This window comes from Equus quagga, unplaced genomic scaffold (assembly GCF_021613505.1).
Source record: "Equus quagga isolate Etosha38 unplaced genomic scaffold, UCLA_HA_Equagga_1.0 146_RagTag, whole genome shotgun sequence".
NCBI classification, from domain to species: Eukaryota; Metazoa; Chordata; class Mammalia; order Perissodactyla; family Equidae; genus Equus; species Equus quagga.
Window position 1 is genome coordinate 2658433 of NW_025796728.1, and position 72089 is coordinate 2730521.

A 72089-nucleotide genomic window follows, 5' to 3' on the forward strand; every position below is an offset into this window, starting at 1 on the left:
CCATGCTGTGGTGGCAACCCACACACAAAATAGAGGAAGACTGGCACAGATGTTAGCTCAGGGACAATATTCCTCAGCAAAAAAGAGAATCTGGAGGTAAGGACACCCACAGCGACTATCTTGGAATGGGAAAGGGAAAATATCTATTATTTGTTCAGGCTGCTGAATGAGCACAACATAGAAATTAATATCTGGAGGTGGTTTTCTAACCACAGATATGAAGGTGAGAAAGACAGTCCCTGCCTTCAGAGATCTCACATCTTAGAATAGAGATCAAATAAAGAGGTCGTTAAAATATAGCACACAGGAGGAATCCCTGCACCAGGGGCTGGGAAGGGTTTTTCTGGAGGAAGTGATTATGAACTCTTAAATACCACTCCCTACCTATGTACCAGGCACTGCTCCAAGAAATTATTTATATAGATATACATAGACAGTGGGCTTATAATTAGAACCCAGGCAATCCAGCTCCAGAGTCCAGGACCTGAATTCCTAGGCTCTATGGATATCTTCAATGAGAACTGAAAAATAACTACAAGCTTGCCGTGGCACAGTGTAGGTGTGCGAGGGTTGGGTAGGGTGGAACAGTGTGAAAGAGCCCTGGGAGGTGCCATGAAGAGGGAAGTTGGAGTTGAACTATCTGAAACAGTAAGGGCTAAGGTCCCAGCAACCCTCCAGAAGTAGACCAGCAAGGATACTGATGCTCTTCTCGCTAAGGCTAACAGAGGCCAATCTGGTGAGGAGGGCTACTCGGGTAAGGAAGGGATTTCAGAAAATCCCCCTCAAAAGGAAATCTGCACTGACAACACCAGATGCAGTGGAGGATGTAGAGCAACAGGAACTCTCACCCATTGCTGGTGGGAATGCAACGTGCTACGAGCACTTTGGAAGACAGTTTGGCGGTTTCTTACAAACTAAACATTCCCTTACCATATGCTCCGGCCATCATGCTCCTTGGTACTTACCCAAAAGAGTTGAAACTTCATATTCACATAAAAACCTGCAGACAGATGTTTATTAACAGTTTTATTCATAATTTCCAGAACTCGGAAGCAATCAAGATGTTCTGAAGTTGGCGCCGGCACAGCGGTTATGTGCACACGTTCTGCTTCAGTGGCCGGGGTTCGCTGGTTCGGATCCCAGGTGCGGACATGACACCGCTTGGCAAGCCATGCTGTGGTAGGTGTCCCACATATAAAAGTAGAGGAAGATGGGCATGGATGTTAGCTCAGGGCCAGTCTTCCTCAGCAAAAAAGAGGAGGATTGGCAGCAGTTAGCTCAGGGCTAATCTTCCTCAAAAAAAAAAAAAGATGTCCTTCAGTAGGTGAATAGGTAGATACTGTGGTACACCTAGACTATGGGATATTATTCACTGCTGAAAAGAGATGAGCTATCAAGCCAGGAAAAGACATGGAGGGACGTTAAATGCATATTACTAAGAGAAAGAAGCCAATCTGAAAAGACTTTATACTGTATGATTCCAACTATATGACATTCTGGAAGAGGTAAAACTATGGAGACAATAAAAAAGATCAGTGGTTGCCAGGAGGAGAGAGGGACGACTAGATAGAGCACAGAGGATTTTGAGGGCAGTGAAAATGCTCTGTATGATATTATAATGGTGGGTATACGTCATTATACTTTTGTCCAAACCCACAGAGTGTACAACATCAAGAGTGAACTGTATTGGACTCGGTGATGATGCTCTGCCAATGTAGGTTCATCAATGGTAACATCCTGTAATAAATGTACCATTCTGGTGAGGGATGCTGATAATAGGGGAGGCTATGCATGAATGGGGAGAAGGGGGGATATGGGAAATCTCTATACCTTCCACTCAATTTTGCTGTGAATCTAAAATTGCTCTAAAAAATAATGTCTATTTAAAAAAAAAAAAGTCCTGCCCAACCTTCTATCAATTAGATTTTGATTCACAAGCCTGTCTTCTAAAATGGAATTATGCCCTGCAAGGAGTAAATCTGTGCAAAGGTTTATACCCTGTTGTGAGTATTTTTCACCAGAAAATCAAATTGCTTTTCTCCTACCCTGACTCTAGCCAGGTTGGGAGGCTGCTCCAGAGAGAGGCTCGGGACAGACACCAGGACATGAAGACGACAACACACTCTTGGAATGAGGTCAAAAAATCTGCCACAAGATATTACTGGCCTCCAGTTGACCACATGTTCTCTCTGCTACACCAGGAGAATTCTGTTTTGTGCATTCAAAGGACTTTACATGTCATAGACTGTGGAAAGCAGTGTTGGAATGTTCTAAGTACTAAATTTACTGTGGGGATGGCTATCATCAGCATTCATGAGTGAAATAAAGGATAGGCCTGTCTCAGGGAAGACTGGAGACACAACCAAATTGATGCGTACTCATCTTCACATTTCAGATGTTCCCTAGTTAGGCCAAAATCATGATCTCTGGGGATGGCTTTGCCTCTTGCTGAGTCTGGCAGTCTGAACATCAAATCCAGATGAACCCGAAGCAGCCAGAGCCCTGGGTCGATGGCCCAAAAGCTCAAGCTGAGAGCCTGGCAACACACCTCTCCTGACAGCGGTGCCAGTTCATAACAGAAAGCAGACCCCAGGCTCCATCTTTGTGTGACGCCTCATTTCAACCGACTGCTCTGCCTTTGTGAGACTTGACGTTATTTATTCCTCAGAGAGGGAATGAGTGACTCACAAGATCTTGTGATTCACAGAGCCTCTCACAGAGCTGGGCAGATGGTAAGCGGAGTGCTGGGACAAGAAAGGGGATGGCAGGCGGGTAAGGGCTGTGCTGGCTTCTCTGAGATCATCCAAGATGCCCCCCTACACACATACACACACACCCACCTCCCCACCAGGACACCAGTGAGCCCCTTTTACTTGGCAGAGGTGAGGTGTTTGTGAATGAGCCTCAAGCTCCCTGTGGTGCTGATCTAGACTCCTACCTGCATTTGTTCTTAATCCATCCCCACCCTTCCCCCAAGAGCCTACTCTTCAGCCAGCCACATGGCATGGTCCTCTCTCCTGCCTCCCCCAAACAGCTTGTCAGGGTCCCTCTCCCTCCCCTGCTGCTCAAGCTTCTGTACCTGTCTCTTGTTTTGTATCAGTTTATGTGTCTCTTCTGCCCAATGAGGCTACTGGGGACATATATGTTGTGGAGGTTTAGAGCACGAGTCCTGAGCCAGGCCTCTGAGGTCTGAATCCTGGCTGTGTCTGGCTGTAGCAAGCTATTAAAGGACAAATGCCACTTAGGGTATTTGTTGGAAGTCAGACTTTAGTATAACGGAGGGCTATTCATTTTCATCACAAAGCCAATTAGAAAGCTGTTTGTCTCCCAAGGTCATTCCCCAGTATGACCTTGGCCATATAACTTAACTTCTCTAGGCCTCATTTTTCTTGCACGTAAAGCGGAATAACACTACCAGTTTCTCAGGTTGTTTAAAAGGCCCTGCAATTATTTTGCAAAGGAAGGAATGGAAGAAGGAGGGAGGGTGGAAAGAAAGGAGGAAAAGAGACGGTGAGCCCCTTGAAATAAAGGATCATGCATTATTTATTTTTCATTCTGTGCCTCATTAACTCATTTATTCATTCCTGAGTTTATACAATGTTTCAGTTGCTGAACAAGACCAGTCCCTGCCCTCAAAGAGCTGACAGTCAAGAGAGAGTGACAAAGAATGACAATTGTAACACAGTGTGATAGCAGCCAAGGGACAGCAGGATGGCATTGCTCTGAAGCGCATGGCTCTGGAGCTTGGGTTCAAATTCTGATTCTGTCACTTCCTGGCTATGTGACCCAGTAAGTTACTAGCAGCTCCCTCAAAGGGTTGCTGTGAGGATGGAGTTCAAAGGTGAAGAGAGACCAGAAGAGTGCCTGATACATAGTGTTTAATAGATGTTAGCTTTGAATGTTAAACTCACATACATACATATGCATAATAGATACATATATATGTACACACACATATGCATAACAGGTACCCACTGGAGAGTGTGATGGGAGCACAGAAGGTAGAAAAGTAAACTTGAGTCTGGCAGGGCTGCCAAGAGGAAGTGACCCCTGGGCCCAGTCTTTAAGAATGAATGAGAGAGGGGCCAGCCCTGTGGCCAAGTGGTTAAGTTCGTGTGCTCTGCTTCAGTGGCCTAGGGTAATGCCAGTTTGGATCCTGGGCACAGACATGGCACCACTCATCAAGCCATGCTGAGGCAGCGTCCCACACAGCAGAGCCAGAAGGACCTACAACTAGAATATACAACTATGTACTGAGGGACTTTTGGGGGAGAAAAAGATTGGCAACAGATGTTAGCTCAGGTGCCAATCTTTAAAAAAAAAAAAAAGAGGTGGGGTGGAGAAGCAGAGGAACACTGACGCTCCAGCACATGCAAAAGCATGAGGAGGGAGACCATCAGTCACTCCACAGGCCCCTGAGGGGCTAGATAGATGTGCTGGACAGGCAGGCAGGTGCTGAATCATGCAGGGCCCTGCTAATGAATTTAAATCTTGCCTGAGGACCCTGCAGGGCTACGGAAATAGTTCAAGCTGAAGCCTGCCAGGAACATTTTGGCACTTTCTAAATCAGCCACATTTTTCACAGCATTACCATGGCCGGTGGTAATCAACTTCGTGGTTGTGATCCTGAGGTCCTGTAGGATGCTAAAGCAAAACCTAAGAAAAGCTCTGTTCAGTGGTATACACTTCTAGGGCCAAATATATTTTTTTTTTTTTTTTTAAAGATTTTATTTTATTTATTTTTTCCTTTTTCTCCCCAAAGCCCCCCAGTACGTAGTTGTATGTTCTTCGTTGTGGGTCCCTCTAGTTGTGGCATGTGGGACGCTGCCTCAGCGTGGTTTGATGAGCAGTGCCATGTCCGCACCCAGGATTCGAACCAACGAAACACTGGGCCGCCTGCAGCGGAGCGCGCGAACTTAACCACTCGGCCACGGGGCCAGCCCCCAAATATATTTTATTTGATTCTGATTCTTTGGGAATTGATAAATCCTTTGTGGGAAGGACCCAGGTCTTTTCTCTTTTATCTTGAAAGTGCCTAGAACAACATGTGGGCATATCAGATTTGTCCGGCTAATACCAAGTGATGAATTCATATAATCCATGCACATTATATACGGTAACTTCTAGTTATTTAAGCAATTAACAGCCTGTACTGTTCACAGGCTTCCACAGCTGCTTCATCAGCATCACTGGTCACTTCCATGCATATCAGGAAAATGCTGTGATATGCCACCTACTGCGGTTTCCCTGGAACTCCTTTTGGTCCTCAACAACTCTTCGCAATTAGGCAATAGGCCAGGATACATTGCTGCCCTCTTAGTCAGGTACAGAGGAAAGAGGGAAATAAAAATCCAAACTCTGGAATTTCAAAATTGAGGATGAGGTAGAAGCCTACACGTAATTACTCACAGTGAGCTTTTCATGCTCCCTCAAGAGCAATTACGGCTGTCTGACTTTCTGGAAGGAAGATAAGGTCTTGATGGAAAGCCAAGAGGGGACTATCTTAGAGGGTTTCTGACAAGGTGCTAGCCCACACTCTGCTCTTGATGTGGATTAAGGCTGCCCCAGCCAGAGAAGCCCAAGGTGACCTGGCCTACATGCCAAACTATATGACCCAGTGGACTTTTTTATGGTATGAACTAGGACTGTCCCAGGGAGAGAAGCCCAGGGCATCCTCACCTGCCCATCCAATTCTAGTGGAAAGTAGAATTGAGGGTCGGGCACGGACTTTATTGTAGCGAGATGTCAAAGGACGAATACCCTTAAGGTACTTGTTGGAAGTTAGACCTTGGTGTAAGGGAGGGCTTTTCATTTCTATCACAGAGCTGACTGGAAAGCTGTTCCTTTCAGACCCCAAAATGGCAGAGGGTTATTTCTGACTTCCGGTAGCACAATGTAAAATTAGCAGTAGAATTATACCCCCTTTCATTTGGAGGAAGCAGAGGGGGAAGAAAAGAAACCAGTGAATCTCATGAAAGAATGCGGTCTGGGGGACAAGCTGGGGAACATGGACCCTCCATAACAACAGTGTCTCGACAGTCTTTGAACCCAAGCCTCATTTATTCATTCATTCCTTTGTTCCTTCCTTCAACAGACATTGCTTGAGCCCCTTATGTATCTGAGATGCTAAGTATACAACAGTGAACAAATTAGACACCATCTTGTTCTGTACCTCATGAAGATTACACTAAAACAGGGGAAACAGGCTTGAAACTAATAAACACACTAATAAGTTTACACAGTCGTCCCTTGGTATCCACAGGGGATTGGTTCCAGGACGCCTACAGATACCAAAACCCACGGATGCTCAAGTACCTTATATAAATGGCATAGTATTTGCATATAACCTATGCAAATCTTCCTGAATACTTTAAATCATCTCTAGGTTACTTACAACACCTAATAAAATGTAAATGGTATGTAAATAGTTGTTATACTGTATTGTTTAGGGAATAACGACAAGAAAAAAAGTCTGTACATGTTCAGCAACCATTGTGTGCCTTTCCATCTGCAGTGGATTGAATCCCCAGACGCACAACCCCCGGATACGGAGGGAGGACTGTAATAACAACTGTGATAAATGCAATGAAAGAAAACACAGCGGCTTGCTATGAAAGAGAAGAAAAGAGACCTACTTTAGGCTGGGTGGGGGTCAAGGCAAGCCTTTTCGAGGAAGAGTCAGAGAAGGATGCGTAGGAAGAAGCCAGGACAAGATGGATGGGGAGGGGGCTTCAAGTAGGAGGAGCCTTCATAGAGGGCTCAGGTGGAAGGAGCTGGGTGGACATGAGGCACAGGAAGGAGGCCCCTGTGGATAGTGGAGGGGGAAGGGAGGGGATGAGCATTGTGGAGGGGCTGAGGCCAGAGGCACAGAGCCCAATTAGGACAGCAGAGAAATGGGGAGGGCCTACCTCTCTTCCAACTCAACATACTCCATGAGTCTCAGTGGCATGTCCCAGGGAAGAACCTCAGCTGAGGTTGGGGTGAGCGATATAGGTGGTAAAGGCACCCAGCATCTCCCCCGCAATGTCAGAGGTTGGGAGTGGCAGGAGGCAGGCGCCCAAGGACAAAGAACAATGGAAAGAAAAGTCCTGGGAGCCAAGCTGATGGGCTTTGACTCCAAACTCCCAGTGTGGCCTTTGCACAATTCAGTTGCCTCATCTACAAAATGAGGATAATAGCACTCACTCTAAAGCTCTGTAAAAAAGATTGCACGGATGGGGGCGAAATGGGTGAAGGGGGTCAAAGGGTACAAACTTTCAGTCATAAAAGACAAACCATGAGGATGTCACGTACAGCATGAAGACTATAGTTAACAATACTGTACTGCATACTTGGAAGCTGCTAAGAGAGCAGATCCTAAAAGTCCTCATCTCAAGGAAAAAAGAATTTTCTTTGGTAACCATGTATAATGATGGATGTTAACTGGACTTATAGTGATCATCTCCCAACGTATACAAACACTGAATCATTATGTTGTACACCTGAAATTAATACAATGTTATATGTCAGTTATACCCCCCAAACAAAACAAAACAACCGGACTGCAGACAAGGGAATGTGTCGACGCCTGTTCAATAAATGGTTGTTGCTGTCATTGTTGGGAGGGAAGGAGTTATTTGAAAGACATCACGGTGGGAGAATCCACCAGGTGTCATGACAAGGCTTGGGCGCGGGGTGGGAGTTCTAGCAAAAGCGGGGTTTCATCCTGAGCGGTGGGGTGTGGGTGCCGAAGCCACCAACAGAGAAAGGGACTGCGGGGTGGGGGATGGGGGCGCACTTGTTGAGAGACTTCAGCGAGTAGACGAGGAGCAGCGAGCGAGGGCAGAGCAAGAGGAAGTAGGAAGCAGGAGGGAAGCTCGGGGAAGAGAGGTGAGCGCCGGGGAAGCGCGGAGGGAGAGGGCGCTTCGGCCCGCAGGCGCCGGGAGGCGGGGACGGGGCGGCGGGGAGGCTGTGGCGCCGGGAGGCGGGGACGGGGCGGCGGGCAGCGGTCCCGGAGGAAGCGGCCGCCGCGGAGGGAGGCGAGCTCGGCTCAGCGAGCACCGGGGACGTGGCCTGCGACGCGATCCTCACCCGCGCAGGTGAGCCGGCCCAGCTGGGGTCAGCAGGAGGGACGGCGAGGAAGGGGTGGCCTCCTCTGCCCGCTTTACTTCCTGGGACCTCGGGGACGAGGGTCCTTCGCAGGCTGCGCGGGTCGGCCGCGGGCGCCTAGAGCCGCCTCTTCCACCCCCTCCCCACCTGGCTTGGGCTCCGGCAGCGACCCGGGCAAGGGTGGGGGCCTTGAGGTCGTGCAGGCGGCCGCTGGAGGCAGGGGGCGGTGGATTTCAGCAGGCTGATTCCGGGCTTTCCCGCCGACCGGAAAGTGCGGTGACCCCCTCCAGCTGTCATCCCACCGCGCCCCCGCCTCCTGCTGCGCGCCTCCTGCTGCGCATCTCCTGCCCACCGCCTCTCAGCCTTACCGCCCCTGCCCCAAGAAGCAGAGGGGTCCCAGACCAGACTGGGGCATGGTGGTAGGAGCTGCACCTAGAAGGCAAGACCCTCAGAAGGCTTAATTAGGTGAGGGCTGATGATTAATTGGATGCAAGGGGACCTGATCACGAAAGCTGAGATGTGGTGTCTTTACTTCCTGATTTGAGGCAACGGCATAACGCTTGACTAAGTAAAGATAATCTAATGTGGCCTTAAGTCAGGAAAGCTTTCCTCCAGGTACTCAAGAAATTGGGTGCCCAGGGCCACTCTGACAGCCGCCCCTTACTGCCCACACGCTCACTGTGTGCTGAGTGCTGAGCTGGGGCTTTGTGGACCTCAACCCTCCTCCATCCCCCGCTCCTCAGCCCTCCTCCTCATCCCTCCTCCTCTTCCCTCTTCCTCCTCATCCCTCCTCTTCCTCTTCTCTCCTCCTCATCCCTCCTCCTCATCCCTCCTCTTCCTCATTCCTCTTCCTCTTCTCTCCTCCTCATCCCTCCTCCTCATCCCTCCTCCTCATCCCTCCTCCTCTTCACTCCTCCTCCTCCTTTTCCCTTCTCCTCATCCCTCCTCCTCATCCCTCCTCCTCTTCTCTCCTCCTTGCAACAGCCCCTCAAGGTTATGTCCATTACCCCCACTTAACAGGTAAGAAAGGTGAGGCACAGACACCTTAAGACACTTTCCCCAAAGCACAGGGCTAGCAAGGAGTAGAGTCAGGATCTGAACTCAGGTCTTTCTGATTCGCCGACTTTCCACTGTAGGGCATCCTGCTGCCTCTACAAGAACATTAGGCAGCTAGGGTGAAACTTGGTACAAGGAAGGGTCCCCTTGGCTCGTATACAGGCAGTTTAGTAAGAACAGAATTGTGTATGATAAGATGTTCACTTTGCAGGGAAATTAGTGGCAGTCCTGGAGTCTAGGGCTGCTGCGTGCAGTGGCCTGTGGCAAGGGCTCGTAGTCCACCTGGACTGTGCCCATCATGGCCAAATCACATTTCTGAGCCACGTAACACCGATGATTCATTCCCTCCTTGAGAAACACCCTCCCCTCTGTATCAGCTATTCTTTCTCAGCCATTTCTTTGGCGGGGTTTTGTTTTGTTTTGTTCTTCTCTTGTTGATATTCCCTTGGCCTCAATGTTCACATTGTCCAGTACTCTTTTTTTTTTAATGTGGGAAAGAGTCACCCTGAGTTAACATCTGTTGTCAATCTTACCTCTTTTTTTTTTCTCCCCAAAGCCCCAGTACATAGTTGTGTATTGTAGTTGTAAGTCCTTCTAGTTCTTCTGTGTGAGCTGCCACCACAGCATGGCTACCGACAGACGAGTGGTGTGGTTCTGCTCCCAGGAACCAAACCCAGCCCTCTGAAGTGGAGCATGCCAAACTTTAACCACTAGGCCATCAGGGCTGGCTCTCTCCAATACTCTTTTTAGACTATTTTGTTCATGTTTCTTGCTCTACTTGTCATCTCTATGATAGCAACTCCCAAATTATCTCTCCAGCCTACTCCTAATCTGTAATTCCAGACCCAAATCCAACCTTTCCAAACCCAAATTAATCATCTCTATCCTTTCTACCAGGGTCTTGGCTCAGGTCTCTTTCCTTGCCTGCCCTATTTCAGCATCTGCTCCTGGTCCTCCTGGACCTGGCGTCCATCCACCCTCTGCAAAGCTTTTTTTTTTTTTTTGGAGGAAGATTAGCCCTAAGCTAACATCTGCCAATCTTCCTCTTTTTTGCTGAGGCAGACTGGCCCTGAGCTAACATCCATGCCCATCCTCCTCTACTTTATATGTGGGACGCCTACCACAGCATGGCTTGCCAAGCAGTGCCATGTCCCCACTCGGGATCGGAACCCGCGAGCCCTGGGCTGCGGAAGCGGAACATGCGCACTTAATCGCTGCGCCACCTGGCCGGCCCCTCTTCAAAGCTCTTGAAAGCTCAGGTGTCTTAGTCTTTGGTATCTTCAGACCTGGCCAGACAGAATAGATCTTTCTCACTCTCCTTCCTTAGCACCCTGTGCATATCCCTAGTGGAGCCCTTTGCATGTTGTATAACTGCTGACTTGTCTGCCTTCTCCTTTAGACCATGAGTGCCTTTAGCACTGATGTTGTCTTATCCTTCTTTCTATCCCCTGGGCTGGCACATAATAGACACTCAGTAAATATTTGTGTAGTTAATGACCTTCTAATGCATTGAAACTTTTTTAAGGACATAATCTATAGGTAGTCAAACATTTTGCTGTGTACAGTGTGACATTTCACTCCCCTCTAAGTCTGGTCTGTCACCATTAGTGAGTGTGTGTGTGTGTTAGGGGAGAGGAGCATTAGAAAGTGAGGTTTCAGGTGGTTGCAGATTAAGACCTAGGACAAACGAAAATAAGTTTCCCAAATAGGTGAGTTGCTAACTAAGAGTGTTTTAATGTTGATGTAAACAGTCAGTTATGGCTTAGTGACCCTCTTCTACTTTCCATAGACAGCGCCTGCACTCCGCTAGAAGGGAAGCAAAGACAGAGTCATCATGGCTTCAGTGTCTACTCATGAAAACCAAGATAAAGGGCCCCATTTGCCACCGCCAAGCAAGCAGGTATATTTTTAATTTGAAGTCTGCCGTCTAAGGAGGAACATCATACAGGACTTTCCTTAAACCTCATCCTTGACCAGTCATCTTACTAACTTCTTTCAATCCAGCCCTTTGATGGATGGGTTCAGGGAACATGGAACAGGGAAGAAAAGTGTGTTTTTGACTGCCTTGAAAAGGAGACTTTTAAATTTTTATTTACAAAATCCTTTCTTTACTCTTCCTTGATTAGAATTGAGCTTAACTAACTCTTATGTAGGCTGTCAGTGACTGAAGAGGTTTCCATTAGCGGAGCAAAACTCTTAGTTGAACCTAGTGGAATGACACATGATGCTTGTTTTTACATTTTTGTTGCCAAAGCTGATCATATTAAGTATATGCTGATGGGTGTTCCTGTTCAGGATGGCGGAGTCCTTATTACTAAGTTAGCCATCAGATTGAGAAGCCAAGTGTTAACATGGGCACAACTTTTCAACTTGTTAAGAATGAATATTACGTGTTTCAGGGACACATAAATGAAGAAAAGAGAAATTATTGTGATGGGTAAATGGAGTTCATGTTCTCTGGGGTCGACTTTTCAAGCTAAAAATAGCTTATGGAGGATGGAACGTTTAAGGAGCAAAGTTTAGGAGACGCAAACAGACAAATGATATCAAGTCACAAGGAGAAGAATTTAGACACCCGAGATGCCTGTGTGAAATTGAGAGCCATAAAGCATTTACAGCTCTACAGAAAAGGGTCACCAGGCTCCTGTGGGCGACTCTGCAGGAACTGCAGTGTTGACCGCAGGACTCACAGCAGCTGTATGGTCAGGGTCCCTGACCCGGGATGTGTGTGTATGTATGTGTTTGGGGGAGGGGAGGGAGAGAGGTGTTCCTTATTTCCGCCACAGCCACAACCGAAGCAAGAGTTATTTACATGAGGATAAGGAAGAGTGCTTGCTGAGGAGCTAGGGTAAGTGGAGGATGAGAACACCTCCTCCTCTCATCGCTGTGCTCAGCCTGACCACCACCTCCCTATGCTGTGCTGGGGGCAAAATCTAAAGCAAAAGGGCTGCATCTCAATAAGAAAAACACTAAAACTCCAAGAAATAAATGGCAGAGGACCTACATAAATAATTCACAAGCAAGGAAATATAAGTGTGGCTTTTATAGTAAGCAACAAATTAAATAAAATTTGTTTTTAAAAAATGAATGAACAACCCACAAAAAGCGAAAAATTATTTGCAAATCATATATCTGATCAGGGTCTAGTATCTAGAATATGTAAAGAACTCTTACAACTCAACAACAAAAAGACAAAAAACCCAATTAAAAAATGGGCAAAGGACTTGAATAGATATTTCTCCAAAGAAGATGTAGAAATCACCAACAAGTAAATGAAAAGATGCTCAACGTCATCAGTCATTAGGGAAATGCAAATCAAAACCACAGTGAGATACCCACTAGCATGACCATAATTAAAAACAAAAACAGAACAGAAAATAGCAAGTGTTGACAAGGATATGGAGAAATTGGAACTCTCATACTTTGTTGGTGGAATTGTAAAATGGTGCAGCTACTGTAGAAAACAGTTTGGCAATTTCTCATTAAATTAAACAGAATTACCATATGGCCGGGCAGAATTGAAAACGTGTTCAAACAAAAACTTGTACAGTAATGTTCAAAGTGGCTCTGTTCACAATAGCCAAAAGGTGGAAACAACCCAAATATCCATCAATCAATGAATGGGTAAACAAAGTGTGATATAGCCATATAATGGAATATTATTGAGCCATAAAAAGGAATGAAATACTGTTATATGCCACAACACGGATGAACCTTGAAAACATTGTGCAAAAGAAAGCCAGCCACAAAGGTCACATATTGTATGATACCATTTATACAAAATATCCAGGGGCCAGCTTGGTGGCATAGTGGTTAAGTTTGCACGCTCTGCTTCAGCAGCCCAGGGTTCACTGGTTTGGATCCTGGGCGTGGACCTACACGCTGCTCATCAAGCCATGCTGTGGCAGCAGCCCACATAGAAGAACTAGAATGACTTAGAACTAGAATATACAACTATGTACTGGGGCTTTGGGGAGAAAAAAACAAAGAAAGAGGAAGATTGGCAACAGATGTTAGCTCAGGGCCAATGTTCCTCACCAACAAAATCAATACCTTAAAAAAAAAAATTCCAGAATAAGCAAATCCATAGAGACAGAAAGCATATTAGTGGTTGCCAGTGGGCAGAGGGAGGAGAGAATCAGGAGAGACTGCTTAATGGTTATGGGATTTCCTTTGGGGATGATGAAAAAGTTCTGGAACTAGATGGTGGTGATGGCTATACCTTGTGGATGTACTTAAGGCCACTGAACTGTATACTTCAAAAAGGTAAAATGGTAAATATTATGTTACCTGTATTTTACCACCATAAAAAATTAATGAGTCAATATATAACAAAAGATTATAACCCAGGTCCGGCTACAAGGATTTCCTCAACCCTAGGGGAGAAGGGCAGTCTGGCTGAAGAATATGTAGAAGTGTTCAAACCCATCAGTTATCAGACAAATAAGGCAATAAAATATTACTTTATACCTATTAGACTGTGGAAATTTAGAAAACTGGGTACTGCCAAGTTTACAAAAGCCTTCCTTTGCTCTGACCTGCTTGGAATCCAGCATTAACTCGCCTTACGCAGGGTCTGAGGGCAGAGGAATGTTCACGCACTGCTGTGGTGGGGGTGGGGTACAGCCACTGGGGAGGGCAGTGTATCAGGACTTTGTCAGGTTGGGAAGACGAATGCCCTATATTTTAATTCTAGATATATGTCTGAAAAATGTTGTCACGTGGGTTGAGGGGACATGTGGCGGTAGGGACTTGGAGGCACCCCGGAGGCTTCTGCAGCAGTCAGAAGCTGTGGCCTAGATGGATGGAGCAGCAGGGATGGCTCTCAAAAGCATACAGCTGAGTTGAAAATACGTTTTTAAATAAAATTAAGTACAGAAAACAATGCCATTTACATTTTTAAAATATGCATGCACCCCAAACAATGAACATTGTGCGAAAATGCTTAGCTACAAAAGATCCACATTAAACACCCGGAATGCTGGTGATGGGCAGAGGGCAATGAAAATGGAGAATGTGGATGAGTGAGTAAATAGCCCATACATACCTACAACAGGGGAGGGATCATAAAAGATAGGAGTTAATCCAGATTATAGCATATCAACATGGTTAAAAAATACGATAGAACTATTCAAAATAATTATGTCAACCGTGTCAGTAGCTCTACCAGAAATTATGTGCAGCCTGCTTACAAATGTGTAAAAAAACTGTTAAGATAGAAAGTAAAGTATGTAGAAAAAGAAAAAGCAGTCTGTTGATGAGTTCATAGTCTAAAAATGCATACGGAAGTATACATAGGTAAATTAGAATACAGATCTGTGAGTAGATAACTTGTAACACGCTGCTCTGAGAGCCCTCCCAGATGGGTAAATATTATGCTGTAGGGGAAATCTCTCTCTTCATCCAGGAGGCAACATTGAACTGGGTCATCAGGAGACCAGGGAGACAGAGGGAGTAGCTTTGCAGAGATAATGCCCTGCAGCGACAGAGGCTGGAGGGAAGAAAGTAAGTGTGGCCTCAGCAGTAATTCGTTCTGACTGGATACCTGCTCCATGCTCTGTGGTCAATGAATTACCCTTCTTCTCCTCCTGGGCTTCTCTCCTTGCCTGAGTCCATCCAGCATTCCCAGCTGGAAAGCACTGGCTGAAACTGGTCATTGCTGTGTGCTGGCAGCCAGCACAGCACACAGGCACTCACTGCCCTTCTCCAGAGAAACAGAGCTGGTGCTTTTCTCATGATTTCAGTCAACTCACCATAGAGCTTTCCTTACAGAGCCTGTTGTTTTGTCCAAAATCAAAGCTGCACATCCAGAGAGCGGAGATTTCTAAGATTATCCGTGAATGTCAAGAAGAAAGTTTCTGGAAGAGAGGTAATTGCACTCCTCTTTATCTTTGTTAACACTCTCTTTGCTGCAATAAACTGCCTAAATATCATATTAGAATTGTGGTAATAATTTATTTTGGGGTGGGACTTTGCATAATTCTCTGAAGAACTTTGATATCTGGGGCTACTTAGAGTTTGAATCCATGTGGAGACCCTTTTAAGGGCAGAGATAAAATCTGATGTAGGAACACTATACCTCACTTAGCAAAAAGCGAGGCACACATAACGCTTTCCTTCATGTGACTGAGAATTGTACCGAGAGTGTTATTTACAAGTTCTTCGAAGAGTAGACCTCCCAAATGCCACTAGACTCTAACCTTCACTGAGTCCAGAGATAATGTCAAGGTCGTTGATTCATCCCAGTGCCAAGCACAGTGAGTGCTTCACTCATAGAAAATACCTGTTAAATATTTGTGGAGTGAATGAAAACTGGCAGCATTCCATTAGCATGTCTCTTGCAATGTCTCTGAAATAACCTTTTCTGCCAAGTCACTTCCTCTTTCTGGGACTGCCTTATGTAAGACAAGGGTGTGAATTCAGGCTGTGTGTTAAGGTCTCTTCCAAGTTAAAAAATTCGTGATGTGTCGTTTGAAAATGTCATAATAGAGCCTATGGGTATAGTCCCAATATTTTGCAACATTGCTGATGTAGAGATAATTTATACTTTGAAATACTCATGTTGATTTCTGAAATCATTCAAATTCAATATCAATTTGGAAGTAACACTCTTTAGAAGTTGATATTCATTATGGATTACTATCATCATGATCGTGCTCCTAGAAATTCATCTTTTCTGACAAGCTCTGACTAAGTAATTTAATGGAGCCCTAGTAGGTTAACATTTCGATATGACCCATTTGCCTACCATTAGGTGGATAAGAGTGTAAAAATCGCTTGCTGTTTGATTTGTCTTGGTTGCTAGGAAGAGCTACGTGTTTATCACTGCTCTCTGCTTCTGGTAGAAGTCATTTGACACATTTTGACAGAACTAGAAAGTGCCTTTGCCAGACTAATTTGCCTGTTTTAAAAATCATAGCTAGATATCGCCCATTTTTAACATGAATGTTGTGGTACTGTTATAATCTTCAGGAAACAGACGTATCCAAATTGTGCAACAAAATGTCATAAAAGACAAAAGCAGGGAACTATCCTAGATAGAGTATGCAGGAGTTTGTTGTGCTATTTTTTAACTTTTATGTAAGATTGGAAATTTCAAAATATGTAGCTGGAGGCAACTCCCAAATTCAACAGCTAAGTGCACAGACACTGAGATGCGTGTGTTGCATGTAATGATCAGAATCTAGTACATGGTGGGCATTCAGGAAAAGTGGGTGTCAGAGCTGGAGTGGGATGGGGTTTAGTTTGTCAGATTAATGCTGTGCATCGGGTTGAGTGCCTGAGGCAGATCTCAAGAAAATTCCCCACGCGCTGCTTAATAAATATGTGTTGAATAAGTAAAATAACATGACTAAGAAATCATTGCCAAGGTAAGTAAGAGAAAAATCCTAGTCATTCTCCCTGACTTCTAGGTGAGGTGCCATGCTGTAAAATACCAATATTGAAGGGCTTTTTTGTTTTACAGCTCTGCCTTTTTCTCTTGTAAGCATGCTTGTGACCCAAGGACTAGTCCACCAAGGTAAGATTCAATATTCATTTACGAATTTAACTTAAGAGAGCCCAATTTTCTGTGACCCTCCTGGCAGCTTTTTGGCACCTGGCATTTATTTTTTGGTGGAGGGTTTATTTACACAGGTTTTTGCCTATTTTCAGCCTAAAGTCACCCCCTCCCGATGATCTCCTCATCCCCAGAAAGAATGACTATATGAGGTTACACGGCAAAGGGAAATTAAAGTTGCAGATGGAATTAACGTTGTTAATCGGCTGACCTTAAAATAGAGAGATTATTCTGGATCATCCAGATGGGCCCAGTGTAATTAAAGGGTCCTTAAAAATGAAAGAGTGGATCAGAAGACAGAACCAGAGAGTTGGCAGCATAAGAAGGACTCAGCTCAGCATTGCTGGCTTTGAAGATGGAGGAAGGGGCCACGCAGCCAGAAATGTGAGTCCTCTAGACGCTGGAAAGGCAAGAAGCTCTAGAGTCTCCAGAAGGGCACACAGCTCTGCCAGCACGCTGATTTTAGCCCAGTGCTGTGGGCCGAATGTTTGTGGTCCCCCCAGATTCACGTGTTGGAATGCCAACCCCCAACGTGTTGGTATTGGGAGGTGGGGCCTTTGGGAGGTGATTAGGTCGTGAGGGTGGAGCCCTCATGAATGGGATTAGTGCCCTTGTAAAAGAGACCCCTGGCTCTTTCCACCATGGGACATACAATGTGAAGCCTGAGACCCCAGAGAGGGCCCTCACCTGACCTTGCTGACACTTCAGCCTCCAGAACCGTGAGAAATCAATTTCTGTTGTTTAGAAGTCACCCAGTCTGTGGTATTTTTGTTATAGCAGCCTGAACGGACTAAGACACCCAGTGAGACCTATTTTGAGCTTCTGACCTCTAGAACTGTAAGGTGACAAATGCGTGTTGCTTTAAGCCACTAAGTTTGTGGTAAGTTGTTAACAGCAGCCTCAGGAAACAAACACAGTGCCCTTCTTTATACCAGAGTCCCTGTGTCTCCCAGGGGTCAGTGTGTGCTTAGGCAGGTTGTCGCCTGCACAGGTGTGCTCCAGGGAGGACGTAAGTGGGGCCGAAAGCCACCCAAGCTCTGTCCATCAAGCCATTTGTCCCGGCAAAAGGCTGCATCTGGCTGAGGAAGGACACCCTGTCTAATTTGTACGACAGATCGTGAGGACCAGCAGCCGCCCTGCATCTCCACACATAACCACTCCCTGCCTCTTAGAGTTTCCAGTCTTCCTCTCTATTCTTCCTTCCTTGCTCTCTTCTTTCTCCTTGTCTCCTTCTCGCTGGAGAACTCATAGGCCTTGCTTAGTACCCAGATATCAAGAAGGCACCTGACCCTGTTGAAGCCCATTCTATTGACAACTGCTGAGTACCAGGATTTTTTTCTTAAAGATTGGCACCTGTGCTAACCTCTGTTGCCAATCTTTTTTTTTTTCCTTCTTCTCCCCAGACCTCCCCCTACACCCCGTACATAGTTGTATATTCTAGTTGTGAGTGCCTCTGATTGTGCCATGTGGGACGCTGCCTCAACATGGCCTGACGAGCTGTGCCATGTCCATGCCCAGGATCTGAACCAGCAAAACCCTGGGCCGCTGAAGCAGAGTACACAAACTTAACCACTCGGCCACGGGGCCGGCCTCCTGATTACCAGGATTTTAAAGAGCGTTTGTACCCATTAAACATAAGGGATAATGTTCTAGCTTTGTTTTGGGTCTTAAAGGCCACATGTGTCATATATCTAGGAGAACCCCATTTCTCTTTTTTTTTAGATTGTCACCTGAGCTAACAACTATTGCCAATCTTTTTTTTTTCTGCTTTTTTCTCCCCAAATCCCCCCAGTACATAGTTGTATATTTTAGTTGTGGGTCCTTCTATTTGTGGTATGTGGGATGCCACCTCAGCATGGTCTGATGAGCAGTGCCACATCTGCGCCCAGGATCCAAACTGGCAAAACCCTGGGCTGCTAAAGCGGAGCATGTGAACTAAACCACTTGGCCATGGGGGTCCCAGAGAACCTCATTTCAATCAATGTTATTCTTGTGGTTACAGGTGATTTATTAAATATGATTTCATTTTTATAACTTGAAGATAGTCTTTTTATAGAAGTATATTCATCAATCAGTAATGAGCCTTTGTCAGACCATTTTGGACAACAAAAAAATATGGCCACAACATCTATAGGAATTATGTTCTCTCTTTTTTTCTTTGAGGAAGATTGGCCCTGAGCTAACATCTGTTGCCGATCTTCATCTTTTTTTTTTTCTCCCCTTTTCTCCAAAGCCCCAGTACATAGTTGTATATCTTAGTTGTAGGTCATTCTAGTCCTCCCATGTGGGATGCCTCCACAGCACGGCTTGATGAGTGGTGTGTAGGTCTGCACCCAGGATCTGAACCAGCAAACACCAGGCTGCTGAAGCGTAGCACATAAACTTAACCACTGGGCCGTGGGGCTGACCCCAATAGGGATTATGTTTTATAAATATTAAAAACTGCATATTCAAAATCTACTGTCTCTTGCATGTGTGCGAATATACTTTTCTAGGGTGGTGTATTAGTTTTCTAATGGCTGCTGTAACAAATTACCACAAACATACTGGTTTAAAACAATACAAATTTATTTTCTTAGCATTCTGGAGATCAGAAGTCCAAAATGGGTCTCAGTGGGCTGAAAGCGAAATGTCAGCAGAGCTGCGTTCTTTTCCAGGGGCTTTGGGCTTTCCTTTCCCTTTCCAGCTTCTGGAGACCACCCACATTCCTTGGCTCATGGCCCCTTCCTCTATCTGTAAAACCAGCAAATGAGGTTGAGCGAAGTTCTTCTCACACTGCCATCTGTCTCCAAATCCTTCTTCCTCATTCAAAGGTCATAGTAATCCAGGATAATTTCCCTATTTTAAAGTCATCTGATTGGCAACCTTAATTCCATTTTCTAGTTTAATTCCCCTTTAGTATGTAAGATAGCATATTCATAGTCTCTGAGCTTTGGGATGTGGACATCTTTAGGAGGCCATTATTTAGGAGGCCTGCCCACCACAGGTTGTAATGTTTTCATTTAAAAATTGTGATATATATACTGTGAATCTCTAAGTTGAAACTCTTTTTGACTTAATTAAAAAGGAGAGGGCGCACTGACTAATTTCTTGGAACTAAGTTCTTAGCTCCATCTTTGCTTTGACATCTGGAAATCAGTTTTGAATTGTCTATTTCACATTCTTTTAAAGCTACTGCTTGCCAAAAATGGCTATTTGAGAGTTAAATCCAATCAAGAATTGAATTATAATTCTTTTAGATCATCTCTTTAGATTAAGAATCTGTGTATAGGGGCCGCCCGGTGGCACAGTGGTTAAGTGTGCACGTTCCGCTTCAGGCAGCCCGGGGTTCACTGGTTCGGATCCTGAGTGGGGACACGGCACCGCTTATCAAGCCATGCTGTGGTAGGCGTCCCACATATAAAGTAGAGGAAGATGGGCATGGATGTTAGCTCAGGGCCAGTCTTCCTCAGCAAAAAGAGGAGGATTGGCAGCAGGTGTTAGCTCAGGGCTAATCTTCCTAAAAAAAAAAAAAAAGAATCTGTGTATATCTTAAACTTTGAAGGTTTTCTTTATAATTTATAAGTTTAAATGTTATAAAAGGAAATAGTAATGTGTTTATATATTACTCCTTAGGTTATTTAGCAGCTAACCCAAGATTTGGATCATTGCCTAAAGTTGCACGTAAGTCACAGACGTAAAAAAAAAAGGATTCATTTTTTTAAAAAGTTGTTGTAACTTCTTAACTTTATAACAAGGTGTGAATATCCAGGTTAACTAAATTGCCTGTATTGGCTCTCTGAGAATTAGTCTGCATTTTCTGCCACTTTGCAGTTCTTAGTTCATCCAACTCTTTCTGATGTAAAGCTGGGCAATAGGGACTTCCCCTCCGACTGTCCTCGTTAAAGCGCGGACTAGGAGGGACTGACAGGACCTCCAGCAGGAGGATATCAACAGCAGAGCCTCGAGGGATAGATCCATTAGGGATTGAAGTTTTCTTCCTTTGGCCAGTTTTTTCAAAATATTTTCCATAAGGGACATGAAGAATGTTTTTTTAAAATCAGGGGCTTTGTAATAACGCATTTCCCACAACCTTGGATTTCCATCTTCTTCCATTCGTTATACACGGACCTTTCATGTTCAGAGGGGATGCATTCCGTTCACGGTCTGAAACCTCATTGCCAGCGGGAGGAGCTGGTGGGAGATTTCTTCCAGAGGAGGTTCCCTCTGCCTCGTGACCTGTCTCCCATACAGGCAAGACAGACTGTGGCTCCCCAAACTCCGATCCGTAAAGAGAATTAAGGGGCTCTCCTACCCAGTGATTTGGAGGCCACCCATAGTCACAACCTAAACCCCTGCTCCCCGCTTCCTCCCCTGGTAGCCTCAGACATTTGTCGGCCAGCTGGGCCTTTGTCTGTTTGCCTGTCTCTGGGACAGCACCTTCGCTTCCTCCGTGCGGGCCCTTCGACCACCAGTTCAAATCTGGGGAGACGAGAAAGTCTCCAGTCCCCAGTGCTCCTCTTGAATAGGGCGCTTCATTCTCAGAGTTTTTGTTCACTGATTTATCACAGTACTTTTAATATAAAAATTAATACTGTTAATAAAGAAAGTTCTAGAAGATAATTACTGGAGGAGACTCCGAAGCTTTACATTATCTATCTTTTCTCCCCTGCTTTTACAGTTGCTGGTATCTTGGGATTCGGCCTTGGAAAGTTGTCCTACATAGGTGCCTGCCGGAGTAAATTCTATTCCTTTGAAGATCAGCTCCGTGGGGCTGGTTTTGGTCCAGGGCATAACAGGTTTGTAATTTGTTTGCTTGAGAGATTGTAAGGAAGAAAAATTATAAAAGATCATTCACCATTTATAATATTAAACAATTTAACATCCATATGTTGGGGAAAAAACTCTTTAGCCCTCACATTTTGAGTGGTTGATGGGGCCGGCCCTGTGGCCGAGTGGTTAAGTTGGCGTGCCCCACTTTGGCAGCCCAGGGTTTCACTGGTTCAGATCCCGGCCACAGACATGGCACCGCTCATCAGGCCTTGCTGAGGAGGCGTCCCACATAGCACAACCAGAGGCACTCACAACTAAAAATATACAACTATGTACTGGGGGCTTTGGGGAGAAGAAGAAGAAGTAAAAAAAATTGGGGGATTGTTGCTGTTCAACTTCAACAATAATTATTTATTATTTAAGGTAGTTCCCTATTTTATTTGCTCAACAAATATGTAGTGAGTACCGACTATGTTCAAGGCATTGTGCAAGACTCTGAAGAATATCTTAATGAGCAGACATGGCTCCTACCGTCGCAGGGTTACCCGAAATTTAAACAGATTTCTTTACTGCAGGACTTCTCAGAGCCTTTACTATGTTAATACATATCGTGATCTCATTAGGGGATATAGGCAGTAGGACTCTGGAGTGAACAGCGCTAACTCTGCTGTTGGAGTACGTGGGTTGAAAACCAGTTCTACCACTTACTAAGCTGTGTGACCTTGAACAAGTTTCTTAAACTCTCTAATCCTCAGTTTTCTCATCCGTATAAAATGGTGATCAGAATTGTTTTCATGGGATGTTATAAGGAATCGAAATTGATTATTCATGACACTCAGGAAGCACTCAGTAAATAATAGCTATTTCTACTACAGCATGACAGGACTAGTGTTGGGGACACGTTTCTCTAAAGATCCTCACTTGTCCTAGTGGATTCTACGTGAGAGGCAATACCGTACGGCGAAAACAACATTGGACGTGAAGATCATTATTGGCCTTTTTTTGGATGAAATTATGGGTTTCTCAAAGCAAGAAACGGCTATTATTCCTGAAAAAAATAGGCTTGTGAACCTTAGCATAAAAAAGTCTCTAAATAATACTGTGTTTTGACCGGAACTTGTACTGTCAACGTGCAAACCACTATTTTTGTTTCTATTCTAGGCACTGCCTGCTTACCTGTGAGGAATGCAAAATTAAGCATGGATTAAGTGAGAAAGGAAGTTCACAGCCTTCGGCTTCCTAAACACTGTTTCTCTGGCTTTTGAAGTTTCTTAAACCTCTGAATTTGTACACATTTAAAATTTCAAGTGTACTTTAAAATGATATACTTATGGTGGAGCCAAAACATTGTGATTCTCTCACCCAGTTGAAATGCTTTCTCTGCAAGAGTCTCAATTGAATTAAGCATTATGTGTTTTTCTGCTATTTAAGGACGCATCGGGAGCCCTCACCCAGCAAAAAGAAATTATGTTGCACCCTAACTTGCTTACAGCCTAATAAAAGAATTTAGATCTTCTCTGATTCACCCCCATCCATTCTTTCACTCTGCTTTCATTCAGGGTTTTAAGATCTCGGATAGAAGATAGAGATGCATGAGGAGAAACTTGGGAAGTCATGCCCCAAAGAAAATCAATGTGTGTGGAGATAGAAACACAGGGCAGGAAAGATTGTGTCTTGTAGGTATGGGAAGTACTTTCTAAAAGGTAGGATCCAAGATTTTTAACTTAATGAAAAATTTTTCGTTCGGAAGAGTCACAATATGAATCAACTGTCCTTTTGGTGACCTCGGTGACTTCATGCCTCGTTGGTATGGTAGAGTTTTGGAAAAAATCCCATTGTCCTTAGATCCCTGGCTGAGCTGACGGGTCCATGCTCACGGTCAGCACTCACGAACTGGGTTCTTTAATATACCTCTAGTGGCCTGAGAGAGCAAACACAGCTTCCCAAACTCTCTCTCCTTCTCCCAAGGAACAGTTGATTTATGGGAGCAATCCTGGAAGAATGAATTCATAGATTGATAAACTTTTAGGGCTGTAGGGAGCTGAGAAGCAACCAATCCAACCCCAAGAGTTAGATTCCTATCCTACCAGCCTTTTTGCATTAAAAAAAACCCCAAAACTCTTCCAGTGGGGACCTTTTGTTTTATGGCAGGTTGTCTGAGCCCTACGTGAAAACTTCTCCTGAACCTTTGCATTCGTCACCATTTGTATATTGGGTGTGTGTGTGTGTGTGTGTGTGTGTACACATCTGTGTTTTACTTAATATATTTTGAAATCTATACCATGGAGGTAGAAAGTGAAACCTCATCAGAAGTTAATACTTGATATGAAATATTTTATTTCAAATGTCAAAAATATTTGGAAGTTTTTATTTTTACATGGACATTAATTGTATAAAATGGAGTGATTTTGAGTAAGTTTCTTTTTATAAATTATATATCCTGGTTTTTTAGTTGATAAAGTTCTATTTCTGTAAATCAGAACACAGAGCCAAAATCCTAGCTTCTTGGATGCGGTTTAACTCTTGGCTCTGACAACCAGCAATTGCTGGCTCTTTGTTATCTCAGCTCTTGGCAAAAATTCAGAATTGGGCACATTTTTTCCTGAATCCCAGAGAATGATTTTCCAAGGATGAGAACATTTTCACATTGCTAAGCACAGCAAGTCAATGTTGAAGTCGGTCCCTGGGTACTGGGAAAAGATGAATCTATTATTGTTGAAAAGGCACATTGTTTTTACTGCTGACATCTTCATAGTTCTGAATCAAATTGGGTTTATTGTTTGGACTCTCTGCTTTTCCTAAGTAGATAGTTACTCATTGAAGCAGTTTATCACAGTGATCTTAGTGTCAAAGGAAATCAATAAAGAAAAAACTAGAAGGTCATCCAAGAAATCTTGAATATTTTGCTGCATTTTCTATTGTACATATTAAGAAGCATGTAACCTGGGGGAGAATGTCTGTTTCTTGTAGGAAGATGTGTTAAAGGAGCAGCGTTTGCCTTTTAGCAAGTACCAACACTCGTCTCCAAGGTGGTCATAAGCTTATGAAAGCGGTACCTTCATGATGAAAAAAGAAAAGAAGGAAAAAAGCCACAAAAAATCTTGGCAAAAAAACACCAGCATAAAATTGTAGATAAATTTGTATAAAGGAGAGAACTGATGAGACTCTATAGTAAAAAGACGAATGTTTAACCAATTTTATTGGCAACCTTTCCCTATTATGATATGGACTAATATTCTAGAATGAAGAAAATGGAAAATATTCCATTATTTCACATTTGGTTAATGGAATTTAAAATGTAACATCTGGCTACCCTTTCCCTGGATGTACGTATAAAAAGAGACAAACTTGGGGCCAGCCTGGTGGCATAGTGGTTAAGTTTGTGTGCTCTGCTTTGGCAGCCTGGAGTTCGCAGGTTCAGATCCCAGGCATGGACCTACACACTGCTCATCAAGTCATGCTGTGGCAGCGTCCCACATACAAAACAGAGGAAGATTGGTACAGATGTTAGCTCAGGGCCAATCTTCCTCATCAAAAAACAAAACAAAAAAAGACAAACTTGAGACCTGAAACCAACAAGGCTTGTCATGCATTTGTACCTTATCTAGAGAGCATAGTAAGCTGTTCTTAACAGAGGAGAATGACACTAATGAGAGTAAGGATGATCCTTATCCAACCAGAAAACAACATTGAAATGATTTATGTTACTCCCATGCATCCTGTGACACCCAAGTAATGCCTAGAAGTGTGTTTCTTTCTTGGGTTATATATGAATGGATGATTAGAAAGGATTCTATCAAGATATTTTTAAATTCTAAGATATTGCTCAAATGTCCTACCCACTGTTAGCTAAGGTAACCATTCATTTCTAAATTTTGCTTCAGTTTGTGTGATCCCAGAGTTCAAAAGTTATTGCTGGGGTGAAAGTATTTTCCGTCTGAAATGTACATTTCACAATTTAAAAAATAGTAAAATAATCCTTTTGCATCTGGTTCTCTTATCAAAGTAGACCAGAATTGCCAGGAAAACAAAATATATCTCATCTCTATATATCTCATCTCCATATATCATCTATTCACATATCATCAATGTATATACATAACGCACTGTATATAATGCTAGTATATTTTTAAAATTCTCATTTAAGCAAAGATAGTCCCTTCCCTTGCTGTAGGAATAGATGATTTATATATTTTCTGTTAACATTATGATAGTAATAAAATTTATCTTGAATGACTTAAGTAATGAAAATGCCATGTAGACAACTTTTTTGATATTCAAATAATGCAGTCTATTAATCGACAGAAAACTTTTCCAGCTTGGAACTCTGCCCCCAAATTTAAACTATAGAATTTGATTTCACAGACATTTAGAGTTGGCTGAGATTTCAGTGATTAACCCAGAGACTGCGAAGTCCAGAATCAGACAAATAATGTAATTGAGTGAGGCTGGACTAGGGACATATTAAACACAAGTGTATTCTTCACTTCCACACAGATGAATATGTGGGCCCACTGTTGTCAAATCTCCTGGTTTTAAAAGAAAAGTGCAGGGCTGGCCCAGTGGCACAGCGGTTAAATTCTCATGTTCTGCTTCTCGGTGGCCTGGGGTTCGCTGGTTCGGATCCCGGGTGTGGACATGGCACCACTTGGCAAAAGCCATGCTGTGGTAGGCATTCCACATATAAAGTAGAGGAAGATGGGCATGGATGTTAGCTTAGGGCCAGCCTTCCTCAGCAAAAAGACGAGGATTGGCAGTAGTTAGCTCAGGGCTAATCTTCCTCAAAATAAAATAAAAGACAAGTGCAGGCTTTTATGGAAATATTCTGGTCTTTAAATGTTCATTCTTTCATATATTCGACAGTTGAGCACCCACTCTGTGCCAGGCACTGTCTGAGTTCCTGGGAATGTAGCAGTGCACATAACCAACAAAATTCCATCTTCCTGGAGCTTATGTCCTCATCACCAGTTTGTGGCTTGAGATCCAACCCAGCCTCCCACCCACTGGGGAAATCCTCTGTGTCTGGGCAGGACCCAGACATCTGGGCAGGACCTGCATTTGTGCTTCTGAGGCAAGGACACCTGCTCCTCCACGGTGCAGCCCAGTACACTGCCCAGCTGCTAAACTATTCAGAAAGGGCTGTGGGAGCCCAGGTTTGCCTTCCTCCCCTCTGGACTGGAAGCTCCTCCAGGACAGGAAGTCTATCTTTTTTTTACTTATCTCTGAATCTCCAGCCCCAACCAGAGTTCTTGGCCGGATATAGGCACTTCGTAAACGTTTGTCAGCCTAAATCTGTAATTGCCCTGTGGCTACAAAATAGAATTTTTGTTCTTCTTTCATATAATAGCCTTTAAATACTGGAAAGCACGTTCCTTTCAGAATTCTGGCTGAGGCCCCCGTGTTTTCAACCATTGGAGTGGGTTCCCAGCTCTGTCACATCCTGGTGTGGCACACACCTTGGTTGGTGATGTTGATGTCTTCACACCCTAAGACTCCAGAAATGGACTGACCAGTTCAGAGGAGAGCAGGATTATCATGCTCTTTGTTTCAGGCACCTGAACTGATAGCAAGGGCTGCTCTGTATCGACCCTGTGCTCAAATCCAGGCCCCACCAGTTACTGGCTACCTGACATTGAGTGAGTTATTTAACCGCTCTGGGCCTCACTTTCATTGGTAAAATGGAAAAATTTTAGACTTACCTGATAGGTTGTTCATGAGAATTAAATGAGCTAATACTTAAACAATGCTTAGAACAGTACGTGGCTCAGAGTAACCACTCCATGGATGTTAGCTATTACTACTACTATGACTGCTAATGCAGTCCAAAAGTGTGTGTGTGTCCACTTGTGGCCTCCGGTAGGCTTTTTCACATCACCTAACTTAAAGTCTTCCCATTTTATGTTTATGCAGCTGGTCGTTCTGAACTTCAGTGGAACTCATCATACACTTACCTCTTTTCAATTTTATAAGGCTATTTTCAGGCCCAATTGTCTGTCCTCTTCAGTCTAAAATTTGTGATTCAACAGATGAGTATCGTGTCACCTGCACTGGAAAATACTCCATTTACCCCTTTGGTTTCTTAATGTATAGTGTTCACGGTGAGTGCACAAACAATCGTTGTTGACTGATGATTGTCTTGAAGGAGAATTTATTATAAAATAAAAACATCAAGGGGCCGGCCCCGTGGCCAAGTGGTTGAGTTCGCGCGCTCCAGAGGCAGCCCAGGGTTTTGCTGGTTTGGATCCCAGGTGCCAACGTGGCACTGTTTATCAGGCCACGTTGAGGCGGCGTCCCACATGCCACAACTAGAAGGACCCACAACTAAAATATACAACTATGTACCAGAGGGCTTTGAGAAGAAAAAGGAAAAATAAAATCTTAAAAAATAAAAACAAAAACCTCAAATAGTAGTTCCGTTTATGAGAGAGATTCTCTCGTCTCTAGCTGTGGGTGGGACAGAAATGAGGGTTGGAATGGGAGAGTGACAAGAGAGGAGAGATCTGGGAAGTAGACTTCAACAATGGTGGGGAAAGAGATATCAAAAAAGGAAACTCCCTGAATAAAATTTTGAAAATCAGGGCTGTCACTATAGGCCTTGTGATTTGGAAGCCCAGAAATGGCTTAATTCACTAATTTGACAATATTTTTCAATACCTACCATATGTGAACCAGAGTGCTAGAAGAAATAGGGGTGCTTTCATGACTAATAGTTCCTAACCGTCAAAGAGGTAAGTGGAGGAGATATGTAAATAAATAGCTACAATACAACATGATGTAATGTGTGTGTGAGATACACACAAATTAAACGCCACTAGAATGCAGGGACAGCAGTGGTTACTTTTGCTGCCCTTGTAGATTCTATTACTGGACCAATTCTTTACCTGTCCTTACAGCCATGCCTTTTGTCATGTAATTTTGCATTTCCTTCCCACTGTGAGTGGGGCCTACTTACCTATCTCTTGACCTGGGGTTTGTCCATATGACTTGCTTTAGGCAAAAGGTGAGGCAGAAATAAAGATGTGCCAGTTCCAAATTTAGGCTGAAAGAGACCTGTGTGTTTCCACTTGTCTCTGTCGTGACCATAAGAACATGCCTGGTACTAGATGCAGAGGCAATAGCCTGCAGACTGACCCATCAGTTCCACAATTGCCCTTAAGATCTAATCCCTATGATCGACCCCTTACTCTCTATCATTCACAGCAGGTCTGCTCTTCTATCACACTTTAATGCAGGAAGTGGGGTACTGCCATTACAAAAACCTAAAACACGTGGCATTGGCTTGGTGCGCAAGTGGCAGATGGATGCTGGCAGAAGCTTAAGGAGCTTGTCAGTGAAAACCTAAAGGGCCTGGACAAGGGTGTTGTTAGAAGCCTAAAGAGGTTCCAAGGAGACTGTCAAGCAGGGATTATAAGAGAGAGGAATATGTTATTGGAAGCTGGAAGACACTCTATGTAGTAAAGATTAGCACAACTGTTACCTGCGGTAACATGGAAAATAGAAAATGCACCTAACGAAGCTGATGATCCAGCTAAGATTTCTGGGCAGCGCTGAGGGTGCCACCTGGCTTTTTCTAAAATGAGAGAAGAGAGACATAATATAAAAAACAAATTACTCCATTTCCAAATGTGATTTGTAGAAAATATCAAGGCTCATAAGAGTCTTTTAAGCCAGCAAAGGGTTCTCACATTCAGAGATGACTTCTGGGCAAAGACCAAATCGAGAGTGGGGCAGTAACATTTTCTGTTCAAGACCACAGAAAGTTGACAGTGCCTCACAGGACCTTTCGGACACACAAATGGCCCTCTACATGTCTTAAAGGCAAAACCTTGTAGACCCTGCCCAAGGTTTCTAAGAATCTTAGGGATGTTCTTGTTCATCAGCCTTCAGGAAGCCAAACATAGAAAAGGGACTGTTTCCAATAGACATGGGTGGCTTTTGTGTAACAGTGGATTATAAACGAATACGTAAGAACGCCACAGGCTTAAAAAAGTCTATCAGTTTGGACAGGGATAGTATAAAAATAGGCCTTGGGATTCCGGATTTCTATGGGCAGGGAGCCGATTGAGAAAACTACTCAGCTGCAAACATGAACTACCTTTGTGGGAGAGGCAAGACCAAGAACCACGGCAATCCCCAGGGGGATATGCCTGAACCCTTGTCAAAGAACCGGCAAGGAGTCTGGCTGGATCTCAGAATTGCTATGGACAAGTGACTGGCGTACGCCTCTTTCCCCCTTTTTGAATGGGAATGTGTAGAGAAGTGATGTTATGCCTCATAGGTATTTCGGATGAACAGGGCAGGTAACCCCTTTCTTCTTAAGTCTTCAGACTGAAAGGAAAGGTACTCAAGGCCTTTTACCCAAGCGCCTCATCTATACCTGGACCTGATTGGATAAGGAGCTCCTGCACTCTTAGCTATTACAATGGGATACGAATTGGAGGTCCTGGGAAAAGTATGTTTATTTTGCACGTGGGAGGGTTGTGAATTACTGTGCTCAAATAGTGGACTGAAAAGATAGCTGCAACACCTTCTGTCCCCCGTGTCCTTTTAAAAATGTGACAAGGTGGGGAGTCCCATTCCTGGCCTTTGATAGGCAGGCTTGTGCAGAATTGATGCTACACGACTTCTGAAGCTAGATCATAAATACCAGGCAATGCAGCTTTTGACATGCTTGCTGGAACACTCACACTAAAGCCCTAAGTGGTCATGTAAGCAGTCTGTTGCCCTGAACACACACCATATTGTGAGGAGCCCACACTATCCCATGGAGACAACATGCAAGGTCTTGAAACTAAATGGAGAGTCGCCCGGGCTAGGCCCCAGCTGCTCTAGCTCCCTGCTGTTTCAGCTCCATCCAGCATCTGACTACATACCCAAGCGATCCAGAGCCAACTCAGCCGAATCCTTCCTTCATTTGTGACCCACAAAAAAACTGAGATCATAAATGATTGTTGTTTTTAAGCCACCAAGTTTTGGGATGATTTGCAGCAATAGCTAATTGAAACACTAGGTTTCCGGCAGAAATCTAATATAAATAAGCAGAATTTAGATGAGACTACAATTTCATTTTCCAGTCATCTAAAGCAGAAACAAATATTAAGTCAAAAATGAAAAAAGTATATATTAAATTCTTATTCCCCCAGACTTTGCAAATTTTTCAAACTTTTTTAAGGTACCAGGGTATTTACACTGTATGTTATTTATGAGTCACATTCATCATATCATTATTAAATATCCAGAGATAAATGACTTTATTTCCTATCCCTAAAAAACACCACTTACTTACAATTGTACTTAAAAATAGATTGCAAACAATAAAATCATGAAATCAATGAAGATGCATGTTCCTTTATATTTTATTTACCATAAACATTAAAAGAATACAGCAAACACTGGAGAAAGGCTTTTTAATAATTTTTGAATGTAAAGCTTAACACTTAAAATTATGCTTGCCCCCCACCCACCCCAATTCAACATGCAGATATCATTTATGTTCATATATGCTGAATCTAGAGGATTACAATCTCGACAGCTTTATGAGAATATCCTTGCCCTGTAACTTAAAACAATTTCACAAACTGGTCTAATACCATCATTCATATAGTTCCCAAAGGTGAATACATTCACACAATATTAACACTAAATTCTGTGTTTCTGAAACATCATTTTAATAAGCCAAACCACAAAAACCGAGGTTCTAGTTGTAAATGTGTTTATGAAGACTGCTGCTGAGCTCAGAGCATGCAGATATTCATGACCACCTAGATGAAGTTGGATATTGAAACTCCTTCAGTAGGTCCAATGATGCAATTTTTCACTCATCCCAAGTATCTCCATATTTGTTTACTTTGACTAGGAAAAAAGCACAAATAATTGATGATGCCAAATGGTAATAAATAAAGGCACTATTTTAAGTTTGCTATTATGATGAAAAGTTACGTTTCTCTCTCATTTGAATAAATGCACATGAGTCATTATAAAAAGGGGCTGTCCAGATATTTGCAAACTGGAAGTTGGACATAAAAAATAATGCACTCTATCAAGAACTTTACATAAATATTTGATCCTCATAACAACCTTATAAAGTAAAAACAATCCTCATTTTAAGGTTGAGAAAACAGATTAGTAACTTGCCCAAGGTATAAGCCTAATAAAACCAGAAGAACTGAAATCTGAATACAGGTCTGTTTAGGCCCAAAGTCTGGATGCCTTACAACTTTATCATAGTACCTAAGTAAACGGGGTATATGTTACAACACATACAAAAAAATTACCAGGAAATAAAAAATAATAACAAACATTTGAATTTTGCTTTTCAGAAAAAAATAAATAGAAACAGGCAAGTCTTCAGATTGTGGTTAATTCAATCTTCTCTCCCATGAGCTGTTATATTAGTACAAGAAGGAAACAGTTTCCAAAATTCCTGCATTTTACATGAAACTAGATTTTGAAACATGCTCCTCCGTCTTCTCTTTTTAGCCTCTCTTCTACATAGCCTTTATTTGTGAATTACAACTCTTCAGAAGACTCAGGTCTCCACAACCATGCAGAGAAGCAGTTAACACATGGACTAGGGACCCCTTCCCCAAAACTATTTCAGGGTGTCCGTGGAGTCAGAACTATTTCATTATTTACTAAGACATTATATGCCCTTTTCCCTCATACTTTGCCTTTTTCCTCTTTACCTTCATTCCCTCAGGTGTACAAAGTAGAGTTTTCTGGAAGCTACAAAATGTGTGGCAACATCACTGCTCTGACAGCTAACTGATAATGTGCTTACATTTAAAAAATTTCTCAGTCTTAATTTCTAATTAGATAAATATCAATAAATATAATCCACACAAACTAACGCTGAAAACTTTAAGTGATACTGCCTCAGTGAATTTACGCTGTTCTGTCTAGATTTTAGAACAAAACATTCTAGGAAATCACTGAAACTATTACATAACTGTTTTTTTCTTTAAATTATAAAGCACAAAAAAATCAGCTTCCTTTTTTACAAGGAAAAACATTATTTCTCATTACTGTGTCATGTAACAGAATTTTACGACTGTTCAGTCAAAACCACAAATGTTAAAGTTCAGCAAATGCCAAAAGTCTACCATATTTCCTTTTCTTAACCTTTATTACTATAGACTAAGACCCAACCAAAACACTCCATTTTTGATGTATCAGTGCATGGTACTATACTGTGCAGACATACAGTAGAAAAGGTTCTAAAAATAAGAAAACTACTACTGCCTGCCCCCATGGGAGCTTACAGTCTAACTCCTCAAAGTAATTAGCATAACAAAGTACCAGTAAGTCTACATATTACAGAGTAACGGCCGGTGAATGCTAAATTTTTTTAATGACAAACATTAACAAGTATGTATTGTTCATTACAAATCCACTTTAAAGTCAGATTTTTTACATCAATAATATGACAGATATTATCCATTATTGTTATGAAAACAGAATTCTAAACGAAGCAACCACTAACAATTAGAAATAAAATTGGATCTAAAAGAACAATCATAATAAAAAATACTAAAGATTTTTATGTATTTTTGCAATCTCTGTGGCATAACAAGGTACCGAGGACCTATTCCTTCCTTTGATTTTTAAAGAAGTAAATAGAAAACCTTGAGACAATGACACAGCCTCTAAAATTCCTCAGGAGAGATATCACAAAATTTTATATTGAAATAGCTACAAACCCCTATTCAAAATGCTCTGTTACTTTAGAGGTAAACTTGTCAGGAATTTTACTTTGGGTAACGTATAGCTCTTCCAAAAGGACTTAAAAGAAACTGTGACTTAAAAATTTATAATTAATTATAGAGCAACAGCATTGTTAAAAAAAAGTTAAGTTCCTCTTTTGGAAATGTCCTAAAAGCTGGTTTGTAAAGCATACAACTCTACCTCAGTTTCACAAACATCTAAGAAAGTCAATTTCATTATTTGAGCATGATTATGTGGCATTACAGCCCAATCATCAACCTCATGTCACCAGATCTGGTTTTCTGCAATAGATGCATCATTAAAAAAATGATATGAATTCCCAAGGTAACTTCTTTAAGAAAACAGTCAGATGGAAGTATAATTTCTACACTGTATTACAAAACTAGTCTTACTGTCTTAAGTCATACTCCTATCTAGACTTCATTATTTTCTAACACAAAATGGACTTTGGAACACCTTAAAAAAGGAAGAACTGATAACTGTGAAATAGCTATTCTTTTTAAAAAATGTTATTTTGGTTAATTGCTTGAGGAATTAAACCACATATTAGTATAATTAATGTTTGCAACTAATTCTGCAGTTTCCAATCCTAAAGAGCAAAGGGAATCAGACTCAACTACCATACCTTCTTTTTTTGGCATTCTTTCCTGCATAGGCCTGACTGAGGGGTCAGTCTTATGTGTTAAAGTTACTTCATATGACTCTCTGTTCTTATTCCTTAATTCCTCATATGTAATATTTTTTCTTTTGGGACTTTCTTCAAGGTTGGGATCAGGTCCTAAAACAACAAACAGTTAATAAATGGTGATAAAAGGATTTGAATAAATCCAAAAGCAACTAAGTTTTCTAAATGCTCCTTACCTATAATAAAAAAACAATAAAGTGAAATAAAGGATCAAATTACCACCACCATTCCAAAGGGACTATATTTCCCCAAGGTAATTATAAAACTAAAATCTACTTCCTCTTACACTTTTAATACAGCTTTATTTCTAAAATTAAAAACTAACCATGGCTAGAAGAATAACAGATATCATAATATATACCAGTACAATCTAGACTCATTAAAATGCTAGAGTTTTAACCTGGAAAGTTAGTCATACTGTTGATATAATTAAAGAGAAATATATTCTACTAGTGACAACTGAACAAAACTTGACATAGTGTAGATTTCATTTAGTAATATTTCCATAGTTAAATGTTCCTACAATCAGAGCCTACATAAAAAAAATATTTATTTTATCATCTTTATATTTAAACAAAAGTACTTGAAAACAGCTATTGAAAAGTATAAAACATAATCTTTAATTATAGTCAGCATCATTTTCACTTAGGTCTAACAGAGGCAATACTGAGGCAGAAGAAAGTGGCAACTATAATTTCGGCCAGGGAACCAGCATTTATTCTTTCTCTCTCCCACAGAGAGTCAAAGTATGAATACATATTATCAAATAGTGAAATACTGATGTAAAAATAAGGAAGTCATTACGCTTAATATTAGTTGGTAGGACCAAATATTGAATATAAAATGTATTACCAGCAAAAAAGGCCATATACACATTTTTAAAGATGTTAACCATTGCTAACATGACATTCATAACTACTAACTTCAGAAGTCTTACAGACCACTCCAAAAGCAGTATTTTTCAAAGCGGTTTTTAATGAGACATACAAATTGGGCATATCATTTTAATAATATATTAATTAATTTTATAAAAAACAATTTTTCTAAGTGGCCTATTTTGGATCTCAATGGTAAGGTCCCTGTGAATAATCAGAAATTTCAAAGCAACTTAACTGTATAGTATAATGTATAACGTATTAAAATGTTTTCATCCATAATCTTTTATTTGCTACAAAGTATACTGCACTGATACAAAACAAACAGGATCTAAATTTCTACTATTTAGTTCTAATAGTATACCGTGCGTGAAATCTAAGTTTTTCTTGCCAAAAAAGAATGCAAAGAAAAATACAGGGTTTAAAACCACTTTGCATTTCATTAGTAATAAGTAATTACTAAACTCATTTCTCTTCACCATATAAAATTCTGAAAGAGACCATGCAGACTAGATTAGTCAGGAACCCTAGGTTCTCACTCCCACTCTGCTGCCAATTAGTGAACATCATTGGGCAAATCACTAAGCTTCTCTGAACCTTGATTTTCTCAATTGTGACACAGAGTAGTCTGACTAGATGATCTATCTCTAAAGTTCCTTCCAGGTCTAATACTTTTTCTTATCAAAAGTAAAAATTTTCCATTCTGAAATTCTGCTACAAATAATGAAAACATAAATCAGACAATTAGGGAGAATTTTTTCCACTTATAAAAGCCCAATGAAGATATCCTGCATGGTGTAGGGAGCATAATTTACTACTTTGGGAAGATTATAAAGAGCTGGAAGGAATAAGAAAATGTAAAACAGCACTGATTTAAATCTGTCATAAACTATCTATAATAAGTCTCCTAACAACTATGAAGAAGCATTTTCTACTTCGAAAGGTTAGTAACTCTTTTAATTCCTGGTAAGAGAAAGCAGAACTAAAGAGGGCAAGTAGGACTTAAACAAAGCAGAGGGCGTCCTGGTAATAAGGGAGGACAACAGCTGGAGAAAGTAAAGGAGGCCACTGCTGGCCCACGTGGCAAGCAGAGTGGCAACCTGGACTTACAGCAGCAGGTGAGAAAGCAGAGCAGTGGACAAATGGATGGCTGCTGTGGAGGACATAAAATATATTAAAATACGGGCCTTGCTGTAGTCTTTGGGCAGATACCAAAGGCCTTTTTGTTTGTTTCCTTTTATTTGGAAAAGAAATTATATAACATGGAATGGAATTTTCTAATGCAAACAGAAGGAGGGATGGAAGTCATTACAAGGGAAGAGTGGGTGCCCAGCTAGAGTACAAGAATGGATTTGAACTTGAGACTGAGAAAATGAGAGATGCAGTAAGGGACAAGGACAGCTGCCTTTGGAGATAAAATAATGGCTTTAACCACTCTCTCTTCATCTGCCCACCTCCTTCCCTTTCTGACTAATTGGTGTCTTTGCTTCCAACCATTCAGGAAAAAAAAAAAGAAGCCGCCGAGGATTAAGAGATTCGATTCGCAACAACTTTCATCCACTTAAGAATCTCTTTACTCATCTTTACTTCCATTCTCTCTTGTCTCTAACACTCACCCCTGATCCCCAACTCCCTGACTTACGCTCCAAAGCAAAGCTGTCCAGTAGAATTGTCTGTAACAATGAGAATGTTGTGTATCTGCACAGTCCAACACGGTAGCCACTAGCACATGTGGCTACTGAGCATTTAAAGTGCTGCCAATGCAACTAAAGAATTGAATTTTCAATCTGATTTAACTTTAATTAATTTAAATGGCCATATTTAGCCAGTGGCTACTTTATATCCTGACCTACCTAGACCCCTTTCTGCATCCTCTGGAACCTTAACTGACCTATAATCAACTTCACTCTTTCTACTGTATCTCCTCCCTTTAACCTACACATAGATTCAAATCTCCATCTTAAACAAAAGAAACAGAACCCAAATGTTCCTTTAACTTTGTTCCCCATAGTTACTGGCTTATTGCATTTGCTTCAAAGCAAGCATTTTCAAAGAATACTCTATGAAGTCCACAATCCCTCATCCACACCCTTAGAGTCAGAAATGTTTCAAATGCAGTTTCTCAGATTTTAGAAAAATACTGTAGTATAGAGCCTTTATATTACTTAATATCCATCTATTCAGTGGCTTGGAGCAGCAAAGCATAAGCAAACACTTTAATATTTCTACAACAAAATGCAGGAAAAATCATATTAAGGTAAATAATTATAAATAGACATGTCAGTTTATGGCAGGGTTTGAAATGAGTTCAGGTCAGATTTCATCACTAGTTACTTATTAAAAAAACTGGTTTTCAAAGCTTTTTTGGTTTTACAATTTTAGATAAGGAACTGCAGACTTGTACTTTCTAATTCCTCACACCTTTCACTGCAAACTAGACCAAAGGAAGGAAGGAAACTAACACTTGCTGAGAGCCTATTACTTGCCAGGCATTACCTCTGATTATTTCATCTCACTCCAGAAGTTCTTTAAGAGAGAGTATTTGCATTTCAAATTGAGAGAGCAGGAACTGAAGGACCACAAATTACAGTTACTTGCCCAAAGTCACATAGCTAGCAAATGTCAATCATAATTCAAATCCAGATCTTAATCCAAAGTTGAGTTTCACTTACATTATGTGATCTTCAAATCTAGTATTTACACAAACTTTATAAAGCATTTTCACATGGATTTTCTCACTTGACAATAGTTCTGTAAGGCAGTTAATTATTATTTTTCTAACATTACAGACAAAGAAGCTGAAAGCCTTTAAGACCAGCCTAACAAAGGTAACCTTTACAAAGCTTCCTTGAGGCACAATTTATCAATTCTCCTTTGCTATTCCACTAAACTTAGTATTTTCAATTAATGGAACATATTAGTAATTTATCCTTATATTTCTATATCTTCTAATAGTCTGAGAGAGTTCTTAGGGACAAGAACCAGGTCTTATTCATCTTTACCTCTTCTATACCTAGTAGAGTGCCTCACACCTACTGGACCTCAAAACCTGCTGAATGAATGAAGATACGAATAAACAAACAAACAAACAGGCTGAGTTTAGGCTGATGGTGGAACATACAGGTGATGTCCAGCAGAAAAGGTTGTCAAATAAAGTTTATACATACGTTGGACCATAAAATGCTGAAATTCATTTCAAGAGAAGTTTCTACCTTGGGCAATATGATCAGTAATACCAGTGGGAGTAGATTCATTCATAGAAGCACTGAATGGAATTGGCTCATAAGGAGGAAGCATCTCCCTTTCTATGTTGTCTGCTGCTGGGGATGTCACAAAAGAGGAATGACCACTCACATTTGAGTCGTATTTCGACTTTTGAGAATAGTGCCTGTAAAAGAAAATCATATTGTATAAGAAACACGAGTTATTGCCTATACCTTTTTAAAGAAGTGTGTTAAGGTATGAAAACTAGTTATTTTCTAAAGAAATCATATAATTTTAACATAGTTATTTAAAATGGTAAAATGAGGTCTGTTTCTTTCTGCCACAAAAACATTAAAAATATGTTCTGACCCACTTACACAACTTAAAAATTGTCTCTCTTAATATAGAGAAGAGAAAAAGTAGATCCACTTTTTTAATTACTAGGCTTCAGAGATCATTTTAATGTGTTTAAAGTTCTTGGGGGAAAAAGTACTCCAGATAGAAAATGTATCCATTTCCATATTAATTTGCAAGTTACTTCCACAGCTAGCAGTCCATAAACACTGTTTCGCTAAAGCAGATATAAGTAATGCTAGCTCTTAGCTCTCACGGGGTTGATGTTGCTTGCCATTTATGATATGACAATTTATCTACCAAATCTACTTAGTCATCTTATTATTTATCTACCTATCCAGACAGAAAGATTCATTTACTTATACCTACACAATTTCCCTACTATTTTAAACACAAGGATTAAAAAGGTGAAAATTATTTAGTGATGGCATTGATAAAATTTGGGAATTCAAAAGAAAAGTCCAAAATAGAGTAACCAAAGGTGTTTGCCAAATTAAAATTCCTTATTCTGGGACACGCACTTCCAACAGGATGCAACTGTATATTTAAAACAAACGTAGATAAATCTTGCTCCACTTTAAAACAAAATTAGCCTTAGCTTGCAGCACAATGGCAAGTTTCCAATAGTCCTTCAGTTAGGCAATGTTTCAGGCCCTGAATTACGACAATATCCAGTTAGAACTTTTTAGCTAAATTTGAAAACCTTTAAGAAAGATCAGAATCTGGCCTACCCAGGTGGCGAAGATCGTCGTGCCTGTCCTGATCGTAAAGCTTCTCCAAGAGGGGAATTCTCAAGATTCTTGAACTTCTCTTGGCAAGTTTTCACGTAAGAAAGCTTTCCAGCAAAGTATCCCATGATACAAGCAACTTTTTTGTAAAAACAAACAAAGTGTGACTCAACATGCCCTTTTAGACAAAAATCTTTTCTAAAAGTACATTTTTTCAAAATGTGATTCTAAATGTTTTTGGTGCGGAAGAGAGAAATTTATTGAAATAATGGTAAAAAGAGCACATTAGATCACATTCAGAGTTCAGAAAAAGATTCTGTGGATATAACTCACTTTCACAAAATAAAATACGCCCAAATAAAGTTGCTATAAGTTAAATAAACTCTACTTTACTAATTACTTTATTAATACTGACAGGAAAGATAAGTTAAAGGTATAACAATGAGGAATCAAAACATCAAAGTTTTAGCCTAGTCCCAGGGATTTAGGCTATTTCTTGTCCTATTAAATGGGAATCATATCATTTGCCTAGCTAATATCATAGGATTGTTTTTAAAATTAGGTGCAACAAACCTCTTAAAATAATGAATTGTGAAATGCTACCTAAATACAGCTTTGTTGCATCATGTGTCTGTTTCCAATACAAAAGAGGGGTTAACTTGGAAAAATTCAGAAAAAGCCTCAGGTACTTTTTTTTTAGAGCAATTTGGCTTCTTTCCTATTAACCATATACAAGTAAATAAGTTATGCTTATAAATGTAAGTTAAATGTAAATTAAAAGAGATTTTTTTTTTATTAAGCTTAATTTTAAAATACTTTATTTGATTAATCAGAATATCTGAACAACTTTCTTTCCTCATAGACAAAGAGAATTTATTTTCAAATACCATATCTTTACAAAATAATTTTAACATTCTATTACATTACAAAGAGAAAAAGATGCTTCAAGTAAGTCATGACTTTTAATGCTAACAACAAAACATCCAAGTAGACCCCTTCATGAAAAGCTTAAACAAACTGATTTGTCAAAGCAATAACCAAATAACTACTATGAGTTAAGCAAGACAAAACATTTGGTAAAAACTATTTTATTTAGGTAGAAAAGCTAAGAAAACTAGTGGTGTTCATACTTACATATAAGTTTAGGGATGGACCCATATTTAGGATGACTTGAAAGGATTCCTAAAGACAAAAGAGTAAATATTACGAGTTACACTAACTGTAAGAGAAGGACACATTTACATAATTATGATAAGATGTTTTCTCTTTTATTAAGGTAAAAGAATAGGTTTATGCCAAGTTTAAAAGTATATACGAAAATGACACAGAAATTATGGTAAAAAATACAAGGAGGCGCTGCCCCCATGGCGTAGTGGTTAAGTTTGGCACCCTCCACTTCAACAGCCCAGGTTCACAGATTCAGATCCTGGGCGTGGACCTACACCACTCGTCAGCCATGCTGTGGCGGCAACCCACATATAAAAAGTGGAGGAAGACTGGCATAGATGCTAGCTCAGGGCTATCTTCCTCAAGCAAAAAAAGAAGACTGGCAACAGATATTAGCTCAGGGCTAATCTTCCTCGGGGGGGAAAAAACAAGGCAACTATTTCTGTTAGTCATCTGATCTCTTCTAATGGGAAGCAAAAGTAGTAATAAGTGTAGCAATGCAGTGTAAAGTAAGATATATCTATTTCTCAGCAGCTTCAGGCAACCCACAAAGATATAAGGTAAAATCAATACAAACTATCTTTAAAGATTACCCAACATCAGCTTTTTCTATAACCCCAGAGAAGTTTAAAGCTATTTAAAAGAGAGAACCAACTAAGTTCAATATCAACAAGAATATGAAGAAAATCCAAAGGATTCTACAATCTATTAGAATAGGTGAATTAAGCAAGAACACTTGATACAAGGTCAATAAACAAAAATATATTATTTCTATATACCAGGAACAAACAAAAAGTGCCAAGCTTTTGAAAAAGGTACAATTTATTATAGCACCAAAAACATCAAAGACCGACGAGTAATCTAATGAAAAAATATGAACGATCTCTATACTGAAAACTACAAAACTTACTGAGAGAAATGAAAGCTAAATAAATGGAAGAATAAACCACATTCACGAATTGAAAGAATATTGTAAATATGGCAATTCTCCAAAAATTCACCTATAAATTCAAGGCAATCCCAATGAAAATCACAGAAAGTTTTCTCCAAAATTGAAAAGCTTATTCTAAAAACCATGTGCAAATACAAAGAGCCAAGAATAACCATGGTAATACTGAAGAACAAAATTGGAGACCTGACTACCAACAGATATCAAGACCTATGATAAAGATACAGTAATTAAGGCAGTCTGTTATAAGTACAATAAGAATAAACTGACCAAAATCAAAAGAGAGTCCAGAAACAGATCCACACATACAGTCATCTGACTTATAACAGAGGCAACATTGTACTGCAGGGAATAAAGAACAGTCCTTTCAAAATATAGTGCTGAGTCAGCTACATATCCATAAGAGGGGAAAATGTGCCTTGATCCTTCCTCTCACAATATTCAAAACCAACTTCAGATACATGAAAATTTAAATATGAAAAATAATGCTCATAAAAGAAAGCATAAGAGATTCTTCATGTTCTTGTAATAGATAAAGATCTTAACAGACCACAAAAAGCCCTCATCATAAAGAAGAGATCTGATAAAGTGGACACTATTACATTAAGAACTACAGTTAATCAGAGTGGGAGAAAAATTGCAATATTTATATCTGAGAAAAGACACTTAGGATAGAGAACTCTCACAAAACCAATAGGAAAAAGAAAACAATCCAATGGAAAAATGGACAACAGGCTTGAACACATACGTGACAAAAAAGAGGTATTCAAATAGGCTATAAACAAAAGAAGAAGATCCTCAACTTCATTAGCTCTCAGGGAGATGCAAATTAAAACCACAATGCAATCAATATCATCGTTCACTCACCACTATGGCTAAAATTCAAGAGACACAAAAATAGCACGTGTTAGTGATAATGTGACAATAGAACCTTACTGATAAATTGTAAGTGGGAGAGTAAATTGGTCCAAACAGTTGTTTGGCAGTATCTACCAAAGCTGAACATATACATTATCTATGATCCAGCAAAATGTTCACTAAGAAACATTGTTTTCATGGCAGAACTATTTGTAATAGTCAAAAGTGGAAACTACCCAACTGTCAATGTACAATAGAATGGGTAAATTGCTGTGGTATATTCACACAGTGGAAAACTCTATGGCAATGAGAATATATAATCTACAACTACACGCAACAATGTGGAGGAATCTAGAGATGTGCCGATAAACCAGGTCTCCAAATAAAAAGCCCTGATTTGTAATGTCAATTTCCATGGCATACATACTTGCACCATGCCCAATTTCAAGCTAACAGTGGCTTAAAAACCAGCTTGCTGAATAATAAGCTCCTGAAATTTTAACAATCAGTTCTCCAGAGCTGGTACCGGCCAGTTCCAGCACACCACTGCATGAATCTCACAATGTTTAAAGAGGGCACACAAAAGAATATTTAATTGTATGATTTTATGTAAATAAACTATAAAAACAGAACTGACACACTGATAGCTCCAGTTCCTTCATTTATACACTGAGAGGATAAGGAGGAGAAAAAGGAAGATGGAAACAATACATACATTTACACAAAAAAGCTGTTCCTTCATTCTGTCACCAAATAGTTATATAGCCCACTTAGAACACATAGGAACTACATGCTAGGAGGTAGGGATGTAACAGTAAACAAGACACTCTCTTTACCCTCACAGGATTTACAGTCTAGAGAGGGAATGAAGACAAACAGAACACAGTGTGATAGTTGCTATTCATCCACTCAAATATTTGAGTATCTAGCAGTGCATTATACCCTCTGTCAGGCACTGGAGATAGCCCGTTTTCTACAGGGAAGTAGCAAGAATGGAGGCAAACAGACTTGTTGAAGGCTAATGCAATACTTCTGGCAATAGATGGTTCCATTAATTAAAGTGGCAGTGCAGGTGGAGGCAGACAGTTTACAAACATATTTAAGAGCTGAACTACAATAGACAATTAGTAGACAAAGTAAATAAGGGATAGAAGTGAAAAATAATGCCTTAGTTTCCTGGATGGATAGTGATGTCATTCAGACAGGGGAAAACGGAGGAATTGGTCTGGGGAGAAATGAATTCAGTTTGAGACGAACTGAGTTCAGTTTGAGGAGGCTGTAGGAGCGGCCATCCATGTGGAGATATGCAAAATACGGTTCTGGAGCAGTTATCTAGGCTAGAGATAATCATGGGGATTCAGAGCAATAAATGGTCACTGAAGCCCATATTATTGCTGGGTAATAGTATATAGGCTGAAAACTGAAAGTCAAAGTAGAACTCTGGAAAACACAGACTAGAATACAAGCACCAAGTGGTCATGGTTTTTTGTCTTTTAGTGCTATATAGCAAAAACAGTGTATAGTACATATCAGACACTCAAAAAACATATGGAAAAATGGAGGAGTTGCCTGAGATAGGAGAAAAATCGGAAGATTGTGCTTTCATGAAAGCCAAAGGAAGAAAATGTTTCAAGAAGGAATGGTTAAAGTTGTATAATGGTCACAAACAAAAACAGTTCATCGAATTTAAGCAACAAAGAGGTTGTGTTAGTAACCTTTTTAAAAGTTTTGATACATCTTAGAATATACGCATAATCTAGGACACAGACTTCAATGGGTAAAAGAGAAATGCTCATCCATGAAGTCTGGCTTCAAATGCAACAGTCAGAGCAGGTGGAAAGGGCTACGAGGGAAGATTTTTCTCTTCCGCGTTGCAGAGTTAGAACAGACCTGAGCATGTTTAAATGTTTTGATAGAAAAGGAATGAGAAGAGGGAGCAGCTAACATGATGCTGGGTATGACACGCTGTGAAAGCATACACAAAATGTCAGGCATTTTGATTAAATGCAAAATGTCTTGGTGGATTCTAAATTCCTTTTCTGAAGCCTTTCTCTCTTTTTTTGAGATTGACTTTTTTATTAGAATACTCCACCCCAAAAAGCAAAACTCCAATACAATTTCAAGAATAATAAAAGCCCTTAATTCTGGGAGATAGTTACATGAGTAATATATCATTCAATGTTCTTTTCTGTATTTTTTATTCAAAGTTTCAAAACTCCAACAATACTGAAACAACTCTAACAACGTTATAAAGATGACATGTGACATGCTCAATAGAAAATAACACTATTCCACAAATTAGGATAAATCACTTTCAGCAATTTAACCTTTCTAAAAAATGGAATTCCACTGAAAGGCTACAGGCTCAGTCATTAGGAACAATTACAGAGGAAGATGTTGGAACACTGCTGTTGCTCATGGCACGAATTTTGCAAATGAAATCATAGAGTTATTATATCGATGACAAGTCAAATAATTAATCACCAAATGATGACTAAGAATCCACGACAATTTTGGCTACAAGAATAATTTGTCTCCTAAGTAAAAGGTCCTAATGTTTTCAGTAGGATGCACTCTAACTGTATGAGAACAATCCTATCAGAATGTATCTGGAATTAGAAAAAGGAAATTTCTTTGTCTGGTTTGGTTATGTGTATTAATTAGTTATGAGCAGGAACAAGACATTCTCCAGCCAGGCAGAAAAAAACCACCAAGCAGTGGTGGGACTTTACTGTTGAAGATGTAAGGTCTCTTTAAATGAGTAGGTGCAATCTGACCCTCTCAATTTTGACCACTTCTGCCTTACCTTCAAGCTCTCCAAAGTCTCCTACTCTACCTAAGGCCCAGAGCTCCAAAATTTACCATCTCTCTATCTAATCAAAATGATCATTTCTCCTGGTTCTACTTTAGCTATTCAATGGCATTTTCACTCCTCCCTGCATGACTTTGCCACTCTACCCATCAGTCTCCTGACTGCCCCTCCCAAGAGCCATGCTTATTATTTTGATAACCAGGTCCCTCGTTCCTGAGATATTCTTCCCACTCCTTTAATCTAAGTCCTACTCGTCTCCAAAATAGTTCTTCCAAAAATTTTTCTTAATTATAGCAGCCCTACAGAGCTCTTTCTTTGAAAACCTACAGCACTTGGAGTCTCTACTACACCACTTAGTAGCTTTTGTTTAGATTTTATTTTCCCTTTTTCTCCCCAAAGCCCCCCAGTACCTAGTTGTATATTCTTAGTTGTGGGTCCTTCTAGTTGTGGCATGTGGGATGCCGCCTCAGCATGGCCTGATGAGCGGTGCCATGTCCGCGTCCAGGATTCAAAGCGGTGAAACCCTGGGCCGCCGAAGCGGAGCGCACGAACTTACCACTCAGCCACGGAGCCGGCCCCCTTAATAGATTTTTAAGTATTTAATTATATTCTCTATTCGCCTCAACATTGCGTTCATATTGTTTCCTCAGATGAACTACCAATAGCTCTTCATTTCTCTTATATAATTCCCCCCATGCCTAGATCCAATTGTTATTAGTTAAATGACAAACTGGATTAAGATAGATAAAATGGGCAGTACAATATCAGACACTATAATTTCTCTGTTCATAATTCCCTGTACCATAGTTTTCCCCTAAAAGTAACGTGATTAAAATGATTTTGTTTTGGGGGGTTTTGTGTGTGAGAGAGAGGAAGATTCGGCTCTAAGTTAACATCTGTTGCCAATCTTCCTCTTTTTGCTTGAGGAAGACTGTCCCTGAGCTAACATCTGTGCCCATCTTCCTCTATTTTGTATGTGGGACGCTGTCTCAGCATGGCCTGATGAGTGGGTGTGCAGGTCTGCGCTCAGGATCCGAACTTGCAAACCCCAGGCCTCTGAAGTGGAGCATGCGAACTTAACCACTATGCCACCGGGCCAGCCCCAAAATGTTTTTTGTTTTACACTATAAAATAATCCCAGTCTAAAACAACTTAGTCCAAAAGGACATGTAAGTGCATATATATCTTGACTTCTTGCATTTTTAAGATTCCATCATGGCAGTATACTGTAATGAGGTTCTTTGGGAGTTCTTTAAATAAACAAAATTTTATCCTCCCAAATTCTCCCATTTTCCTCTAAAAGTACTTTTCTCAACTATTTGTGTCAATACTGCTGTCTAAATATTTCATACCGCTAATGTGAAAAGGCTAAAACTGGGGGCCGGCCCAGTGGCCAAGTGGTAAGTTCACACGCTCGGCTTCGGCGGCCCAGGGTTTCGCCCGTTTGAATCCTGGGTGCAGACATGACACAGCTCATCAGGCCACGCTGAGGCGGCATCCCAAATGCCACAACTACAAGGACCCACAACTAAAAATACACAACTATGTACCGGGGGGCTTTGGGGAGAAAAAGGAAAAATAAAATCTTAAAAAAAAAAAAAAAGAAAAGGTTATGACTTCCCATCACAATCACATTTTAGAAGGAGCTAGCTAGTTAAAAGAACAGGTTTTTAGAATATGTGGAGGCCATCCTAAGTCACCAATCTTTTCTGGGACATCTTCTCATTCTAAGAAGACAGTTTACAAAATAAACGTAATGAACATTTCTATTGCTTACATCACTAAATTTTATGATTTAGAGACTGATACATTTAATACTTAATGTAAACTCAATTCCACATATGAATACACTGCACTATTTAAGCCAACACAATTTGGAAAAAGAAAGTATCTCTACTTCCCCACTATTATACGACAAAGCTGAGTTAGGGAGCTGGAGAGCTAGGAAGCTACTGATCTTTAAACCAGTGCATAAGATATAAGAATCACTTGGAGTTTGTGAAAATACAGATTCTGGGGCCCTCACTCAGAGACTGTGACTCAGTAGGTCTGGGATGGGGCCCACGAATTTGCATTTCTAACAAGCTCCTAGGTGATGGTAATGTAGAGGCCTACCTAGACCAGGTTTGTCTCTCTGCCTCCCTGTAAACCATTGCAGGCTTTTAGTTACTTTCTTGCTCTTATAGATTGTTAATGTTGCTACAGTGCAGGAGGACATCAAATTCTTAAATCAAGATACTTGAGTTAGCGGGACCATGGAGACATAACTCTTCTGAGGTTGTAGAAATTCATCAGTGATAATGTTTAATATGATGCATTGTCATAGTTACTTTATCTAAACATCAGGAAAATAAGACATAAAAACATGATGATATCCAAAACGCTACATAAATTTGAAGTTTAAATACTTACCTTTACTAATCAGTCCTTGAGTAATCAACATACTTGTTGCAGCCAAAGGCACAGCTATAGGAGAAAAAAGAACTTGTCAACACCAAAAAAGGAAGATTTTGTCTGAGTTCATTAGGATAGGTAAATGCATATCAGTTAAAACCAGCCCGGAAGTATGGTGCCCAATTAAGACGTTTAAAAGAAATTTTTCCACTTTTAAAAGCTGTACTGTGTATAGACAGTGGAAATATAAAACAAGCACTTTAAGAAACCATTACAAATTATTAAACGATATAATTCAAGAACTGCCTAGACTGAGGCCTTAAAAGAGACATTCATTAATATCATCAATTAAAACAACATAATAGAAACCAAAAGTTACTTATGAAGTTAGTGAAAGGGGCAAAAATGGATGAGGGAGGCAAAAAACATATTACAAATAATAAGAGACATTACTGAGTAATTGCTAAATTCCACGCACCATGCTAAGTGCCTTATGTGCATTATCTCATTTACTTTATATCGTATCTCTATAATGTAGGTATTATTACTACCATTTTTAAAGATAAGGAAATAGAAGCTTAGAGATGTTAAGTAATTTGCTCAAGGCCACACAGTCACTTCAACAGTAGGTTCCAGATTCTAATGAAGTCTGTCTTATAATAGATCTCAAATTTTTAAGTTCTGTATTACACTGCATGAACCAAAACACAAGGTATATTTGCCTGAAATCATACAGTGATTGGGGCAAGAATTAAAAAGCATTTATTTTAAATACTAACGTTCCTTCTTCTAAACCAGTGAATTCTGTGAAACTAAATGAAAATATTACGTGTGTGTATATACATACACATACATATATACATATATATATGTGCGTGTATTAATCCAGAGTGAAAAATCCAAAATCTCCTAATCTCAAAGCGGCTCATAATTTAAAAATCACTGTTTTCTATACCAGCAATGTCCAGTAGAACTTGCTGTGATAATGGGAGTAGTCTACATCTGTGCTTTCCAGTTAGATAGTGTGATTTCACATAGCAGCCCTGAGACTGCTCTCCTTAGAAAGGCCAGCTTGCAAGGTTGGTCCTTGGCTGGTATCTGGGAACTGGACTGCTAAACTGATACAAAACTTTACCTGAATGAAAAGTGGCTCACTGTGCCTAGACTACTTGTACAAATAGTTTATACCAAATTCCTGCTTTTCTCCTAGGAGTCTGGAATTTTGCTATCAGCTGGGCTGAGGGGGCCTAGGTGACCAGCCCCCAATAAAAACCCTAAGCGCTAAGTCTCTAATGAGATTCTTTGGTAGACAACACTTCACACATGTTATTACAACATGCAACTGGAGAGATTCAGCATGTCCTTCATGTGTGACTCTACTGGGAGAGAACTCTCGGAAGCTTGTGACTGGTCTCTCTGGACTTCACCCCACATCCTTTCTCTTTGCTGATTTTGCTTTGTATCCTTTCAACTGTAAATTATTTTAAACTTAAATAGCTACATGTGGCTGCCACACTGGACACTGCAGTCAGTTCCAGACCAGGGGTTGGGAAACGCTCTGTAAAAAGCTGAAATGGCAAATATTTTATGTTTTGGGGGCCACAGCCTCTGTCCCAACTACTCAACTGCTATTTTAAAGCAAAAGCACTGCGACAATACATAAACAAATGAACAGAGCTGTGCTCCAATAAAACTTTATTTACGGATGCAGAAATATGAAGTTCATATAATTTTCACATGTAACAAAATATTCTTTTGATTCTTTTAACCACTTAAAAATGTAAAAACCATTCTTAGCTCATAGCCACACAAAAACTGATTTGGCTCTTCGGCTGTGGTTTGCTCAACTCTGGTCTAGATTATACATGGGCAATTTAAGGACCAAAGTAATTATGAAGACATTTGAATTATTAGAGAGATTTCATGATTAAAATCCATTAACTCTGGAATAGGGCAGTAGAGCTTTGTCATCAGACACAACTTGCAGAAACCCTACGTTCTGAATCCTTGCTCTACTACTTACTAAGAGATTTTACCTTTGGTGGCAAAATGGTTTCTCTAATGGTTGGTTAGAATGCCTTCATGTATTACTATTTAAGGTTTTTCAAAGGACAACTCCCTTTCAATTACAGCATTTGTACAATTTGCAATCATTTTTCTCCTTCAGGTTGGTTCAAGAACTTCAACATGAAGAACTGAAGAGTCATACAAGGACAAACACAATGAGTTAGCTGGCCAGCTCCACAACGGACAATGTTTTCTTCATGCCACTTTTTTCTCAGGCCAAGTTGGTACAATGCAAAAAGTAACAGTCTGGTTAAGGTGATCCTAGTGCTAGTTCTGCCATTTACCACTACGTCCGCATAAATCTCAACTTCTTTTCATGCTATCAAGGGTAATGGATTAGAACTAAGGTCTCTTTCTAAATCATGTATTCTGTCACAGAAAAAGAGAAGGCAAAAGTAAAGGGGACTTCAGAGATTATCTAGTCTTCACCCTAATCAGAGTAAACTAATGCCCAGAAAGGATAAAGTCAGTTGCTAAAAGCAACAAAGATGGTTAGTTGGAGGTAGAGCTTAGATCAAAACCCAACTCTCCTGACTCTCACATCAGTGGCCTTTTCCACTGTACTACGTGACTCCTACTTCATAAAATAATGTTTCTTTAGGCAAAGCAATAACACTTCTGACCAAAAGCTATTCTGCTTTATGACTACAGTCTCAACCATATCCAATACAAGGGCCCCTAAAATTCCTTTAACTCTTCTCCCCTTACAATAGCAAAACGCTAGTCTAAATTCACAATTGTTTTGAATTGAAATTTTTATTTATCACAATATTAACAGCCATTTAATAAAGATAGTTTAATACTTACGTAATAAATCAAATTGAATTAATCTCCACAATAGTCCCATGAGATTGGTGAATTATTATCCCCATTTTACAGATAAAGAAACTGAGGCATAGAGACATTAAGAATTTACCCAAAATCTCACAGCTAATACATGATGGAGCTGGGATTTGAATCCAGACAAGCAGGCCTCAGAGTCTATGCTCTTATCATTTACTGCACTGTCTCATTTGAAAACCAGTAGTATACATGCATAAACTACCATTCACAAAATCTATAATGGATACATGACATAAATATGAATTCATACACCTTTTTAGTAATTCCAGAGGCTGAAAACTACTGTAGCATTTAATACACATTAGAATGACCCTTTTGTGTAGATTCTTTCATTGCCTGTATGTTTGGGCACAGATACAACTGTTTTTTTGTCAGTGCACAGGGCCACAATTTTAAGCAATGGGAAATAAGATGCCTGCTTAGCTACACTTGAAGATGAACAGTAGATTGGAGTAGAAATAAACAGTTACCTTAAAGAAAGAGAATTGCCCCTAGATCAACAAGTCTAATTTTAAACCAAGATGAATATATTTAACAGACTTACAAAATGTGTAAAAATTACCATAGTAAGCACTTTTTCTAGACATTTCTACTTTCATCACAACTTTTTTAAATCAATAGGCACTAGATGATACTCTCCAAAGTAACACAGATTCCGTTATTCGTTTACATAAATATATGTAAACACACATACTGCACAGAATATCCATATTTGAAGATACATGTTAAAAGTAAAAAATTTCCTAATGCATGATTATTTAGTCTTTCCTGTCATTATGATATGCAACATCTAGGTTATCTCTGTTCTAAGAGTAATCACTACTTATTAATACATTAATTTTTTGGCTGTTGTAATTTCCCAGTAATTCAGACATGGTATACAACAAGCTATTTTTTTAGCCTGTCCTTATTACATGCTTTCTGTCCAACTTGTGACTAATCTGGTCTAATACACAGAATTACTTAGGATTCTATTATTCATATACCACAGGTCCTACTTTTAACAGGCATACAAGGGTACCCTGCCCACTGATCACTGCCCTTCAACGTACTTTTAGCACAATGCTGTTGTAGCTATTTGGAATGTTAAACATGTACAGCAGCAAAAATTTATCACCTAAGAAATAAATTTGGACACCACAGTACCTATGTGGTCATTAGCCTAACACTACAATGACCTCAAACCCTGTCTACCAGACTTGCCTTTTTCTTAATCCTGTGTCAACAGATTAAAAATAAATCACTTTATTCTATCTCCTCTATGCGATCCTCGAAGATAAAAAATCTGTTGTCAGAGTACAATTTTGTTGTCTGAGAAATTATTCCCATACCAAGAGCCATGTAAATTTTTTAAAGTCTTTGATCCATGATGACTATGCCTCTAAAAAAATTATTCTCACTTGGAGATATGTGTCATCACCTAATTCTTACTCAGGTTATTTCTAGCTTGAAACCTCTGTAAGTCTCTGAATATTAGACTGAGGATAAAATGCAAAGGATTCTATCAGAGCTCCTGTTAGCTTCTTAACTGTTCTTTCTTGATCTTTGTTGATTTCTTTACCACCACTTGTTCCCTTACCCTGGTACTACCCAAACTGTCATTTATTCCATCATTCCTAAATATTAACCACATGATAAATACTATCATCCATTTTATGCTTTTATTTCTACACTTAATTTCTTGGTGAATTCACTAACACAACCACACCACAAACCCTAATTTCTCACATATACCTCTGTTTCTCTCTACTTGCTTACACATCTTCCACTATCAAATGTTGCACCATATACTCAAATGTCCAAATTAAACTTGTTTCCCCCCTTGAACAAGAACGTCAAACTATACCTTTCAAATGGCAATGTCATCATTAGTCAGCGTCCTAAGCTGGATATCCTGAAGTTAATATTTCCTTCATTCCTTCTTACTCAATCTATTTAGAAATCCCATTAAGTGTCTTTTAAAAAACCTTCCATTGTCATCCCATCTTCTCTAGTCCAAATAACACTACAATCAACTGTCTCCTCAATGACTATATACCTGAGCTATTGCCAAAAGCTCAGAACAGATTTCACCAAGTACAACTCCTCATCCTTCTAACCCATCCTACACACTGCTAACTAATCTTTCTTCAAAAAAATTTATATATCGGGCTGGCCCCGTGGCCGAGTGGTTAAGTTCGCGCGCTCCACTGCAGGTGGCCCAGTGTTTCGTTGGTTCGAATCCTGGGCGCGGACATGGCACTGCTCATCAGACCACGCTGAGGCAGCGTCCCACATGCCACAGCTAGAAGAACCCACAACGAAGAATACACAACTATGTACCAGGGGGCTTTGGGGAGAAAAAGGAAAAAATAAAATCTTTAAAAAAATAAAAAATAAAAAAAAAATAAAAAAAAAAAAATTTATATATCATTCCCTTGGCCCAAGAACCTACAGTACATAATGAATCAAACCTTTAACTCCTTTGCAGTATGTTTATTTTCTACCCCCAACAAAAGACCTCTGCCCCAGTCAGTGAAACCTCATGACTCTAGTAGCCATCAAGCTATTGTAGACTCTACCTTTGTTCACCATTCCTTTCTTGTAAATGCTCCTCCACCATTCTTCATGTACCTAAAGTCCTACTAGTTGTTAAATCTCATTTGTTTAATAAAGTCTTTTTTAGCTAAATCAATTCCAATTAATTTATCTCTTTTTAAAATTCCTATTGCTGTTATACACTTAATCTTTCTCAAAATGTTTCATGAGTTAGCTTTGACTCAACTACAGTATAAAATTACTTTAGGATAAAGACTGTGTCTCATAAAACTTATCTTCCAAGCATAGTACCTTACACTCCATGAGCATAAATACCAGGCCGACTGATGGAAACGTACAACCTCTTTAATGACTTAAGTCACTCTCTCCCTTTTTTAAAATTCCATCCTGCCTTTTTGTGAGAATTACCTTATCTGAAAGGACTGCAGTGATCAAGTGAAGCAACACCAGGGTTCTGTTCAAAAGCAAGATTATGTTTTATGTTGCTTTCCACATTCTCTGTATTTAAAAAGCAAAATCTCCATGTACAAAGTCTCTAGTCAGAAATCAAGAGCTGGTAGGGTAGTAACACTTCACAGTGATAAAATGAGAACTAATCAGTCTTTACCATGTAACAGTTAAAGTGTAAGAGTTAAAATCATGAGCTTCTGTTTCAGACAGACTTGGCTTCAAGTCCACACATCACAACTTACCCATTGTGTAACACTAGATAACTCATTAAACATCTCCAAACCTCAATTTCTTCATCTGTAAAGTGAGGATGATAGTTTTCAACCTTATTGGGTTGTTTCTATATAATCCATGTACACACAGTAAATACTATTACTAACAAAAATATTGTGGTTTTGAAAAAAGTTCTAGAAATTATTACTTTAAAATGTGTACAATTCTACTTCTTTAATCAACCTCTTTTAGTAATAACCACAATATGCCAAAAGTGTGCAATTTTTGCTATATGAAGTCATTATAATTTCAGATACTAAAGGTCAAATTTTGTTGCTTAGAAAATTTAACTTACATCTGAACCAGAAGCTTTCATCATTGCATTCTGCAAAGACTCTTCTTTCTTCCTCTGTTGGAATGTAATCAGCCCCTATGTCTTTTTACCAAAGAAAATTGGCAAACATTAAAAGGTCCATGGAAAAACTAAGTCTAAAAAATTACCTTAGTCTAAACATTAACAAAATGCATTCGGCTTTCTTTCTAAGGAAGTAATTTAACAAACGGCTTATAAACTTTTAATAAATTTGACTTCAAAAAGAAGTTAGAGATATTATCTGCTGTCAGCACTACCTATATAATGTGCTGGATCTGGCACAAAATGAAAATTTGGGACCCCTTGTACAAATTATAAAGTTCAAGACGGCAACTGTAGATCATTAAACCAAGTGTGGGTCACTGTGTGACTGCACAGGTCACAAAACCATCAAGCCAGCCCAGCTGCTACTGTTACTCAAGGCAGCAAAAATTTCTCTACACAGGAAGTGCTTTAATTATAAATACTTAATTGATAGTTACGGGGAATTGGTCTCGGAACTTCTGCATTCGGCTCTCGAAAATCAGCCCTCCCATTCATCTTTCCTGCATCAAAAACATTTATATTAAGTATTAGAAACGATTACAAGATAGGGCAAAGTAAATCAAGATGTAGCATAGTAAAATTACCAGTCTACATAACAATCAATCAACAAATATTTACCAAACACTACTACTTCATTTGAGGTACTTGACATAAAAAAGTTAAATAATAAAGTCACACTTATTAACTAATCTGGAACTGATTATTCACCTTAAATCCTTTAACTGAAAAAGAATAACAGATGCTTTATAAGTATTTATCAACTGATACCAAGTTAAGATACAAAAGAATTTAGTAGACATATTTTTCCTCCTGAAGCTAGTTTATTTCACATTATCCTGTGTTTGGATCCTTTCAAAAATGAAAGCCCAATGATTAGGATAATTCCCCAAAATACAAGCAGAAAAATCTCAAAAGTCCTTTCTGGGCTTTCATTTTTAAAAAATATGATAATCATCAGGAAACACAGAACCTCTCCCACAAAGCAGTACTCCAAAAAAATGGAATAACAAAGACGTCACGTCCTTCTCCCTGTGGTGTAAAGCTAACAGCAAATTCTGTATCCTCGAAACTTCCCTCTCTCCCCAAATAGAGACTTAGAAGAACATACGAGATATAAAAAATGCATAACATTTCAAAACACACACTTTTATTTTTGTTTCTTTGTTTTTCAACCTCTGCCTCAGAGGACTTAGGAGACCAACACAGTAGATAATTATCTATTTTACAGAACGCTCACATGGGATTATGATTATTCCCACCTTAAAAACACGAAATTTACATGAAAACGGGAAACGGCCTACGCGATGAGGATAGCAACTGGGGCCCTTCCATAGTTCACTTACTCAGTAAGACAGCCCTGAGGGCCTACTACATGCCAATCCCTTAGCGAGTGAAAAGAAGAGACAGGGTAAGAGGAATCCACGGATGCATGGAGCTGGCTGAATAAACCACATACTTATATCCTAAAACAACCGTAAAGAGTAATGAAACCCTCTTACTTCCCACAACAGCATCCTACCTAGAAACCCTACAAAGAGACTGTCAGGAATGACAACGCCCCTCTACATAACATCATTTGAATCTCTTAATCCCAAAGAAAAAAACTGAGCTGAACCCTCGTCGCCCTACGACCGTCGACTGCAGCACTCCATCCCTCACCCGCTACATCCGCGTCTCCCACCTGCAACAACCCCCCTACACCCCCGTCACCATGAATTTTTCCCATCCACACCCCCCTGGAACACTCCCTCACCTCCCCCGGTCACCGGCACCCAGGAGCCCGAGCCCAGCAGCGCGCTCAGCCCACCCTCACAGACGCGAAAATGGCGGAAGGCGCGGGATCGCGGCGGGCCGCGCTGAGGCGGTGAGTGGCGAGGTGGGGGGCGGAACGGGGCTGTCTGCGTCACCTCACCCACCTCCCGACGACGACGGCGGGCGGTGGCACGGCCAGCCGGGCGGTCACGGGCAGAAGGCCCGGAGGGGACCCGAGAGGGGTTAGGGAGGGGGAAAAATGCGCGGAAATCGGGAGGCGCGCACGACCGCAGCAGAGTTGGGGGTGGGGAACGGACAGCGACTCGGCCGCCTAGAAGTCACCCAGATACGGGCGCAAAATGACCGCAACCCGGAAGCACTGGCCACCTGCGGACGGAAATGACGTCAAGCGTGCCCCGCGGAGTCTAAAGGCGAGCAGCTTCGGAATAGACGCAGAGGCATGCGCCTGCGCCTGCCGGCCCGGTCTTCCTCTGCTGGTCCCTCCTCTGTTTACCCCCCAGGCCGCGGCGCTCGCGAGCTGCACTGCGGCTGCGCTTGCCGCCCCTGCGGACGGGGAACTCCGCTCGCCCTCTCCCTGGACCTCCGGGGGACGCTTGGTTTCAGGCTGTTCTGATGGCCGACTTTGATATTCCAGTGACCGGCTGACAGGACCGTGCTGGAACCCCCTTTTATCCTCTTGTTGAGAGTTACCGGCTTTTCTTGGATTTCTCTGTTTTTAGGTTTTACATAATTCATTTCATTCTTTGAGCCTCTAGGCTAAGTAGTATAAAGTAATTATTAAGCATGCGCAGTTGGCTGTCAGACTGTTGTGAGTCCAGCTTCTGACTAGTTTTAGAACCTCAGGCCTGGTAAGGGTCCTCTCTGAGCCTCGGGTTTTTCTCATCTGAAAAACAGAAATAGCACCTACCTCATAGGGTTGTTAGGATTAAGGCAACACACCTAAGAGGAAGCTTAAGCGCTCAATGGTTCTGTTAATGGGAAAGTCTGTATTTGAATGCGGGGCTTATGACTTCCGTTCATCAGAATCATGTTGCCACAGCCAGCCACCATTCATTCATTCATTCATTCATTCTACAAATATTTATTGAGTGCCTGCTATGAGCCAGATACTGAAAGTTATTGGTGATTCAGCAGAGAACAATGAGCCCTACCCGTTTGTGTCATCATCTCCTAAAAACCTCTCAGATTTCTCACCTCTTTCTGAGCCCTTCGGCCACTATCCTCATTTCATCTTTTACACTGCCTCCGGAGCTGCCCCAAATTTATTCTCCCACAGACACATTTAAGAGAGACAGCCTATGGTGATCCATCTAAAACACAAATTCAATCCTATGGTTCCTTCCTTAGAGCCTTTTCATAGCTCCCATCATGCACGGAATATAAGGTCCTTCACAGCTTGGCCTCTGTCCTCTTGAGCCTCACTTTCTTCTATTGTAGTTTTCACCGATAAGAAACAACCTGCAGCCCTTTGCACTCACTGTTCCCTGTATACTCTTTCCCCTGGCACAGCCCTCCTCCCTGCCTTGTCAACTCTGTTGATATTTCAAAATCCTGCTTTTACGTTACTTCCTTTGTGAAGCCTTCTCTGAAACACAGCCTAGAGAATAAGTCACTCCTCCATCCTAGCACCTGTTCACTTTGTACATACTTCTTTGATTGCAATGTAGTTCTGCACTGTATTGTGATCTTTTTGCTTATGTCTATCTCTGTTACAGAGCTTCTTTAGGACAGAGACCTTGGCTTATAAATCTTTATACTCTCAAATGTATCCCTAAGATAATCAATATTAATAATTAATATTCATTTTGTTCCTGGGACGTGCTAAGCTGGTTCTGGGCTCACAGCTTTTGCAATTGCTGTTTCCTCTTCAAGAACACTGTTCTTCCAGATGTGTACATGGCTTCTTGTCTCAGGTTGCAGCTGATGTCACCACATCAAAGAGGCTTTCCCCAATCACCCAATTAAAATAGTACCCTAGTCATTCTCCATATTACCTCATTTATTATTTTCATAGCACTCATCATGATCTAAAATAATTATTTGTTTGTTTATTGTCTCTCTTCACTCACTAATGTAAAAGATCTTTGAGAGTAGCAGCCTGTCTGACATCAAAATATTGGCACATAGTGTGAAATCAACAAATATTCCTTAGGTGAATTTATTGAGTACACTTTTATAACAGAAGAAACAAAAATAAGATAATTAGAAGTAATACCGGGCAAGCTTTATGCTAAAGCAAAATCTACTGTTTGCTTTCTGACTAGATTATAAGATTCCAGAATCCAGATTTATCATATTCTTTATATTTACAGAGCCAGGCCTAACACATGGCACTTTGTAGATATTGATGAGTTGCCCACATATTTCTCAGCAATCAAGTCAGTTAATAAATTAGATTTCCATTGATGAAAGAGTATGGTGCTCTTTCTGTGGGAATAAATAGGATTCTAAACATTCAAGGTAAATTTTCATTTTCTGTGTTGGCTTTAGAGGTTGTTGAGTCCATCAGTAATTTGGGCAATGCAACAATCAAAGAACTCAAACATAAATTGGTTAAGATCCAAAGCCTTACTGGAATCTAGTTCACATTTGATAAAAGAGGCTACAGGATTTATTATCCAATTCACACCCTTGGTGCTTTAATCTTGAACTGTGAGATCACCAGAAATCAACCTACCTGGATTACATTAAATCAGTTCACTTCAGAATACCTCCACTGAGTTAAGATCTAATGAAATGTCACCATAAGAAATGTCCACTTGTTAGACATAACTTAAAAAAATTAATTATAAAGGAGTTGTTGAGAGTACTCATTCATTCATATAAATGAAACCCATGTTATTATTTAGCATATTTCCATTTATGTTCCATGGGGTAGAGATTGTGTCTTATTTGTTCACCATAGACTATCCAGTGTTCCATACGTATTTATTGCTAAAATGTAATGTCATAGAAGCCAAGGAAAGAGAATGTTCCAAGAAGGAAGGAATGGTCAATCATGTCAAAGGCTGATCAGGATGGAGGACTATCCATTAAATATTGCAATAGGTTATTTATAACTTTTGCAAAAGTGATTTCATTAAAATTTAGATGGCAATGAGTTGAGAAAAGAGTGATTAGAAATAATGTGGAGAAAAGTGTAGACTACTCTTTCTGAAAGCTTAGTTATTTGGTGAAAGGAAGGCAGGGTATTAGCTGGGGGGGCAAATAAGGAATGAATGAAGGTTAGTTTTGGTTTTTTAATTGGATAGAGACTTGACTGTAATTGTTAAAGGTGAAGAACCAGTAAAAAGAAGAGTGGAAAATAAGGGAGTGAGAAGGGATAGTTAATGGCATAAGGCAGATTTCACAAATGGTGTTCTGTGGATGTGCTATAGGTATGCCACAAGCTATTGATCCACTCAGCCTTTGGGATGAGCTGTGGGCAGAGCCCGGGGCCAGTTGCTTGTAGCCTGAGTAACGTTCTTTGAGGTCCCCTGAGAGTAACTAGTAGGGAATAAAGCCTAACGGTCTGCCCATGTACTCCACAGGTGATGAGAACAATGGGCAACATTCAGCTCTTCTTCAACCTAAATGTCAGAAAATTCAGCCCAAGGGACGTTACTGCCCATCATAGGCAAGGAACCCTTGGGGTTGCTGGAGATATTTATGTTCTAGATGCCCAGGGAGCATGGCAGCCATGCCAAGGCACAGCTGGTAGGGTGGAGGCACAAGGAGACAGGACCGGGGCTCCTGGCAGTTGCAGTTCAAGGAGCAGCCCTAAATCTCAGTCTTCATATTAATTGGACATATCTGGTCTTTTGTAGCTGATATGTCCTTTTTGTGGTGTCCAGACCAGCTGCAGGCGACTGCTTGAACAATGCAACTTGGAGTTCCTCATTATTTTGATATACTTGAAATTAAAATGTTCATTTGGCTTCAAAATTCACTTGGATTATCACAGGACATTTCCATGTTACGTTTGTTAATGAAAGATAAGAAAGAACTGTTAGACTCTTTAGATAAAATTTCAATTGTAAACATCGAATGGTGATTACATTTAAAATTTCTTGTGGCCGGCCCAGTGGTGCAGCAGTTAAGTTCGCACGTTCTGCTTCGGCAGCCCGGGGTTCACCGGTTCAGATCCTAGGTGCGGACATGGCACTGCTTGGCAAGTCGTGCTGTGGCAGGCATGCCACATATAAAGTAGAGGAAGATGGGCACGGATGTTAGCTCAGGGCCAGTCTTCCTCAGTAAAAAAAGGAGGAGGATTGGCGGCAGATGTTAGCTCAGGGCTAAGCTTCCTTAAAATAAAATAAAATAAAATAAAATAAAATAAATTTCTCATTGGTGGGAACTATTAAGAATTAGATTATCATTAAGGGGCCGGCCTGGTGACGCAGCAGTTAAGTGCACACGTTCCGCTTTGGTAGCCTGGGGTTCGCTGGTTCAGATCCTGGGTGTGGACATGGCACCACTTGGCAAGCCATGCTGTGGTAGGTGTCCCACATATAAAGTAGAGGAAGATGGGCATGGATGTTAGCTCAGGGCCAGTCTTCTTCAGAAAAAAGAGGAGAATTGGCAGCAGTTAGCTCAGGGCTAATGTTCCTCAAAAAAAAAAAAAAAAAGAGTTAGATTATTATTAAAAAGTTTCAGGAAATTTGTGTAGCCCTTTCAAATTTAAACCTAATATTTAAAAGTTATATGTAGAGAAGCAAGCCTAAGTTTAAAAAGATAGTATTTGGAAGTTTTGTACAATTCAATATCTAATCCAAAAAGTCAATATTTATTCTCTTCCCTTATCTTTTGTATTTTATTTTATCACAATTATGCTATAAATAAATATATAGCAATAGATGTAAATAGTTGAGGATATCTATATTTACCCTATATATATAGAAGCCCTATATAAATACGTCAATCCCTTCATTTTATTCTAGTGAAGTGCACAAATATTGTCATTTTTCTGTTTGCCATGATGTAAAAAAGGTTGGGAGATACTTGCATAGATTTCTGAGCAGAGGGAGAGACAGGACAGGGCACAGGTGGATGGATCAGTGTAAAGGACTGACCTATCCTTTGAAACAGGGAGGAACAAGGTAATGAAAGTTACAAAATGCAGGCCAGTTCATACATTTGTGATAAAAAGACAAGGGAGTGGAGGATATTGGCAAGAGAATGGTTGAAATCATGGGCAATGGAATCAAAGTTGGGTAGGGAAAGAGCGAACCCAATCAGATAGGTATAAAGTTAGGGGTATCAAAGACCTGGCAGTCACTATGACGCCAAAGCACAGGTGTTTGTGGGTTTTTCTGGGTAGGAGAGCAGGAAGAAGATGTTGACCAGATGGTGGAATGTAAATATTCCTATTGAATCGATTTCCACCACCACCACAGAAGGCTTTGTCATCATTAAAATAGAGATGATGGGAAATGAAAGGGAGGATAAAGGAATGTGGGGTGGCTGGGGCTTCTGAGCTGCAGTTCCACAATTTGATTTCCTCCTGGCCAGTAGAGTAGGAATTTGAGGACTTTACAGGAGCTGAAGTGGCGCTACTTGAGAATGGAAGGAGATAATGGGGAGATTGCTGTCCAGATCGTCAGAACCCAGTTTAGGTCATGAGCCCCAGGGGTAAAGTCTAGATTTAATTACATATAAGATCCACTGTAGTTTCCAGACTTTTACCAAAGTGTAGCATTTCTTGAAGATCCTCCAAAAATCAGGTTTCCCCGGGCATATGAAGTCACTGGCAGTTTTGGCAGATCACTCCAAATAAGCCTGATTTTAGGCAAATGAAGTTTCAAGACAAGTTACCCCCCAGCTCGTCCTTGCAAACACATTGCCATTCCTGAGTTTCTTCTACAGAGAATTCTTGCATCTGCCACTGTATAAATTTCTTCTAGAGCTAGATTGAAGGCAGAAATCTTGGAATCCTAACATGCATCTGAACTTATGCTTGGACATATTTTCCTGGGGCATATTTTGTGCTTGGTTTCCCTTTTACAGCAGAAGAGGTAAAGAGAAACATCAATAAAATTAGGGGCCCATGTCTCTGTATTAATATGAACCTAAGAAAAAGAGTGGATTAATATCTCTGAGATCTGAAATTGTATAAAGTTATAAGAAAACACCTTGCACAGGGTCCAGCATTTAGTTTTCATGCAATAAATAAGTTCTTTTTTACTTTTCGTGCAGATTTGAAGTACTAGAAAGGAATTTTTTTAGAAAAGACACGAGAAAGAGAGAAAGAGAGAGGGGGTAAGTGTACAGGTGATGCAGGCTAGACTGTTAATTCCTGGTTAACAACTGGAAATAGTTGTCCAGCTTTCTAATTAAAATTTAAAACAAGAAGTTTATTTTTCAGGGCAATATAGGGCTTCCAATGATGAAATAGTCTGGTACTAATCAATGCTATTTGGTGGCTTGTAAATCCCAATTATATTATTTCTTTATTCTTTCATTAATCTCAGCTCTATCTCCAGTCTCCTAAGTATCATGTTCAAACATGAATTGTCTACTTCCTTGTAACTGTGCAAAGAGACTTTGTCAAAGGTCAGAAAAGGAGAGTTTTTTTCCACATCCAGGAGACTCTTTCTTTTGCTGAGAATCTTTTTACTACAATGAATATTTGAAAACACAGGCTTTCTGAATAGCCATCCCTGCTTTTCTTTCTTGTATGACAGTTTCATTTGCAGGCAGAAGCAGGTGGGGGGAAAGTTCTCCCCAGGAGGTGACCCTCTGCAGTGTTCCTCCTGCTGTCAATCAACCAGAGAACCATCTGTCCCACTTTAGATTTCAGGAGCCATCTTGCACATCTGCTGTGTCTTTTCTAATGTCACTTAGAGAACCCACTAAAAGCTGTTAGATGAATTAGGAAAACCAAGTGCAGCTGCATGTAGCTTATTTTGAATTTTTGCAGCTGGGTCCTACACGTCAATCTCAGTTTTGAAGTTATTTTTTATGAATTTGAACCACAAAGTGACTACTTCATTTTATAGTAATAACTCTTAAGAGAGTGAGCCTTAAAATTCTGTTCTCTGAAAATTTAAAGAATATATATTTTACCAACTCCCATCAAATGTTTAAAACTCAAGCCAACTGTAAATATTTAAATAATTATTCATGAGTTCCTCTTAAGAAAACGTATCGCATGAAAAAAATGTTTAAAAAATTTTGACTCAAGAACTGAGTACTTTCAGATATGGAAGCAAGTTTGATGTCTGCTGTAGAGATGCTAGAAGTTTGCAGGCTAGAAATCTAAGATATTAACAGCTTCAGGCCAGTTTCCCTATATCAACCTCAAATTGACCAAAAGACAAATACAGTATTTACTTATTTGTCTACGCAGCATTTTCACATTCTTATGATGTTATGCTATAGAATTTAAAAAGCTTGCTGATCCAGATTATTAAACCATAGGAAATTAGTCCTGGCTGCATACTTAAGTTCTATGAAAATTCTGTTCAAGGCTTTTCTCAGCCTTAGCTCCTGCAGCATTTTGTATGCCTTTTTGATAACACTGACCACACCACAATTATTTGTTTACCTATTTTACCCACAATACAGATCCTTGCAAGAAAACGGACTTTCCCCCCTCTGTTTATATCAACAGTATTATGCATACTAGGCTCTTTTAATAATGTTTAGTTAAATTGAAAGTCATTTATGTATGTAATAGAAAAGGTATTCTGATATTTCTTGAAAGGGCCTTTAAGAGATGCAGTCAGAACCACAGGCGCTTACATCTGCATGCCTGCCTGCAGCTGTGCCCGTATAGTCTGTCTTTCCTCCTGTTGCTGTGGATCTCCTGCCTGTGCTCCTATTCAAGACCAGCCCTACGCTTGTGAGGTAGACCCTATCCTCTCTCATCTACTCAAGGACATCCCTTCAGCAATTTTACTCACTCTCTCCCACGCCCCTGATCTCCCTTCACTGTGGACAAATTCCCATCAGCTTATAAACAAGCTATAATTCTCACACCTTTAACAAACAACAACAGCAAAACCCCAAAAGTTCTCTTGACCTTGCATCCCATTTATTTGCTCTTTTTTTTTTTTGAGGAAGATTAGCCCTGAGCTAACTGCTGCCAATCCTCCTCTTTTTGCTGAAGAAGACTGGCCTTGAGCTAATATCCATGCCCATCTTCCTCTGCTTTAGCTAATATCCACGCCCATCTTCCTCTACTTTATACCTGGGACACCTACCACAACATGGCTTGCCAAGCTGTGCCACGTCTGCACCGGGGATCTGAACTGGCGAACCCAGGGCCGCCGAGAAGCGGAACATGGGAACTTAACTGCTGTGCCACCAGGCCAGCCCTATTTGCTCTTTTATGGCAAAACTCCTTGAAAGAACTGTCTATACTTCCTGTCTCCTCTCCAATTCCTGTTCCCCCTGTCTCTCTTGGACCTACTTCAAGCTTGTTTTTTCCCTTCCTCTTCCACAGCAAATGCCCTTGTAAAAGTCCCCATGACCTTCATGTTACTAAACTGATTTTTCAATTCTCAGTCCTTGTATTACTTAACCTCTTTTAAAGCATTTGGCACAACTGATCACTCCTTATTTAAACATTTTCTTCACTTGGTTCCAAAATATTCCACTTTTCCTTTTTTTTCTTCCTGTCTTACTGGCCGCTCTTTCTCAGTCTCTTTGCTAGTTCCTCCTCATCTCTTGGACTTCTAAGTTTTGGGGTGCCCTTGGATTCAGACTTTGGACGTCTCTGTAGTCACTTTCTTGGTAATCTCATCCAATTTCGAGGTTTAAATAACATCTATACTCTGATAACTCCCAGTTTATTTTTCCAGTATAGACCTCTCTCTCTGGAACTCCAGACTCATATATCTGTCTATATATCTAACTGGCATCTCAAACTTTATATACCCCAAACCAAATTCCTTATTTCCAACTCCACAACAGAAAAAAATGAATCTCTTATTTCCAGTCTTCTCCATCTCACTTGAAGGCAATTCCTCTTTCCAGTTTATTAGGCTAAAATCATTGGAGGCATCCATGACTCTTTTTTTATCTCACACCCTACATACACGTTCTTGGCAAATCCTACTGGCTCTATCTTCAAGGCGTAGTCATAGTCTGACCCCTTCTCATTAGACCCACTACTACCACCCTGGCCCCCATCATCACCGTCTTTGGCTTAAATTATTGCACAAGTCCCGTAACTGCTCTGCCTGCCTTGCTTCAGTTTACTCTTAACATAGCAGCCACACTGATCTTTCTAAAATCCAAGTCAGGTATTCACTCTTCACTCAGAACCCTCCCATGGCTTCCCATGTCTCTCCAATAAGAGACAATGTCCTTACATGGCATACAAGGCCCTGCAGTCTTTCTCTACCTCCCTTCCAGACCTCATATCTATTACTCTTCCCTTACTAACTACACTACAGCAATTCTGCTCTTGCATTTTCTCGACCATGCCAAGCTGAGTAGTAATCCATTGTATATGTATACCAGGTGTACGTCTTAGGATCCATGTAATTGTTTCCTCCTCTGGGTGGGATATCTGAGTGCCCAGAATACCTGCATAATTCTGTCTCTCATCTAATTCAGGTCTTTGCTGAAATGTCATCTTCTCAATGAGGCTTTCTTGATCATTCTGCTGATTGAGAGAATTGTAACCCCTCTCTTCCTTCTCTCCCATCCTCAGCCCTTACTCATCACTAGCATTTCCTATCCCTCCCCATCGCTGCCTTTTTTTACCCTTCCATAGCTCTTATCACCACTTCACCTATTGTTTTACTTATTCTTTTTCTGCCTATAAGTCAGCACTATGAGGGCAGGACTTTAATTTTTTCACTAATGTATACCTAGTGCCTAGAACAGTGCCTGACACATAGGTGCTCAACTAATATTTGTTAAAAGATTGAATGGATAAAAGAATTATAGTCTCTAATGAGTATATACCATATACCAGGGACTGGATAAAGAGCACAGAGGTTACAAAACAATGCCCATCCACCAAAGATTGGATAAAGAAATGTGGTGTATATATACAATGGAATACTACTCAGCCATAAAAAAGACAAAATCATTCTATTTGCAACAACATGGATGGACCTGGAGTGTATTATGTTAAGTGAAATAAGCCAGACTGAGAAAGACAAACACCAGATGATTTCACTCTTATGTGCAAGATAAACACATGGACAAAGAGAACAGCTCAGGGGTTACCAGGGGAAGGGGGCTGGGGGGTGGGCACAGAGGGTGAAGGGGAGTGCTTATGTGGGGATAGACAAGAAATAATGTACAACTGAAACTTCACAATGATGTAAACTATTATGAACTCAATAAAAATCAACTTTAGAAAAACAACAAAAACAAAAAAACAAGACAGAAACATAATTAAACACAAACACAGCCTCTACTGCTAAAAAGCTAAGTTTGCTGGCAGAGATCATAATAATATCTAATATTTGTCAAGCACTTACTTTGTGCCAGGCACTGTTCTAAGAATGTTACATGTGTCATATCATTTAACTCTCAGAACAAGGGATGAATACTATTAAAATAATATTTTTAAAAATGAAGGACCAAAAGCACAGAAATTAAGTAGCACACTCAATGTTATAAACCAGGCATACCACGATTCAGATCTATACAGTCTGACTCCAGAACCCATATGCTTAATTACTTAATTGTGCAATTTACAATGCGATAAAATCATTACTATAATTAAGGGGATCCTAGGGCATCACAGGGAAACATAGTAGGGCAGACTTTCTGGAAGAGGTAATTGCGAGAGACAAATGAGTTAGCCAAAGGAAGAACAAGGGAATGGGTGCTCGAGGCAGAAATTGCAGCATGTGCACCAACAGGGGAGAGAGAGGGGACTTTGGGCATTTAAAAAGTAGTGTTATTAGTTATAGCTAGAGAAGAAAGTGGTAGAGAAAAAGTGATAAGAGTAGTAGACAGAGGCCATACCATAAAGGGTATGTCACAGGAAGGATTTTACAGTTTATCTTGAAGGCAATAGGGAAAGCATAGATGGATTTTAAATAAGGGAAAGGAAATAAGATCAGATTTGAATGTCAGAAAAATCACTATCAGCTGTGTAGGTAACAGGTTAAATTAAAGGCAAGGAGAGCAGCTACATTAATTAAATGTTTTGTTTTGTTTTGAGGAAGATTAGCCCTGAGCTAACATCTGCTGCCAATCCTCCTTTTTTTTGCTGAGGAAGACTGGCCCTGAGCTAACATCCGTGCCCATCTTCCTCTACTTTATATGTGGGACGCCTACCACAGCATAGCTTGCCAAGCGGTGCCATGTCTGCACCCGGGATCCAAGCTGGTGAACCTGGGGCCGCCAAAGCAGAACATGCGCACTCAACCACTGCGCCACTGCGCTGGCCCCTAATTAAATGTTTTAATCCAAGGAAGAAAGGATCAAAGCCTGAACTAAGGTGACTGAAATAGTGACAAAGACAGGAGAACGGATTTCAGGAATAATAACATGAATAATCAAAAAGACATTGTCACCAACTACATAGGGTGGTTAAAGAGGAAGAGGACAAGAATAACTCCTAGTTTTGTGGCTTTGGTAAGTGTTGGATGGTGGAACAATTAACTCTCAGAGAATACTGGAGGGGGAAATTTTGATGGAGGGCTGAATTTGGACATGCAGATTTTACAGTGTCTACAGGATACCCAAGTAGAGGGTTGCAGTGGGTATTAGATATATTGATCTGTAGCTCAGAAAGAGATCTGGGCTAGAGTCATCAGGCCATCGATGGAGCTGGTGTCATGGCAGTGGATGAGTGGAACGAATGTGGGAAATACCAGCATTTAAAGCAATGATTCTCAGTCTGAGGACTTTGAACATCAGATCACCTGGGGAAGTTTTAAAAATATATATTCAATTGGGGTGGTTAAGTTTGGTGTGATCCACCTTGAGGGCCCAGTTCATGGGTTCGGGTCCTGGGTGCAGACCTACGCCACTCATCAGCCATACTGTGGCCATGACCCACATATAAAGTGGAGGAAGACTGGCACAGTCGTTAGCTCAGGGCTAATCTTCCTCAAGCAAAAAAAGAAGAAGATTGGCAACAGATGTTAGCTCAGAGCTAATCTCCCTTAGCACACACACACACAAAAAAGAGTTGCTGGAGCCCTCTCTAAACCTACTGAATCTAAGTCTTCAGAGATGAGACTGAGGAATCTATATACTTGTAAAAACTCCCAGTTGATTCTCCTGGGGCTAGCCTGCAGCATGCCAAAGAGGCAACTGGGAACCAGTGATTAAAATGATGGATAGAAAAGACCAAGAAGTATTACTTGAACAAAGAGGCAAGAAAAGGTAATTAATAATAATACCTAACGTTTGTTGTTCACTTACTATAAATCAGGCACGATCCTAAACATTTTAGGTCAATATCGTAATAAATCCTTACAATAACTCTATAGCTAGTAGGTACTATTATTATCTTCACTTTACAGATGTGGGATTTGAGGCACAGGGAGGTCGAGTAACTTATTTGAGGTCACATAGCTAATAAGTGATAGAGCTAGGATTTGAATCTCGCCCATGCTCTAAATTAGTACTTAGTGCTTACAATCACCTGGGGATTTGTTTAAAAAGCAGAGGCTGATTGAGTGGGTCTGGGGTACGAACTGAGATTCTGCATGTGTAACAAACTCCCAGGTGAAGCCAGTACTGCTGGTCTTAGAATCACTTTTGAATAGCAAGGGTCCACCCCCACACTGGTTCTCAACTTGGTTACTACTAGAATCGCCTGGATAGATTTTAAAAAGTAATGAGGCCCAGGTTCCACCCCAAACAAATTCAAGCAGAATCTTTGGGTGTGAGATCTGGGCAAGGAAGAAACTCGTTGCGGGGTATGAGCATTAAAAGTGACTAAAGTGCTACACAGAAATCAAAATTTAACGAGGTACACTTGAAATTTATATAATGTTATAGACCAATGTAACCTCAATTAAAAAAAAGTGACTAAAGTTAATTGTAAAAAAAAGGTCAGGGGGAGGGGCCGGTGATGATACTGAGCAATCAGCCAGAGTGTGATTAGTCAAATCAATCTAATTCTGTGTATTTGTGGTCTAATTGTTTTTTTTAAGTGAGGAAGATTGGCTCTGAGATGACATCTGTTGCCAATCTTCCTCTTTTTGCTTGAGGAAGATTGTTGCTGAGCTAACATCAGTGGCAATCTTCCTCTATTTTGTAGGTAGGATGCTCCACAGCATAGCTTGATGAGTGGTGTATAGGTCTGTACCTGGAAACTGAACCCACAAACCCCAGGCCTCCAAAGCAGAGTGTGCAAACTTAACCACTACACCACTGGGCTGGCACCCCCAATAAATTTTTTAAAAGACACTATTTGAAATGATTTTTTAAAATGTACTCTGTAAATCTAAAGAAAAAGTAGTCTTTCTGGGTAGAGAGAAGATAAAGAAAATGATAAAAGCAATTTAGGGAAAGGATGAAAATCAATAAAGTCCGTTCCCAAAGTTGACAAGGAAAATGTTCTAATGAAAGGAAGAAAAATTGATTACTTTCAAATATTTTACCAAATTTTAATGACAAATGCTAAAGCCAGACATGAAACTGTGAATGAATAAAATGTGGGTAGTTCTAATTTTAGAAGACAGGGATATTGTCTTTTTTAGAGATCATTAATTTATAAAACTAGCATAAAATGTGGAATGTCCACATACCCATATAATAAAAAAAATTAAATGGTTCACCACTTAAATGTAAATGATATAATTTTCTCCTAAATAACTGCAAACTAAACGAACATGGATATACAGACAAATTTGGATAGGAGAGACAAGGGAGATTTCTCACAAATCTTATGTGATATGTCTCTTTTCAGATCTATCCGAAGTAAGTCACAGTATTAGCCATACAAGGATTCGGCTTGTTTGCTATCTATATAGGCCCTGTCTTAGCTATCTTTGTTATGTAACAAATTACCCTCAAGTTTAGCAGCTTAAAACAATATACATTTATTGTCTCATAGTTTTTGCGGGTCAAGAACTTTGGAGTGGGTTAGCCCCTAAAATGTAGGTTGGGGTTACAGTCATCTGAGGGCTACACTTGGGGCTGGAGGCTCCATTTCCAAGACAGCTTACTCGCATGGTTGCTGACAAGGGCCTCTCCATAGGGCTGCCTGAATGTCCTCATGATCAGGCAGCTGGCTTCTACAGAGCAAATAGTCTACGAGAGAAAAGGAGGAAGCTGCAATGCCTTTTATGACCTAGTATCAGGGTCCACCGCTGTCACTTCCTCCATCTTTGTTTGTTAGAAGGAAGTCGCTAAATCCAGCCTGCATTCAAGGGGAGGGGAAACTCAGCTTCACCTCTTGAAAGGAGGAGTATCAAAGCCCTTATGGACGTATTTTAAATCCGCCACAGTCCCTGTCATGTAAAACTACAGTTTAATATCAGAGTTGTCTGTCAATTCGATGATAGTGCATTTTTCTGGAAAAAGCCGTTTACCTTCCATTTCTCCAAGATCTTGCTTCCCGTTCATCCCTCAAACTACTGTCTCTTACCCCCACGTCTCCTCTGAACATCTTCGCCAAAAGTCACTGGTTTGTTTTTTTCAAATTCAGTATTATGTTCCTAAATCCATCCATGTTGCTGTGTGAATATATAGTCTGTTGTTTGTAACGGCCACATAGTAGTCCATGGGATGTATTCATCACATTTTGCCTTTGCGCTCACCTACCTGGCATGGACACACGGGCTGCTTCACACTTCTCACCACCCCGAGTAGTGATACCGCAAACCTCCTTGAACGCATCCCCTCGAGGACATATGTGAGAGTTCTTTGGAACCCATAATCCCAGGAGGAGAATGGCTATGCATGTTCTTTATTGGACAAAGCACTGTCAGACAGCACTCCAGGATCGCTGCCCCAGCCTGTGCTTCCAGCAGCAGTGCAATGAGACTTCAGATATATATACATTACCACATCCCCTCCAACTCTTGGCAGTACCCAGAATACTAATTGTTGCCAATCTTTTAGTCATGAAGTAATGATCTCATTGTTGTTTTTATTTGCATTTCACTGACATTTTGAAGTAGGGTAAGGACATTGCATTAGTTTCCTAAGGATGCCATAACAAAGCACCAAAAATTGGATGGCTTAAAACTAGAAATTTATTGTTTCACTGTTCTAGAAGCTAGAAATCTGGAATCATGGTGTCAGTAGGGTCGTGCCCTCTCTGACAGCTCTAGAGAAGAATCCTTTCTTGCCTCTTGAAGCCTCTGGTATTCGCCAGCAATCCTTGGTGTTCCTTGGCTTGTAGATGCATCACTGAGTCACATGTCTGTCTTCTCCCTATGTTTCCACATGGTCTCCCGCTGTGTGTCTGTCTCGTCCAAATTTCCACCTTCTATAAGGACACCAGTCCTACTGATTATGGACCACTCTAATGACCTCATTTTAACTTGATTACCGCTCTAAAGACCCTATTGCCAAATAAAGCCACATTCTGAAGTACGGAGGGTGAAGATTTCCACATATTTTGGGGGTACACATATCAACCTATAACTCATGGTGTCTTTATTTCCATGTGGAGCACTGCCAAATTAATGAGAAGGCTATGATATATTATGTAACAAATATTAAAGCAGTTTGGTACTAAAGATGCTTAAAGTAAAAATTAGACAACGTAAGTATAAAATATATTAGTTTAGACTATTTGATAAGAATAGCTAAACTGCTCAACAGATTAGTCTAAACAAATTATGACCCAATCTCCAAGTTAAGAAACTATCACACGCTGTGAGAGAAGTCTATACATACCATAGCAAACGTTTATTGTTTACCTGCTTTCATCGTCCTTTCTTCCTTCTTTGGTAGCAATGCCTGATCTTCCTTTGTGAAACCAAGTGTTACTCACTCGCAGTTGGTGTGGTGAGCTTGAGGCTGACTCCACCCCTCAGTTCCAGCTATGGGCCTACGACTCAAGCTGAGCCGATGATTGTCTATACTGGGATTTTGGCGGAAAGTATTGGGAAACAGGCACACAGCTTCCACTAGGGTTGCTAAGTTGCTGGTGCCCACCTGGGAAGGAAGCCACTGCGAAGGAAGGCAGAGACCAGAGAGGAAGAGAAAGAGAGAGAGAGGGTTTCTCGATGCTATCTTTAGAGTACTGGAATCCAGCTGCACAGCAAACACAGATCTACCTCTGGACTTTGCAGCTACATGAGCAAAAAAGGAAATCCTTTTTTAATCTAATTTGGTTTGAATTGGTATCTAATTCTTGCCACAGAAAGAGTCCTGATTAACACATGGACTGACATGGAAAGATGTCCACGAATACTGCAAAGACAAAAGCAAGATGAGATGCAAAATACATATAGGATGATTCCATTTTTTGTCAAAAAATTAAATAAAATTAAAATGAGAAAAACAAGGGCTGGCCTGGTGGCACAGTGGTTCAGTTTGCACATTCCACTTCGGTGGCCAGAGGTTCGCCAGTTCAGATCCCGAGTGCAGACATACGCATTGCTTGGCAAGCCATGCTGTGGCAGGTGTCCCACGTATTAAGAAAAGTAGAGGAAGATGGGCATGGATGTTAGCTCAGGGCCAGTCTTCCTTAGCAAAAATAAAACAGAGGATTGGTG

At 40.4% G+C, this 72089-nt stretch overlaps 2 protein-coding genes across 5 annotated transcripts; one reads left to right on the plus strand and one right to left on the minus strand.

The window, feature by feature from the left end:
- Positions 1 to 7757: 7757 nt before the first annotated feature.
- On the plus strand, positions 7758 to 22970 carry LOC124232922 (OCIA domain-containing protein 2). 2 transcript variants are annotated; one of them, XM_046649833.1, is made up of 7 exons: positions 7758 to 7869; positions 10934 to 11044; positions 14917 to 15013; positions 16610 to 16663; positions 20318 to 20365; positions 21363 to 21480; positions 22616 to 22970. In XM_046649833.1, exons 2-7 carry the CDS (start codon positions 10979 to 10981, stop codon positions 22695 to 22697), a joined length of 465 nt encoding a protein of 154 aa, XP_046505789.1. In that variant the 5' UTR covers positions 7758 to 7869; positions 10934 to 10978; the 3' UTR covers positions 22698 to 22970. The 2 variants fall into 2 exon arrangements, with proteins under 2 accessions (XP_046505789.1, XP_046505788.1); XM_046649832.1 differs by lacking the exon at positions 7758 to 7869 and adding an exon at positions 7921 to 8078.
- A 7822-nt stretch (positions 22971 to 30792) lies between these two features.
- LOC124232949 (OCIA domain-containing protein 1) lies at positions 30793 to 55844 on the minus strand. 3 transcript variants are annotated; one of them, XM_046649908.1, is made up of 9 exons: positions 55650 to 55844; positions 54171 to 54233; positions 53671 to 53751; positions 47223 to 47276; positions 40159 to 40206; positions 39028 to 39163; positions 37951 to 38126; positions 33804 to 33956; positions 30793 to 31306 (listed from the first exon to the last, which is right to left on the minus strand). In XM_046649908.1, the coding sequence occupies exons 2-9, from the start codon at positions 54226 to 54228 to the stop codon at positions 31269 to 31271; spliced, it is 744 nt and encodes a 247-aa protein (XP_046505864.1). In that variant the 5' UTR covers positions 54229 to 54233; positions 55650 to 55844; the 3' UTR covers positions 30793 to 31268. The 3 variants fall into 3 exon arrangements, with proteins under 3 accessions (XP_046505864.1, XP_046505865.1, XP_046505866.1); XM_046649909.1 differs by lacking the exon at positions 55650 to 55844 and adding an exon at positions 55487 to 55617; XM_046649910.1 differs by lacking the exon at positions 55650 to 55844 and adding an exon at positions 55541 to 55563.
- Between the last annotated feature and the right edge of the window lie 16245 nt (positions 55845 to 72089).

Bases quoted from the DNA above. Each gene is read 5' to 3' on its own strand.
- LOC124232922 (XM_046649833.1), top strand. From the start codon at position 10,979: ATGGCTTCAGTGTCTACTCATGAAAACCAAGATAAAGGGCCCCATTTG. The intron at 11,045-14,916 runs GTATATTTTTAA...CTTTCCTTACAG, and splicing joins TGCCACCGCCAAGCAAGCAG to AGCCTGTTGTTTTGTCCAAA. The intron at 16,664-20,317 runs GTAAGATTCAAT...ATTACTCCTTAG, and splicing joins CCAAGGACTAGTCCACCAAG to GTTATTTAGCAGCTAACCCA.
- LOC124232949 (XM_046649908.1), bottom strand. From the start codon at position 54,228: ATGAATGGGAGGGCTGATTTTCGAGAGCCGAATGCAGAAGTTCCGAGA. The intron at 33,957-37,950 runs GTAGAAACTTCT...TTGTTGTTTTAG, and splicing joins TACTGATCATATTGCCCAAG to GACCTGATCCCAACCTTGAA. The intron at 31,307-33,803 runs GTATGGTAGTTG...CTTTTTTCCTAG, and splicing joins AAGAATGCCAAAAAAAGAAG to TCAAAGTAAACAAATATGGA.